Below are 56,742 nucleotides of genomic sequence, written 5' to 3' on the forward strand. Positions count from 1 at the left end.
CGGTTGAGCGCGGCACGACTGCAGCTTCTTCTTCATCGCGACGAGGAATCCACCACGAAGGCGAGCGTAGAGCGGTGAGTGACACACCCTTTGTTTTTCTTGAGCTTGCTAGTTTAGGCTTGTTGTGTGCTTGGAGCCGTTTGTGGCTCGCACACGGTGTATTGGCAAGTCCCTGCTTCGACAGTGCGGCAAGGAGCGCACATTTTTGGCGCCGTTGCGGGATATGCCCTACACTAAGCTCGGTTAGCACTTTACGCTTCCTTGTGGTGCAACTTCTATCATAGAAAGGCAGGGAAGGAGTGTGGAAGGCTGTTTTTGCGTTTTCTGCATTTTCTGTCAAGTTTTCAATTTCTGCTATTGTCTTGCTTTTTTTCAATTTTCTGCATTTCTTGCGTTTTTTCAATTTCTGCAATTTCTGCATTTTCAAAATCGGCGTTTCAATTTCTGCAATTTTCTTTTCTGCATTTCTGCGTTTTTCAATTTTTTGCATTTTCTGCATTTTCAATTCTCATTTTTTGCGTTTTTCATTTTCTTTCTGCATTTCTGCATTTTCAATTTCTGTGTTTTCAGTCTGTATTTTTTGCATTTAAAATAAAAAGGTTTTTTTGCGAAAATAAATATTTCTGGAAAAAAAAAAATATTTCTGGAAAAAAAATAATTTTTAAAAAAATGTCGAAAAATAAAAACGCGAGTGAGCGGGCGGTGAAATTTTTCGAAAATAAAAAACGTGACTCTAAAACGGACGGGTTGGTTTGTATAAAAGATAGATCGGGATCATTTTCCAAGCCCAGCCCAAGCCCAAGCCCAAGCCCAAGCCCACCTCAGTCCTCAGTCTTATGATATATACTAGACTCACTCTTATATATATACCCTACTCCCTCAAGAGAGAATGAGAGCATGTGGGACAAGTCCTCCACTCTCCTCCTTTCTCTTCCCACTTGCACCCTTAGACTTTCTAGTTTGGGCCTAGTTCCCTACTGGAAATTGACAGTTTTAGGGATTCCGAGGGCATAGAGTGACCAAACGGAGGGCTGTAAAGCACGGCACGACCCTCTGACCGATACGCTCGTTTCGAGCTATCACACGGCCCATTCCACGACACGCTCTAAAAAATCTAGCAAAAAAACAAACAAAAAAACACGCTAAAAACTAGTCACAAGGCCTCCTAGAGCAGCTTTTTGACACCTTAGGGTATCAAAAGCACATGCACTTACGCTCTGGGCGGGTGCTAGAACACGAGCATATTGAGGGTGCCTCTGTTCATACGGACACCCATTACCCATCCACGATAAGCTCTAGACCCTCAGCGGGGACACAAGGTAGCACCACCCAAGACCCTAAAATAGCCGCTAGTGATTCCTCCTCCGACTCAGAAATCATGGAAGCATACCCTACCCAAAACACTGAGAGAGAAGGCCATGCACCTCCCGAAGCTCCACAGCCTAGTACTAGTATGTTTAGCCGTTTCATGGAAACATTAGGTAGAGCTACTCGCTCGGAACCTGATGCAAATGAAGCACACGAAGGGGGTGGGGAAGTGGACTCTCCTTTCACATCGCACGTGGACCCCACACCCCCAAAGAGTGTCCATGTGGATATCCTGCCAACTTCTTACCAAGAAGGCCCTGTTGAGCTGCCTCCTTCAGAAGTTCCCTCTAGAGTACCGTTGGTGACAAGTAAAACCACGGGGAGCAACATTGCTTCTACCTCACAAGAAACCGTTAACACGTCGACTCTAGAAGGATTGTTCATTAATGATCATTGGACATACGACCTCCACACTGAGGTGTTGACGGATCTACACTCTGGCCACGCCTACCATGTAGGATGGATAGAGATTGTACAATCCACCTCTAGTGCCACGAGCATCGAAGATCAACAGAAAATGATCTGTAATGTTATCCATGGCATTATTCAATCAGAAAGGCAAAACCGAGGGGTAAATATACTCTCAACTGGCCCCATGAGATTTCTGGATACGAGCAAGGCTCAACAGCCTACTCTATCACAAATGGAGACTCCTCTAATGAGCCCCATGGACCCATCTTACGTCATTTCACCTGGGGTCTCTATGCAATCTGAGCCTCCGAGCGAAAACTTTAGCTTCCCTAACTTGGCTCAACCCTCTATTAAGGAAAACACAGTGCTCACTCCAGGGATAAGCCTGACAGAGAATGTACCGATGACATCTACGGTTAGCGCAGTGCCACTACCTAGTGTCGTAGTACCTAATATGGGGCCTCGACCATATGTGCCTCTAGCCCCTTATGCACACATGGCCCCCACACCTCCAATTGTACCACTTGCTTATGCTCCTCGAGTGCCGCTCCCTAGCTCTTATCCGAGTGGACCTATGCCCGGTTATGTTCCATATCCTGCATCATCCACACATATGCCAAGACCGGTACCCGTCCCTCTCCCCACATATGATTCCAAGAGTACCTCCACCGGCCCTGCCTCCTCACATAGGTGACTTGGCAGCGTTTGCTCAAACCATAGGTCGATCTATCGCGGAAAATATGCGTCATGCATCTGATAGAGAGCCTAGAAGTAAGGCAGTACAAATTGCCAAACTCACGCAAAAATTCAATGGGGACGAAGATGCTAGAAAACACATTGAAGTGTTTGAACAAGTATGTGATTCCTTAGGGGAACGCAACGAACTACATAAGTGCAATGCCTTAAGCTTGACATTAAGTGGGAAGGCTGGAGATTGGTATAGGACCCTAAGGGTGGACGAGAAAACAATCTACCCTACCCTTCGAAGGTTGTTTCTAAAGGAGTACATACGAGAAGGTGTGCTTTGGGTGTAGCATCTCAGCTACAGAAGGCCGAACGTAAGGAAGGAGAGTCAGTAAGGGACTTCATTAGTCGTCTAAAGCACTTAAACTCTCGTTGCCCTGTAAATGAGCGCTTCAACAATAACCAACTGCTTGATCGATTCATTCGAGGGTTGAGGAATGAAGGAATCTATAATGGACTAGTGATTAGAGGTATCACAACCTGGGAAGATGTCACTGCCAATGCAATCCAATTAGAGGACAACTTGATGATAGCAGGCATGAGGGTGTCTACTGACACGAGATCCACTAGCTCACAAGCCATTGAGTATGAACCCATGACTGCAAAGCCCATTGCCAATGAGCCAAAGGTATTTGAGACATTCTTGACAGACCTCACCAAGGCAATCCAAGAGTCTCTTAAGGATAATCGACCCCCTCAAAATAGTCACATGTATCCAAGAAGGGAGCAACAATGGTGTTCCATTTGCTTAGGTCCACATAGCACTAGTGAGTGCCCTACGTTTAGAGTAAAATTTAATGGAACTTGCAACGCATGTGGTAGGTATGGTCACCAAGCTAAGGATTGTTTAATGATCAAACGTATGATGGCAAATAGACCACCTGTAGCCTGGACGGATGCACCTCGAGCTCCTGTATTGATGCCTACTCCACCTGTTGAGCAACTACCGCAACACATGGTCCCTAGATCTCAAAATGTTGTACAAGCTACACCGCTACCACCTCCTGTGCTAGGACCGCAGCCCCCGCATCCAAGAGTCGCCCCTATGAACCAAGTGGGTTGCGAGCCATCAAATGCTTATCCAGATGGCTGTGAGGAGGAAATAGACACTAGTATTGCCTACGGACTTGATACATTGGAAGAGTGTCCTATATACTACATGGAAGATTGTTGGGGACAAGTCAAGCCGGTTTATCAAGCTGCTGCTCTCGCATCCAGAGGTCAAAATATCAACACCCAGGCTAGGAGGCCACCTCTTCAATGCTACGAGTGTGGTGGACCACATCGAGCAGCGGAGTGCCCTATTAGGCTGCAAAAGAATGCTGCACAGATGCAAATGAATCAAGGGAGCACGTCTGCAATGCCAATACTCACATGTAATCGTTGTGGCATAGATCACTTGATTGCCCAATGCCCCTATAACCCAAATGCGCCTAAAATCACACCCCTAAATTTGGTCGAAATTGCTAGTGTGACATCGCCAATACCACCCGTCGCACCCGCTTATGCGATTACACGGTCCATGCTTCAAGGGCCAGGCCATATCCTCGAAGAGAGAGATACCGCGTCAGTTATCCAAGCAAAGAAAAAGAAGACACGAAGGAAGAAGTCGCAGAATACGGAAAATTCAAAGCCAAGTTCCAAAACAAACATAGGAACAGGAGATGACCCCGTGTATATGAATGACCTCGAGGATGATTCAGATTCAGTCGAGACAATGGAGACTAGAACCAATACCACAAAGGGAAAGACCGACAAAGAAAACCGTAACATGGAACCAAATGAAAACCGAATAAGAGAAAACCATAAAGAGCCTCTGAAAACACCACAAGTGTTTCCAAATCCAATCCAAGACCCCCAAGATAAACCGCAGGGGCAAAAAGGGAAGAATCGTAAAAAGAAGATTGGGACGTACCCAAACCCAGTAGACGAGATTGAGCAGGTGAAACATCTAAGAGGTTTAGTGGAAGACTCAAAGGAAACTAGAACCAGAACCCATGCAGGTCAAAATTCATGACACAGTGTTTCCCACGCAAGTTCATCCACCCCACATGAACCATAGACCGTTAGCCATATCTAGTATCATCCAAGAAGGGAGTGAGGACGGGACATCAGAAAGTGAGCATACACCCTTCTTGTTGGAAAGGATGTTTAACGAAGGAATACCTGATCCCATTGAGGAATATGAGATTCCATCCTCACCAGTTCCTAGTCAAGGACCTACACCCTGCAAAACGCCAATGAATGTTGCCAAACTAGTGGACTTCATGTCTTCTGAGGTCCGAACCACGATCATAGCAAAGCTGTATGGAGATCCTGAGTTATTCCTTGCACTTCGAGCATTCCTTAACGGAGAGCTACGAACGGGATTACCGCAGTTTGCGCAACCAAATAGGCCTGACTCGATTATGATTGATGAGGAAAATCATGTGCAATCACTTGACTTAGATGGACACGAGTCTGTGATCGAGGTACCCATTAACGAATTAGGGCAGTATTTTGAAGGCGACGAGTCTAATGCGACCCTACCCATCACTACCAAGGGATTAACTATAAAGGGAATTCTTGATGGTGGTGCGGGAGTTAGCATCGTTACAAAAGATTGTTGGGAATCCATGGGAAAACCCCGCCTCAGTGTTACTAACATTGTGGTAAAGATGGCAAATGGTACCATAGCCAAACCTATGGGGATGCTCAAGGATCTTAAGATCAAAGTTCTAGGACACAAGGTACGACATACGTTCATTGTAATGGATTTCTCTAAACACCTTATGTCATATGAAATGATTTTAGGACGACCATTCATGAGGGAAGCACAAATGGTTCATGATTGGTCTAAAAATCATGTCTATTTGCAATTCCAAGACTCTGTCCTTAGAGTGGATTTGGTGACTGGTAAGGTACACCCCTTAGGGAGTAAAACCATTATTGATCATCGCTCTGACACCACAGTTCACTCGGCCCCACTACAATATTGTTACACTTGTAAGAAGGATACAGACATTGGCCAAGATTCTCCTTACATGGATGTGTTACCGGGTATGACTGAGTCGGACAATGTGGATTGGGTCCACCTAGCAGCAACCATAGACACTTGGGGAAATAGGGGGACGACCTGGGTAACACCTGAGGGGGATGAAATGCCTATACCCTTAAATATGCTACAAGGAATGCATATCGCTTCCGACAAGACTCATCCTAATGTAACGAAGAAAACATACAAGTGGGTCCCTAAAGCTTCTTTAGTGACCATAGCTAGTGCTAAAAAACAGAAGCCTTGTAAGAAACGTACCACTCGCTCCAAGAAAAGTAAGAAAATGTTGCGATGGATCCCTAAACGACTATTGGAAGCCCAAGGCTACTATCAAGGAAATGATCAAATCTGGGTGCCAAAACGTAGATTGTGCTCTTACCTATCACCTGACCCAAGTGAGCCCAATCCCGTCTCTCCAAAACGAATCAATGATCGTGGAAAGAAAAAAATCACAGAATGCTACACACCCGCTCCCGAGCTAGTTTGGGTACCAAAGAAAGAACGATTTGTTCCACCTAGCTCAGGAAGGGGGGAGTCCCATGAAGCTTCTAGCTCCTCATGTAATACATCCATAGAGGTAAAAGCTTCTACACAGCCTCCATCTATAGTAGTGGACCTCCATGAAGCTACAAAAGAATCCACACCTCCCAGTGTTCAAGAATCACCTGATGAACCACTTCAAGTTCGATCCTGGGAGAGTACCTTACCACCCTTGCAGCTTGACGAGGCACCTAGGGTAATAGAAAACTACTGGCAAAAATCCTCACCTATTACCAACTGGAACAATTGGTTTCAAAGGGTGACAAGCTCATTTCAAATGGTATGATCTACCCAAGGAAGGGGGGAGTGTTTGCTGACAGTCATCATTCATTTGCTTCCCTCTCAACCTTTCTCCCTGACCTCTTAATCTCCGATCTTAGGGAATGTACATATAAAGCTTTATACTCACAAAAAACAAAAAATAAAGAGCAAGAGCAATTAGCAAACGAGTATGCACCTTAAAAGTCAAAACATTGACTCAGACCTACACATGTCACATCTGGTACAGTGAAACAGAAACCTATGCCATGAAACACCTTTGATCCTCATCACTTGAGTGATGGAGGGTAGGTAAGATTAGTACGATAGGAGTGTCTTGTTTTAGAGTTGAGAGATTAGCGAAGTTCTCTTTTCCCACTAATGTGCCTCCTGGAGGTATTCCTTTTGTTTCCTAGTGTGTACAGGAGCGTGTTGCTATTGATAGGATTTGGACCTTCATGGAACCTTTCTCTCGTTCACACTTCAAATCAAGCGCGACCATCAACACAAACAGGTGTTTCTTGTCCATTAGCATTGCCCTTATTTTTTTTTGCATCTATGTTTGTCTGCTTTGATTGTGATTGGTAGCATAATATTCAGTGCATTGGCTTAGTATCAAACATTTAATTCAATGTAATGTTTTGTCATAATCACTTGTCTAGGTGTAAAATTCAAGCAGTCCGACTAAGCTAGTTTGACCAAGCTAGGTATTAGAAATCTTCTCTTAATACCATGGGGAATGCCTTCCTAATAAGCAATGGTTACTTAGGTTCTTAATCCGATTTAGGCAGCATTGTATGAAATGTACTAGGGCTTTCTAGTGGGCTTAACCCTATTGACCTTTAGCTTAAGTATTATAAAGGGAGTTTACTAATGTGATGAGCCTGGGGAGGGTAACAGTGTTATATGACCCCCCAAAGTTACAAAATTTAAATGCTGAAAATGAACAAACAAAAAATCAAAGTGCCACAATGTAAAATTTTAAGCTGGAAGAGAAATCCCTGCTTAAATTGGTACTTCACTCACATGTATCGCCTATGGTACTAGAGCCCTAGAGGTTCCCAGTGTGGGCGCTTTTCCTTAAAAAGCAAAAAACCCAAGGCATACAAAATAAGCACCCACTTCATAATTGAATCTCTGTGAAAAGACTTTGGGGGGTCAAAGAAAAAGTAATCAGTCAGGCGATGATTTCATGAGAAATTCCTTTTATGGTAGCTTAACTACAAGGTTTTCTAGATATAGCCTCTAGTCAGCCCTCGAACATGAATACTTGGCTCTCGCGATTAAACAACTTAATTGACCACAGAAAATTAAGAAGCTTACCCATGGTATTAATATTCGATCTCTAGTGCTTTTTGACCGTCAAATTAGCGACCCCAGACTTGTTTAATTTTTTACCTTTCCATCTGTTTATGCATTTGATTACATTGCAATTTAATGTTCATTGCTACCAAATTGTTTGAAATTCTTTTACCAATCAATTTGTCTACCTAAAACTGCATATGCTTTTTGAGAGAATGCAATTACTGTGCCAATGTTTTTTGATTTTGCAGTGACTGAAGAAGGCTAAGGACATTCATCTCAAATGCTCTTCCACCTCGACGAACCAGCTTCAACTCAATAGCTTCCGAGGACGGAATCTACATCAGGAAGGGGGGCATGTTAACCCTCACGGCACACGGACACCCTATGATCTATAAACGTTGTATTATTTAGAGTCAGGTACCGGGCTTGTCGGACCAATAGGGAAGGGTAAGAGTGATCGCCGATGAGAGGCGCACTCTAACATGAACATTCAAGGGATTAGTTGGCTAAGCATGGGCGCCCAAGTGTGAATGGGGTGAGCTCCTATAAAAGCCAACTAAACCTAATTTTTACTCATTCTCTCATTTGTGCAATTGAAGAGTGCTCTTGCTCCATCTCCATCTTCTTCTTCTTCACCTCCTTGTGTGTGTGTGTGTGTGTGAGAGAGAGAGAGAGAGAGAGGGAGAGTGTGTGTGCGATCGAGCATTACGAAGGCACGACGGTGGCGAAGCGGTTGAGCGCGGCACGACTGCAGCTTCTTCTTCATCGCGGCGAGGAATCCACCACGAAGGCGAGCGTAGAGCGGTGAGTGACACACCCTTTGTTTTCTTGAGCTTGCTAGTTTAGGCTTGTTGTGTGCTTGGAGCCGTTTGTGGCTCGCACACGGTGTATTGGCAAGTCCCTTGCTTTGACAGTGCGGCAAGGAGCGCACACTTGCCAACACTTGTAGGGTACCCAAAGCACATGTATCTACGCTCTGGTCGTGTGCTAGAGTCCGAACAACTAGCTAGTGCTTCGATTTACGGGGGTACTCACTATCCTTCCACGCTAGGGTCTACGCCCTCGGCGGGCACCCAAGGTAGTGCAACCCAAGACCCAAATATAGCGGCTAGCGACTCTTCCTCTGACTACGATATTATGGAAGAGCATCTTACACAAAGTCCCAGGGAAACAAATGAAACCGTACCTACCTGGGCCCAACAACCTGGAACTAGTGTTTTTAGCCGTTTGATGGAAACTTTTAGTAGAGCTACGCGCTCTGAACCTATGGCTAGTGAAGTAAACGAAGGGGGTGGGGAAGTAGAATCACCATTCACATCTCCTGTAGACCCCACACTCCCTGAGAGTGTCCACGTGGACATTCTACCTACCTCATTTAATGAGGGCCCTACCGAGCTACCACCTTCCAAAGTCGCCTCTAAGGTAGCGGTGACTAAAAGTCAAAACACGGGAAGCAACATTGCATCCACCTCACTGTAACCCTCTAGTACACCAAGTTTGGATGGGGTATTTCTCAATGAAAATTGGGAATATGACCTACACATGAAAACTTTGACCGACGTATACATGGGCTACACATACCATGTGGGTTGGTTAGAAGTTGTACAATCCACATCTAGTGCCACTAGTCTAGAGGAACAACAACACATGATCTACAATGTCATCCATAGGATTATCCAGTCCGAGAGGCAAAATTGAGGAATAAACATAACTTCGACGAGTCCTATGCGATTTTTAGACACAGTCAAAGGGAAACAACCCACTCTATCACAAATGGAGACTCCCCCAGTGAGTCCCATCGATCCCCCATATGTTGTTTCGCCAGGGGTCTCAATGCAATCTGAGCCCACAAGTGATAGCTTTACTTTTCCAAGTCTAGCTCATCTTTCCATGGATAACACCACGGATAACATGCCTACCCCAATGATGGGCATGCCAAGAAACACACCATGGACCTCGTTTGTTAGTAAAGCACCACTACATGGTAGCTCAATGCCTACAATAGTACCTACAAGTGCGCACCAATCGTATGCACCTCTGGGTCATCACACTGATGTAGTCCCTACTCCTCCCATTGTTTCAACTACCTATGGTCCACAACCACAATACACAAGTTCTTATTTCCATGGGACTATACCGGCTAGCATTAGCATGTCACATCCGATGTCTGCTATGCCTAGGGCCACCCATATGGACTATGGACCACCACATGGCACAACATCGTACCCAACGTCAAACCCAAGGGCTTCCTATGCGCCAAGCCCAATGCCAATACCTACTCCACATGTAGTCTCTGGAGCGCCTTCACCCACGATACCTCCTCACTTAGGTGACTTGGCAACATTTGCTCAAGCTATAGGTCGATCTATTGCTCAGAATATGCGTAACACTCCTAATAGAGAGCCTAGAAGTAAGGCAGTACAAATAGCCAAGCTCACACAAAAATTTAGCGGAGACGGGGATGTGAGGAAGCATATCGAAGTGTTTGAACAAATATGTGATTCTCTAGGAGAACACAATGACCTACATAAGAGCAATGCTTTAAGCCTAACCTTAAGTGGAAAGGCTGGGGATTGGTATAGAACCCTAAGGGTGGAAGAAAAAACGATTTACCCTACTCTTAGGAAACTGTTCTTAAAAGAATACATACGAGAGGGAGTGCTTTGGGTGTAGCCTCTTAGCTTCAGAAAGCCCAACGAGAGGAAGGAGAGTTGGTGAGAGACTTTATAAGTCGCTTGAAGCATTTGAATTCTCGTTGTAATCCAAATGAGCGCTTCAACAATAACCAATTTCTTGATAGATTCATTAGGGGATTGCGACATGAGCATATCTACAATGGCCTAGTCATTAGAGGTATCACCACTTGGGAAGCAGTCACCACCAATGCGATCCAATTGGAGGATAATTTAATGATTCAAAGAGAAAGAGTGTCTGTTGAGCCTAAATCTATTAGCTCGCAAGCATCAGGGCATCAGCCAATGACCCTAAATCCTATTGCTAAGGAGCCAAAGATATCTGAGATGACTTTAGCAGATCTCACCAAGGCTATTCAAGAGAGTCTTAGAGACAATCTTGCTCCGCAAAACAATCATATGTATCCAAGAAGCGAGCAGCAATGGTGCTCAGTATGCTATGGACCGCATAGTACCAGTGAATGCCCTACTTTTAGAGTAAAATTCAATGGGAACTGCAATGCATGTGGGAGGTATGGTCATCAAGCTAAGGATTGCATAGTATTTAAGTGTGCGATGGCCAATAGACCAACCTTAGCATGGACAGACACACCTCGAGTGCCTGCATTGATGCCGGCCCCACCTCTTGAACAAACATCACAACATATGGTCCCTAGGGCCCAAAATGTTGTTCAAACAACACCCTTACCACCTCCAGTGCTAGGACCACAACCACCACATCCGAGAATCACTTCTGTGAATCAAGTGGGTTGTGAGTCATCTATTTCTTGTTTGGAAGGCTATGAGGAAGATATAGATCCTAATATCGCCTATGGGATGGATGTGCTTGAAGAAAGTCCACAATACTACATGGAGAACTATTGGGGACAAGTCAAACCTGTATATCAAGTAGCTACTCTTGCAGCAAGAGACCAAAATATCAACTACACTGCTAAGAGACCACCTCTTCAATGCTATGAGTGTGGAGGTCCACATCGTGTAGCCGAGTGTCCTATTAGGCTACAAAAGAACGCCACACTAATGCAAACCAATCAAGCAAGCACGTCTATAATGCCGATACTCATGTGTAATCGATGTGGCATAGATCATTTGATTGCCCAATGTCCAAATAATCCAAATGCACCGAAGATCACGCCATTAAACTTGATTGAAGTTATCGAGGAGCCATCACAAAGTGCACCCGTGGTACGAGTAAACGTACTCACACGATCGATGCTCCAAAAACAAAATTATATTCTTGAGGAAAGAGACACGGCATCAATTGCCCAATCTCAGAAAAAGAAGAAAACACAAAGAAAGAGATCGCAAAAAGCAGCGAAGTCAGACCCCAGTTCAAAGACCAACATAGGGACTGGTGATGACCCCGTATATATGAACGACGCTGAAGAAGATTCTGATTCAGGTGAAACCATGGAGACCAAAACGACCACTAACATAGAAACCAACAAGGAAGATCTTCATGAGCCACAATGGTCAGGATCCAAAAAGAAGATAGGAACTTATCCAAACCCTACAGAGGAGGCCGAGCGAGTCAAGCAATTAAGGAGTTTGGTAGAAGATACCCAATCTAGAACCAACACCTAGGAAGATCCAGATTACAGACACCGTGTTCCCTACGCAACAACAACCTCACCAAGTCCATAGACCCTAGGACACACCTAGTGTCATCCAAGAAGAAAGTGACTTAAAGTCATGGGAAAGTGGGCGTACTCACTTCTTGATGGAAATAATGTTTACAGAGGGACTACTTGATCCTATCGAAGAAATGGAGATCCCATCTTCCCCACGTCAAGGGACTCAAGGCGAAAAGGTGCCGTTAAACATTGCCAAATTGATGGATTTCATGTCTTCAGAAGTTAGAACCACCATCATGTCCAAACTATATAAAGACCCTGAGCTAGTCTCAACTCTTCGAGCCTTCCTCAATGGAGAACTAAAGTTTGGGCTACCACAATTTGCACAGATGGATGGAGTTGCGGAGATGCCAATAGAGGAGCAACACATAGATCCACAACCCAACCTAGATGAGAACCTTGTTATAGAAATACATGTTAACAAGTCGGGACAATACTTTGAGGGTGATGAATCCAATGCGACCATACCAATCACTACTAAGGGATTAACTGTGAAGGGAATCCTTGATGGTGGCGCTGGGGTTAGCATTGTGACTAAAAATTGCTAGGAAACTATGGGAAGACCTCACCTTGTGACCACAACCATAGTAGTGAAGATGGCCAATGGATCTATTGTTAAACCTATTGGGATGCTAGAAGATCTCAAGATCAAGGTCTTTGGACATAAAATAAGATTTACCTTTATTGTTATGGATTTCTCCAAACACACTATGGCATCGGAGATGATCTTAGGACGTCCTTTCATGAGGAAAGCAAAAATGGTGCATGACTGGTCTAAAAACCATGTCTACCTGCAGTTCCAAGATTCTGTCATTCGAGTGGATCTTGTGACGGGTCGAGCACATCCTCTAGGAAACAGGTTTATAATTGATCATAGATCTGACACCACAGTTCACTCGGCCCCATTGCAATATTGTTACACGTGTAAAGCGGACACTGACGTTGGGGAAGATTCTCCTTATATGGATGTACTACCTGGGATGATTGAGTCGGACAATGTGGATTGGGTCCACTTAGCAGCAACCATAGACACTTGGGGAAACAGGGGGACGACATGGGTAACACCTGAGGGGGATGAAATGCCCGTACCCTTAAATATGCTACAAGCAATGCATATAGCTTCTGACAAGACTCATCCTAATGTAACGAAGAAAACATTCAAGTGGGTCCCTAAAGCTTCTTTAGCGACCATGGCTAGTGCTGAAAACCAGAAGCCTTGTAAGAAATGTCCCACTGATCGCTCCAAGAAATGTAAGAAAACGTGGCGTTGGATTCCTAAACGACTATTGGAAGCCCAAGGCTACCATCAAGGAAATGATCAAATCTGGGTGCCAAAACGTAGATTGTGTTCTTACGTGTCACCTGACCCATGTGAGCGCAATCCTGTAGCTCCAAAACAAATTAACGATCGTGGAAAGAAAAAAATCACAGAACGCTACACTCCCTCTCCAGAGCTAGTTTGGGTACAGAAGAAAGAACAATTTATTCCACCTAGCTCAAGAAGAGGGGAGTCCCATGAAGCTTCTAGCTCCTCATGTAATGCATCCATAGAGGTAAAAGCTTTTCCACAGCCTCCACCTACAATAGTGGACCTCCATAAAGCTACAAAGGAATCCACACCTCCCAGTGTTCAAGAATCACCTAATGAACCACTTCAAGTTCAATCCTGGGAGAGAGCCTTACCACCCTTGCAACTCGATGAGGCACCTAAGGTAATAGAAAACTATTGAAAAAAATCCCCACCTATTACCAACTGGAACAATTGGTTTCAAAGGGTGACGAGCTCATTTCAAACGGCATGATCTACCCAAGGAAGAGGGTAGTGTTTGCTGACATCCATCATTCACTTGCTCCCCTCTCAACCTTTTTTCCCTGACCTCTGAATCACCAATCTTAGGGAATGTATATATAAAGACTTATACTCACCAAAAAAAAAGAAAAGAGCAAGAGCAATTAGAAAACGAGTATGCACAATAAAAGTCAAAACATTGGCCCAGACCTACACATTCACATCTGGTACATTGAAGCAGAAACCTATGTCATTAAACACCTTTGATCCTCATCACTCGAGCGATAGAGGGTAGGTAGGATTAGTACAATAGGAGTGTTTCTGCTTAAGAGTTAAGTGATTAGCAAAGTTCCTTTTTCCCACTGATGTGCCTCCTAGAGGTATTCTTTGTGTTTCCTAGTGTGTACAGGAGCGTGTTGCTGTTGTTAGGATGTGTACCTTCATGGAATCTTTATCTCGACTCACTCTTCAAATCAAGCGCGACCATCGACACAAACAGGTGTTTCTTGTCCATTAGCATTGCCCCTTATCTTTTTGCATCCATGTTTGTCTGCTTTGATTGTGATTGGTAGCATAATATTCATCACATTTACTTAGTACCAAACATTAAATTCAATGAATTTTTTATCATAATCACTTGTCTAGATTTAAAAATCAAGCAGTCCGACTAAGCTAGTTTGACCAAGTTAGGTGTTAGAGATCTTCTCTTAATACCATGGGGAATGCCTTCCTAATAATCAATGGTTACTTAGGTTCTTAATCCGATTTAGGCAGCATTGTGTGAAATGTACTAGGGCTTTCTAGTGGGCTTGACCCTATTGACCTTTAGCTTAAGTATTATAAAGGGAGTTTACTAGTGTGATGAGCCTGGGGAGGTGTATCAGTGTTATATGACCCCCCAAAGTTACAAAATTAAAATGATGAAAATGAACAAACAAAAAATCAAAGTGCCACATTTGTAAAATCTTAAGCTGGAAGAGAAATCTCAGCTTGATTGGGTACTTCACTCACATATATCGCCTATGGTACTAGAGCCCTAGAGGTTCCCAGTGTGGGCGCTTTTCCTTGAAAAGCAAAAAACCCAAGGCATATAAAATAAGCACACACATTAAAATTGAATCCTTTTATTGTAGCATAACTACAAGGTCTTCTAGGTATAGCCTCTAGTTAGCCCTTGAACATGAAATACTTGGCTCTCGCGATTAAACAACTTAATTGACCAAAGAAAATTAAGAAGCTTACCCATGGTATTAATAGTCGATCTCTAGTACCTTTCGACCGTTAAATTAGCGACCCCAGACTTGTTTAATTTTTTACCTTTACATATGTTTATGCTTTTGATTATATTGCAATTTAATGTTTATTGCTGACAAATTGTTTAAAATTCTATTACCAATCAATTTGTCTGCCTAAAACTACATATGCTTTTTAATCGCTTATGAGAACGCAATTACTGTGCCAATGTTGTTTGATTTTGCAGTGAGACTGAAGAAGGCTAAGGACATTCATCTCAAATGCTCTTCCACCTCGACGAACGAGCTTCAACTCAATAGCTTCCGAGGACGGAATCTACATCAGGAAGGGGGGCATGTTAACCCTCACGGCTCACGGACACCCTATCACCTACGAGACGGACGTTGTAACCTACGGCGGACATTGTATTATTTATTGGTAGAGTCAGGTACCGGGCTTGTCGGTCCAATAGGAAAAGGGTAAGAGTGATCGCCGATGAGAGGCGCACTCTAACTGGAACATTCAAGGGATTAGTTGGCTAATCATGGGTGCCCAAGTGTGAATGGGGCGAGCTCATATAAAAGTCAACTAAACCTAAAATCCACCCATTCTCTCATTTGTGCAATAGAAGAGTGCTCTTGCTCCATCTCCATCTTCTTCTTCTTCACCTCCTTGTGTGTGTGTGTGTGTGTGTGTGTGTGTGTGTGTGTGTGTGTGTGTGTGTGAGAGAGAGAGAGAGAGAGAGAGACAGTGTGTGTGGGCGATCGAGCATTACGAAGGCACGGCGGCGGCGAAGCGGTTGAGCGCGGCGAAGCGACGGCTCCTTCTTCTTCGCGGCGAGGAATCCTCCATGAAGCAAGCGTAGAGCGGTGAGTGACACACCATCGCCTTCTTTGAGCTTACTAGTTTAGGATTGTTGTGTGCTTGGAGCCATTTGTGGCTCGTACACGGTGTATCGGCAAGTTCCTTGCATTGACACGTGCGACATACACGCACACACCTTCATACTACCAAGCACAGTTCTGATTCTATGTTGTGGATCAAATTCTTTGATCCCTTTTGGCATTCGTAACTCGTACTGACCTTCTCTACGCAAGTTGTGCTTTGTGTTCTCCCAAATAGTGCTAATAGATGTTGAAGATGATGAAACAGGAAACAGAAGGAAGACAGCAACTCAGAGTAGGAAGAAGATGGAGAAGGAGAAGACACAGAGCTTGTGTACGAGATCTCTGTAGTCTCTCTCTCTGTATTAGAATAATAGTGTATACAAACTTAGAGCTACAAAGCTTATATGAAACCCTAAGAGATAAGGTGTCCTTTCACATCGGATGTCCAGGGGGAAAAACCCAGTGGGAGAAAAGTGCCCCTGGTGAAGCGCGTATACACACTAACACTACTACATGTCTACAAATCCCCCCTGTAGTGATAGTGTGAATCTGTACAAGGTAGCAGATCATCATGTGTATGAGAGTAAGCCCAAAACTTTTCGGAAAGCTTCAAACTTTTCTCGTGATAACGCCTTCGTAAATAGATCTGCAATGTTATCCTGTGTAGGACAGTAAGTTGGTGTGATCTCCCCTGCATGTAGCCTTTCCCTGACATAGTGGTAGTGAACCTCTATGTGCTTTGTTCTTGCATGAAATACTGGATTCCTTGCAACTGCCATAGCACTCTGACTGTCAGTGACAATGGTAGTGGGTGCCTGTTGACACTCACAAAGATTTGCCAATAACCTGTGTATCCATACACAATCAACTATTGCCGTGAAAGCTGCCCTGTACTCAGCTTCACAAGTTGATGTAGCCACTGTGGGTTGCTTCTTGCTTAGCCAAGATATACATGCATTTCCCAAGAAAAAACAATTGCCACTTGTGGAATGTCGTGTGTCAAAATCACCAGCCCAATCTGAATCGTTGTAACCAAGAAGCTGCATAGAACTGTTCTTTCCATACATATCCCCCCTTGGAAAGAACATGGCAAGATTAGGGGTACCTGAAAGGTAACGAAGTATGCGCTTCACAGCCTGCCAATGATGCATACCTAGGCTGTGCATAAATCTGCTTGCTTGTGAAACCCCAAATTGAATGTTTGGACGAGTGTTTCCTGCCAAATATATCAAGCAACCAACGGCTGCTGCATAAGTATGTACATCAAAAGGTTCTCCAGCATCGTGCATGCTCAACTTTGATCCAGTTTCTACAGGTGTAGAGATTGGTTTACAATTTTGCATACCAAACTTGTCCAAAATTTTATGCAAATATTTTGCCTGCAGCATGTATATGCCATCCTCTGATTGCACAAACTGAATACCCAAGTAATAATGTAGCAAACCAAGATCAGACATCTCAAAGGTTTTTCTCAAAGCATCTTTAAACGCTTCAATTTCATCTGCAGTATTGCCTGTAAGAATCATATCATCCACATAAAGTGTTAGCGTAATGAGAACTCCATCTCTCTTTTTGACATACAAAGTACTTTCTGTTGGACTATTCTGAAATCCCTGGCCAATCAAATAAGTATGTATCTTCTCATACCATGCTCTTGGAGCCTGTTTGAGACCATACAAAGCTTTACGCAATCTACATACCTTTTGCTCTTGACCTTTTACAACAAAACCACTTGGTTGACTTACATAAACTTCTTCCTGCAAATCACCATTCAAAAAAGCAGTTTTGATATCCAACTGATGCACTTTCCAACCATGATGAGCAGTAATTGCAACTAGTGATCTAACTGTGGACGCACGCGAAGTAGGAGCAAAGGTTTCATCATAATCTATGCCTTTCTGTTGCGCATAGCCTTTTGCTACAAGCCTTGCTTTGTACCTGTCAACAATACCATCTTGTTTCCTTTTTACCTTAAAAACCCACTTTGTACCAATAGGCTTTTTACCTGTAGGCAAGTCCACTAGATCCCATGTATGATTCTTATGAATAGAATCAATTTCTTGCTGCATAGCATCTTTCCACTGAACACACTCTAAAGCTTGTTCAAATGAATCAGGCTCATCTGCATCACAAAGAGTGCTAAAGCAAGCCAAATCTACTTGCTCTCTGCCAAAAGTGGTACCAGCACGTGTTTTTCGTGGCAACGGTGCATCCAACTTGCTATCCTGCAAAGTTTTCTGAACCCATTTAGGCAAGGTTCTTTCTTCCCTGAGAACTTCTTTCTCTTCACGCACAATTTCCTCTACATCATGAGGTGTCACATGCTGATCAAAAGATTGATCAAGATTATCAACCTGTTGTGATTCTTGATTCTCCACAAAATAAGGAAGCAAACCTTCAAATACATCATGTGTCTGCATATGAGGTACATCAAAAGCAACCATAGGTTGAGAAGTAGTTTCTGCAAAAATTACATCACGACTTTCAAAAATCTTGTTTGTAGCAGGATTGTAAAGTCTATAACCTTTACTTCCACTATTGTACCCCACAAATATACATTTGATTGCCTTATCATCAAGCTTCCCACGTAACTGCTGAGGGATGTGAGCATAAGCAAGACAACCAAAAACACGAAGATAACTGACTGAAGGTTTTCTGTCATACCAAGCTTCATATGGAGTAATGGTCTTCAAGGCACGAGTAGGACACCTGTTCAAAACATGTGCTGCACAAGCAACTGCCTCCATCCATAGCTTATGAGGCAAACTCTTAGCCTTGAGCATACATCTAGCCGTCTCCATTAAAGACCTGTTCTTCCTTTCTGCAACACCATTCTGTTGTGGTGTGTATGGCATAGTGCATTGGTGTTTAATGCCTTTCTTTCCCAAAAAATCCTTAAATGCACCTGACATGTATTCACCTCCTCGATCGGTACGAAGAGTCTGTACTTTGCAACCTGTTTCATTTTCAACCATGGCGACATAATGTTGAAAAACTGCAAGCACGTCTGACTTTGCTTTGAGTGGATACACCCAACAAAACCTGGAAAAGTCATCAATGAAGGTCACAAATTAAAGGCTGTTTCCTATAGATGGCGTCCTCATAGGACCACATACATCACTGTGTACAAGCTGCAACTTTCGTGTCCCTCTAACTGAACCATCCTGCGAAAATGCAAATCTGTGCATCTTTCCAAGAACGCAACCTTCACATACATGTCTTGGTGGCATCTCCAATAAAGACAAATCATGCACCATATTATGACGTTGTAAAGTCATCAAACTGCCATAACTAACATGCCCAAATCTAGCATGCCACAACTCAGCATCCTGCATGGCCTGAGTCTTTGTTTCTACAATACATACCTGAATCTGCTTTTCATAACGATCTAGCACAAATAGTCCATTTTCCAGCGCACCTGTAGTGATAAGAGAATAACCATTCTCTCGATCTCGTACAACACATCTGTCATCCTCAAAAATGACCCGAAGACCATTTTTTGCAAGAGAGGATACAGACAACAAATTCTTCTTGATCCCTGGAACATATAAGACATCTGGCAAGCATAAATCTCAACCATCTGAAATGCTAATCAAAATCTTACCAACGCCTTTGATTGGATAAGAAGCATTATTTGCACATGTCACCTTCTTTCTTGCTGGAGCTGCATCCAATGAACAAAACAAATCCTTCCTTGAAGTAATATGCCTGGATGCACCACTATCAAAGTACCAAATCATTTGTGTCTTGTCAACACTGTAAGCAGAAAAATCTGAACATACTACAAAAGCATAAGAATCCTGCACAAAGTTTGCAGACTCTTCTTTAGCTGTAGAAGAATCACCAGAAGCTGAAACAACCAAACTTGACTCTTTCTTCTTTTCTTTAGCAATTCGCTTTTTACACTCACTAATGTAGTGACCAGGTTTCTTGCAGTAGTGACATTTACCTTTCTTCTTGGACTTGTCGGAATCACCTTTAGACTCTCTAAAGATTGTCCTGCACTAGACTTGGAGTAATGAGCACTCTCTTTACCCTTGTTTTTGTTCTGTACAATAAGAGCATGATCCATACCATCCACCTGTAAAGACTTGTTCTTACGTGATTGATCCTCCTGCAATAGCAAAGCCACTAACTCTTCAAAATGAAGAGGCTCAGGATTAGCTCGCAAAGACAGAGTCAAAGAAGTCTGAAAAGTCAGATAAGATGGTGGTAGTGAATTGAGTGTTTTGGAAACCAAGTCCTTCTCTGGAATCACTTCATCAATGCTAAGCAATTTCTCTTTAAGATCCCTGATTTTTGTAAGATGCTTGACAATATCGTCACCTTCGTCCATCTGTATTTTGTCAAGTTGTTTCTTCAAAAACTCTATTCTGGCAGCATTTCTTCCTCCAAACATAGCTTGTAGAGTGTTCCAAGCATCCTCAGAAGTTCTGCAAGATCTGATATGTGGTGTGATTGTCCTCTTTATGGTTAAGGCAATCACAGCCATAGCTTGTGCATCTTTAGTATCCCATCTCTTTTGCTCTGGAGTGACTTGTGAGGGTCCTGCACCAACAGCTGCACCACGACCAGGCGTGGCAGGTGCAATGCTAACTGGACGAACTTCATCTCCAGATACATAATCCCACAATCCTTTACCAACCAAAACATTTTTGGCCATAAAAGACCAAAGAGAATAGTTGGTACCATCCAATTTGTCTTCGGATGTAAACGCACCAAAAATCTCTTTCTCCGTAGATTGAGCCATACTGTGGATGCAGACAAGAGAGCAAAAGAACCTCCAAGAGATTCACAAATCTACTCTCCAATGCAAGCAAAACTCTACACAAAATCTCAGCACAAAGCTAAGACAAGCTGCTTCCCAAAAGAACTGTTTACCTGAAGAAAATATGTCAAAAAGCACACCCTCTTGATCTAAACGCCTCCGAAAGGTAACTTCTGCTACGTTGCTTAGAAAAAAATTCTGAGGGCTCGAACGACTTCGAAAGGGGGGTAAAACTGTAGGTCACCTGCTAAGAATACTCCCAGAACGTCGAGATGCTCCCACGAGCAAATTTTCCGAAAACTGCCTGAAAACTGCAATTGCGCGCGCGGACGCGAAAACGCAAGTAGAGGCTCTGGAAATCACCTCGCTCTGATACCAATTGTTGAAGATGATGAAACAGGAAACAGAAGGAAGACAACAACTCAGAGTAGGAAGAAGATGGAGAAGGAGAAGACACGGAGCTTGTGTACGAGATCTCTGTAGTCTCTCTCTCTGTATTAGAATAATAGTGTATACAAACTTAGAGCTACAAAGCTTATATGAAACCCTCAGAGATAAGGTGTCCTTTCACATCGGATGTCCAGGGGGAAAAACCCAGTGGGAGAAAAGTGCCCCTGGTGAAGCGCGTATACACACTAACACTACTACATGTCTACAATAGAATCTTTAATAAAGATGTCACTCTCATTTATTTGCTAGATTCAGGCATCTGCACACAAGGAAATTGCATATATGCACTCCTTCCAAATAGCCCACATTAAATTTTTTCATTGTTCAGGAGTCAATTTTGCATCGAACAATACAAAAACAATTTATAAACAAGTGTATAACACATCGACGGTCTCACACATGTTAAACTATCAAAATATCAGGCTAAAAACATATAACACTTCAAAAAAACTATCTCAAATCATAAAACATTGATTCATAGTAGTTCGCACTAGTATCGCCGCGTTATTGATGTAGTACCCACACGATGAGCCAATACTTATCACAAGGACGTCATATTCCCCACGTAATCGAGGTAATGCCCCATGGTAAGCAATGTTCCGTAGAACAGCTAACGCACACAACCACGTTTTGTGGTAAGGTACCTTGTTATTGCCGTACAATACGACATAAGACATGCTACCACACAACACACACAACACAAACACATGAGTCATGTGGTTAGGTACTCTACTATTGCCATGCATTGTGACACATAGCATGCTCCCACATGACCCCCTGACTCACTCTCTCCTCTACGTACATGTGAGGTGTGTGTGTGTGTGTGTGTGTGTGTGAAGCTCTGTCTCTTTCCAAGGCTCCAAAAATATCGAGCAGGCCCACCTATTTATCAAGTTGCGTGTCCATCGGGCTTTTTGTATTTCCGAGCGAGCCCACAGGTATTTTAATGTTCCTGGTGGGCTTTTCGTGGGTTATCAGGTCATCCCTAACAGGCTTCATTGTGATCATGTTAACTGTCATTATGTTAATATGATAATCACACTTAGTAATCATAAGAAATTTTACGTGATTATGTAAATATTAAATCCCTACGGGCCACCTTCCAATGAGATCCCCTAGGTTGGTTGAAAAACCTGCTCAAAACACCAATTGCAAAACAAGTGTCTGATCTAGTATTACACAAGAAAATCAAACTTTCCACAAGCTTTCTGTACTTCTTGATGTCGACTAAGGGAGAAAAATCCTCCATCAATTCACCTCCAAAGGATTGCGGTCACAATTTTACAATCCAAGATCCCAATTTTACAATCCAACATCCCAAATGCTTTAGAATTTTTAGTATCACACAAGAAAATCAAGCTTCCCACAAGCTTCTTGTACTTCTTGATGTCTACTGAGGAAGAATAATCCTCTATCATATTCACCTCCATTGGATTGTTCACAGCTTTACAATCTAGCATCCCAAATGGTTTTATAATTTTGTTGCATACTTTTGTTAGAAGATGAAGATGCTCTTTGTGAATTGCCAAACCTCAATCCCCAAGCAATAATGTAAAAGTCCCAAGTTTGTTATTCGGAACTCAGAGCTCAAACTCTTTCTAGTTTGTGGAAGGAGCTCTTTGTAGTCACTGTAATAATCAAGTCATCTACGTAAAAGATAACGATGGGTTGCTTTCCATTCTCTCTTAATACATACAAATTTACATCAAAAGCACTCCTTTTTTAGCCAAGATTTTTGAAATACTTATCTATCCTTACATATCATGCTCTTGGGCGACAGCTTTAGGCCATATAAAACCTTTTTCAACTTACAAACCTTTGTTTTTTAATGGGGCAAGTCAAACCCTAGTGGCTGCTTTATGTAAACCTCCTCCATCAAACCCTTCAATTTGTGAAAAACCTTGTGGTACTAACTTTCTTTATAGTTTTTCAATGAGCCATCGGTCTTGTGTTTGAATTTGTAAACCCATTTGGTGCCAGTGACCTTCTTCTTTGGTGGTTGATCCACTTTGTAAACCCATTTGGTGCGAATGACCTTCTTCTTTGGTGGTTGATCCACTATTTGCCATGTGTTTTTCTTTGTTATGCTGTCATATTCTGACTACATTACTTCTTTCTAGTTTGGATCATCCATGGCCTCTTTGATGGTGGTTGGATCCTTTACAAAGCCCACAATTTCAGTCAAAAGATCCATGTTCACAATGTGTTCAGGCGTTCTTTTTTGCTCCTTTATCCTCTTTGACCTTCACAAATCATTTTCTTCTTCACGAGGATTGTGAACATGAGGATTTCGATCATCAAAGAGATATTGAGTCCACTTTGGTAGTGGCTTCTCCTATGATGCTACAACAAGTTGGTTAATTCTGATTGAGTTTTCATCATCTGACAACTCCTCCTCCTCAATTTTTGCCTGACTTTGATTTGACACAAGTTGGGTTATTTCTTTGTTTGATGAGAAAGTGGACAACTCTGTTTCTCCACCAAATGTGGCACTTGAGTTTTCATCATTTGACAACTCCTCCTCCTCAATTTTTGCATGACTTTGATCCGACACAAGTTGGGTTATTTCTTTGTTTGATGAGAAAGTGGACAACTCTGTTTCTCCACCAAATGTGGCACTTCTTCAAAGACCACCTCGCTACTAGTGTATATCTTCTTTGCCTCTAGATTGTAGAGTCTATATGCTTTAGACTCTTCACCATATCCTAAATAGATACACTTCTTGCTTTTGGCTTCTAGCTTTGTTCTTTTGGAATTAGAAACATGTACATAACAAAAACACCCAAAAGTTTTGAACTGCAAGACCTAAAGTTTCTTACCAAAATAGGTTTATTGACATGTTTTTCCTATCGAAGCCTTTGTGTAGCTTTGATTGAGAATATAAACTATGGTATTTATTGATTTGGCCCAAGGCCTCTGACATATCCTTGGCTTTGAGCATGCATCATTCCATCTCTACCACAGTCCAATTGCGAAGTTTCACAACTCCATTCTGTTGTGGTGTGTAAACACTAGTAAGGTGACGCTTGATGACATGCTCCTTGGAATAGTTGTCGAATTCATCTGAAACGAATTCTTCGAAGTTTCTTGACCTTCTTTTTTGTCTCATTTTCTACAAGCTTGTGCCGCACTTTAAATTTTCCAAAAGCTTCAAACTTCTCACGAATGAAATACACCCACATCTTTCTACTAAAGTCGTTGACTAGCAACAAAAAATAGATAAATCCACCCGAAGCATACAGTAGACATTTTTCCACAACGATCTACATGTACCAAATGTATAGGAGACTGTGGTTGATTATTAGTCTTTCGTGGTAATGCCTTCCTTCGTTGCTTGCCCATCGTGCATAAGTATTGTTGTGCTAAAAGAGATGCATAGATCTCGGATGGTTACACACATGCGTCAAATCTCAGATATGAATCAAGTATGTGAGGTTGGTGAACAAATCGCTCATGCAATGACTCACTTGTACCTTTTTTTTGTAGTTATCGTAAGTACAAAAAGCTCGTAAAGATTGTTGCGCCTTATTCTCTTTCCCAATGTATTGCCTTGAGAACCCAAGATTTTTGCTCCAGTTTTCTTGAAACAAACTTCAAGACCACGATCAGCGATTGCAACTATCGAGAGAAATTTATTCTTGATTTTTGGCACATACGACACATCATAGTTTTTCTTAGTTTCACTTGTAGCTACTAATAAAGAAATTTCTCCAAACCCTTTTGTTGAACATGCTACATTATTTCCAACAATTACACTGATGGGTTCTTGTAGAGGATTCCAAGAACTATACTAATCTTTCTCACTTGTCCTATGTCAAGATGCTCCACTATTTAGAATCCAAGTACCATTAACAAAAGGAATTTGTGTTGATGAGCATATCTCTTCTATGGCGGTCCAAGATTCAAGCTCTGCCTCAACATTGTTGGTGGATTCTCTTTCTTTCTAAGAAGCTTTCATGGTGTCGTTCTTTTTATATGCTTTCTTCTTTCTGTAGTTTTTAACAACATGACCTCTCTTGTCACAATAAAAAGAGCTACCCATACATTTCTTTTTCTTGGGCTTCGTCTTAGCGGCATTTAAAGTAGTTCCCTTGCCTTTTGCATTGGCCGTGAAATAAGTCTCACCCCCACCATCCATAGTCCTAAGTCGTAGCTCCCCTTCAAACAACGTTGCACTTAGTTCTTCAAATGTAAGAGGGGTTGGATGAATCCGAGTGTTGAGTGTCATATCAAAACCATCATATCTATCTGGAAGTATGGAAATGTAGCGTAAAGATAAATCTTTCAGAGAAATAGCCACACCAACAATAGCTAATTGACCTTGGAGATCCTTAATTCACTTGAGAAAGGCTTCCATCTTCTCTCCGTCAACAAGTTTCTCAGCTTCAAGTTGATTTTCTAGCTTTTGAATTCTGGTGTGATTGTGCGCCTTATATTGGCAAGCCAATATGCTCTAAGCTTCATGTGCTTTAGTGATATGCTGAGTCAAAGTGAGAACACAATCACTTACACACATGAAAATTATGCACAATACATATGCATTTCTTCTCATTCAGGCATATAGAAGAGTAGCATTTGGATTAATTACAAGACTTGGCCTCTTGATTAGTTGTTATAGCAGGCTCTGTGTTAGCACCATTTTGCCTCAATATTGTATCCAATAATTCATATGAATCCAAAATTACCATTTTTTTGAATTTCCACAGAGTGTAGCTAGAGCCATCGAGCTTGCCTTCTGTGAAGGCCGGTGGTGGATGCATGCGTATCGGAGTAGCACTAGCAACAATATTTGAAGAAGACAACATAAAAACATGGATTTTGCAAGGTAATATACATACTTCTTGTACAATCTTAGCTATAAGTACCTAAACCTCTAATACCATGTAAGAAATGTAGAACAAATAGGATCTTGTAGCAAGGAGAGTAGGGAGAGATATGATGCAAAGTAAATTAGTGACAAATCAAGATTTAAATTAGCACTTTTACAAAGTGATGGCGTCAACTACCATGTACTCTAAAGGTAGAGCTTAAATGGCGATATAATTAACTAGAGCTATTAGGCACGAATACAAAGAGCTGGTTATCTCTCAATATAAGATGCCATGGTTCATTATATGGTGCTACAATTGGGTGGTAGCTAAATGTGTATGTGTGGCATGTGTAGTATTGACTATTCCAACCCATCGTCCGCGGTCACCAACCATAGTACTAATGGCATGTAGATATGGCTTAATATCACAAGGAATATTCCTTTAAAATTTGTCTTGGGGGTGTTGCCCTTGAACCCTTGCTTGGGGGACCAATCCACCAACTATATGTGCACTATTGGCTTCTCCTCATATGGGGGGCCTTACAAACTGTGTCGTATACATGATGATAAACAAAACAGACAGGTTGGCATTGCATGTATACTAACAAAACTATGTAATTTTGTGAACTACATGTGAACTTTGAACTCGATGTGAACTAAAGTCGCACGATATCGAGGAATGCTTGAAGACTAACAAAGTCTCCTGTCACATAAAAAAGACGAGTGGTAGCATGACGATAGTGCCAACACGTGAATGGGAGATGGTGGGATCAAATCTTGAGATTCCCCAAATTTTGCCCCCTTGGTAAATAGACGGCCAAGAATTGCTGATGTTCTCATGCCATTGATCCCTCTTGGAATGGGGGTGTCACTAACGTGGAGGTCTCAATGGGAAGAGGCTGTAGCTTGTCACTGTTTTAAACAATTACAAAGGCTCTCACTGGGAAAGAGGTTTTGAACAATTTACAAAGGCATTCTTTACCTACATCACGATTAATTTCACAGGACATTGTCGCAATTCGGACATAACTAATCGCGTGCTCCCGGTATTTATGAATTTGAGTCGATAATTGGCATACTTGAAGTCTTCAAGCGCTGCAGTACTGATGCATGGGATGGGCCATGGCTATGTCGAGCGAAGTGCTGCAGCCTGCAGCACTGAGGCTCATTATGTGCACAACCTCGCTTATTAGCTATGTAGCCTCACACCAAACACATTTGGGCTATGTTCCCCCTCTCCCACGGCAGTTTTGTGGGCGCAAATGCCGATACTGAGAAAGCCTCCTCAAAGGCGTGCGGCAGCATTCCGATGTATCTGTTTAGGTATTCGAGTGGGATTTCATGACCGACCTCTGTATTCATGAGGAAGAGGCTTAGAGATGAGATAAATCTGAAGGACAATTTGGGAGGTCTCTCTCTCTCTCTCTCTCACACACACACACACACACACACACACACACATATGCAGGTACGTGGCACATGCACATCCTAGGTGCCCCTACAGACTAGGTTTAACCCAGGATCTCCCTTGGGCTGCCACTTTTCTGCATTGAGGTCCAACTTTGGCAAAGACTCACTAATAAATAATTGTGGAACCAACGTTTTACTTTGTATAACCTTCAAGGTGAAATGCGCTAATTACTACCCTGCTTATTTGTGTGCATTTAGAGTAAAAGGGCAACCAATTTTTGTATGTTGTTTCTGCTTGGGAGTTTTTTGAGGGAAGGCTAGGAAATTTACATTGTATCTCTGCTGATGTCCTTACATCAGCATTCTGAGCCAACAATTTTGCTTTAAGTCCTGCCATATTAGGATCCTAACTAGCAGGTTGAAAATGTCCTCTGCTTCAACAGCCTTTATCGGGTTTTCCAGACCTGAATCAAGTGAAATCTGAAGTAGTGAGACATGAAGCAAACGATGCATTTTCATGGGCCTGTGTGAGTTATTGGGTTTTCCGGGCCTGAATCAAGCAAAATCTGAGTACTGAAACATGAAGAAGACGATGCATTTTCATGTGCCCTTGTGAGTTAATGCCAATGGAGATGTACGAGAGTGCACACAATGTGACTTGCATGTTTGCACTTTTAGTGAATTTGTGTTCTGGACTTCCACATTGTAGGATTGATGATTGGTCAGAGTAGCATGGATTTTTACTGTAAGTCATACTTCGAAATATGAGTGTAGTCTCCTTCACATTCTAAAATTTGCCTTGGTATGGGCAGGTGCTGGCAAGCAGAGACGAAAGCTTAAAATGAGCGAAAAACTTGCCCAGGAATTGGAATTCTTTGAGAAGACGCTTAATGATGCCCAGAGCTGCTATGAAGAACTGAAAGCCCGGAAGCTACGCCCTGAGAGTAACTGCTGCACAGGGTTTGTTAATTTTCAGCCTCTGCCCCCAATACCAGTCGACCTAACATCCTCCCCTAAGCAAAATCATCTCCCAATTCCTATGTTGCCAGATGCAATTGGTTCACCTCTATCTTCTCCCATTGAACATGTCCCGATTCCCATAGAACATGCACCCATTCCCATCGAGCATGTACCTATTCCTGAATACAAGTCAGGAATTATTATGGATGATGTAGGAAATCTAGCGGTAAAAGGAGGCTTCGAAATGCAGTATAAGCCATCACCTCAGCTGCCCTGCCCAGGGGTAGCACTTGCTCAGGCCTCACAAGTTTTTGCCTCCTTCTTGCAGAGGCTCACACAGCATGGAGTTGTTCTTCAGTTTCCTACGACTCCTGCTTTCGTAAAGGAGAAGCTCAGAGGTGGTCGTAATGAAGTCACACCAGAAATGGGCCCGATGAGGTCAAAAGAGGCTGCGTCAGCTGATTTGTCGTCTTTAAAGCTTAGTAGAGAGGTGGTTGCTGAAGGACCAAAGGAGTTGGAGCAAGAGAAGCCTTCGTTTGCCAAATTCACCAGAGATGAAGTGGTTTTTGTAGAGGCAACAGAGCTAGGGCTGGAGAACTCCTCGTCTTTAGGGCTGCACCATGTGCAAGTGGCTGAAGAGTCCTCTGAATTGGGACTCAGACAAGAGAAAGTTGCTGATGAGTCAAACAAGGTTGAGCCAGAGAATGCCCCTCCTTTAAATTTTAGCAGAGACATTGAAGAGCTAAAAGAGGTTGAGGCTGATAAAAGGCAGTGGGAAGAATTTTTGGTACCAGGCAGAGGTGAGAAGGCTGTCTCGGAGTCTGATATTGAGGATGATGATGGACTGAAAAACCTTTGGGATGCCATGGAACTCTCACTTGCTTGTACAAATGTGAGTATCTCTTTGCTGTTATATTGCATTAATGCTGCCGAGTAAGTATTTCTTTGATCAGCAATATTACCTCATTCGACAAGATTAGCTTGAGGATATTGCAACTACCAGATTCTGGGCACTTTGCATTGAATTCAGTGGACCTTGCATGATAAAAGTAGCAGAACTTTTACTGTCTGATTTGGAGTGTCCCTTGTTGGGTTGAGGGTTATTTTTTTTCCTGATGACATACACTCTTAGTCTCCTTGTTGTGTCTTTGTAGGAAACTAAGAATAGCCGGGTGGAGGCAGACAACAGCCATAATGATGGGTGCACTCATGACTTCTACAAAAGAGATGACATGGGGCTGGTGTGCAGTAAATGTGGCCTTATTGGCCAAGATGCAGAGTACATCTTTAACTATGTTTGGGGAGAGGTGATTGGACTTCATGTTCTTTAATGTTTTATCATTTTCTAGGATCAAATGCATTGAGTTTGAGTCAATTATGCAGTTAACATCCACCTTAACTTCAAGTTTGTTGTAAATTGTGTCAAATTGATTGTACTCATGCTTTCTAATTGTAATGGAAATGGCTTATGAACTTTGAGAGTAGCGGAATTAGGAAATTAGATAAAGCACTTTTGTGAGATTACTTTGTGAGCATAAAGGGTGAACTTTATTGATGGTAGCAACATAAACATGGTACTTAGTTAACTTGGCATGAACAATACTTTTGCAAGACAGAGAGTTTAGAGAACATTAGAACAATTGAGGACCGGATTTATGTGGAGCCGGCGGTCCCCCCTCCAATAGGCATTTGTATTATAGTTTCTCCCATCAAGAGAGACTTGGTACAATACAATCTTTTGTGTTCCTTGTGACCTAAGTGATGCAATGAAGATGGAAAGCTTTATGCATCACGAGCATAAGATAAACTTTGTAGAAAGCATTAACTATCCCAAGCCTCAGTCCCAAGGCCTCAAACACCTTCGAAGGTTGAGAGAGCTAGCGGGGAATGAGGGTAGGGAAGAGGAAGAAGAAACATTTTATAGGAGAAAGAATTAGTTCTTCACTTATCATCACTCTTCTTGCTAGCATGGTAATAAAGATGGAGAAGATGACAAGCTTAAGCATTGAAGCATGGCTCTTGGTTGGATTTGCATTCCATAGCAAAGAGTGTTGGTGTAGGCTCTCAACTTCTCTACTAGCTTGGAGAAGGAGATTGAGCTCTTGCACTTTGTACTTTACACCATGAGAGTGTGCGTGGGAGAGTATACCCCTCAAGCATGCCCTCTACTTGCTTTGGTCAACCCCCTCTTCTAGCACAATCTTAAAGCTCATTGGACCCTTGCAAGCCTGTCCAATCACATGCAGGACGCATATCAAGCAAGCATGCTAGCCTTGGGACAAGTGTCCCCCTTTTCCCTTTGAGAGAGAGAACTTGATAAATGCAAAAACAATTAATTGAATCTACTAATTTATCATTGGATCTCTTGGGAGGCTAACCAATAGGCTTTAGGCACACCATGAGGGCAACGTGAGGAGGAGCTTGACAAGTGTTCTTTTTGCTTTCTTTGTACCGAGCTTGCCTTGTGTGGGGGGTGTGTGTTCTCTCTCTAGTCACCTCTTGTAGGGCTCGCCCTCTCCTTGTAGGGATAGTTGTGACTTTGTGGTACACCTTACCCTCAAGCACCTTAGTCAGCAAGCATGCAAAGCACCTCAAGCTTGGGTAATGTCCCCACAAGCATCTCAAGCTCCCTGGTCGGCAAGCACGACAAGCACCTCAAACACCTTAGTCTTCAAGCACGACAAGCACCTCAAGCTTGGGCCGGGTTTTCACCTCAAGCTCAGCCCTAGCTTACCTAAGGTCAAAGGACTTTTCAACGCTAACCTTTGGAGGTCTTCTGTAAGGTGCAACGGAAGTGAATGTTGAACTTTGCTCAAGATGATTGCTCCGAACTGTGCTCAAGGGTTCCTTTTACTTACGGAAGGGAGAGCCTTCCGTTCCTTTAGTGAGAGAGTGCAAATGATCACAAACAAAGTGAATGACAGTGTGAATGAAGGTGTTGAGAGAGAGAGAGAGAGAGAGAGAGAGAGAGAGAGAGAGAGAGAGAGAGAGAGAGAGAGAGAGAGAGAAGAATACGACACCAGACTGTTGTCAAACCCTCCTCCAAGGGCCCCCCTCTCTATGGCGAGAGAGGTCTATGCTATTGATTGCACAAATCTGGTACAATGGTCTAGATGCAATGGACTTGCCGACGATGTTGACGACAATGATGACGGCGACGAGACGGGCTGAAAACTGAAAACGCTAGGGGCTGAAATTTTAAAATCTGCTAACTGTTGAATTCTGACTCTATGTTGGCGAGGACAGCGATGGTGATGACGCGACGAAGATATTCTAAAAACGCAGATGTTGAATCTGCGGACAGCGGGCTAAAACTCAAAACGTTGGCTGATCTGACTGTGCGGCAAAGATCTGCTGCGGGTAGGTGGGATCTGCGAGGTTTGGGGCTGATCTTCCGGAGTCTAAGTGCTGAAAACTGAAAACGCTAATAACTTGGGCTGATTTGTCGCCGGGAATCTAAAAAATGCTAATGCTATCTGCAAAAACGCTAGGCCTTATATGGGATCTGCAAAACGCCAGGACTGATCTGCTACTGCTGAAAACGCTAGGCTGAATGTGAGCCAAAACGCTGGTCTTGATCTGTTGTTGGGTGAAAACGCTAGGTCACCTGCTGGTCTTGCTGAGAAGGTGCACTGTAAGTTGGTGAACTCTTGCTGCCTCTTCTGCCAGATAGTGCTAGTGCTAGGTTTCTTTTATAGAACTCAACAAATTTGCCCTACCCAGTTTCCCAACAAAGTCACTTATTAATAGTAAGTGAAAAATGGCTAAAATAGGAAAAATGGGTCATGTGCACTGTAAAATGCTAATGATGGCTATTGACTGTAATACTGATGATCATGCTGTGTGCAACCAAAGGATATGCAACTACTCTTGAGTCTTAAGTGCCTGGACATGCATGGCCTGCGCACAGGCTCACAATGTAAGGTGCTGTGGAATGAATGTTGTATTTTCTCAAGATTAGTGATCTTTATTGCTCAAGGTTCCTTTTAGTTCTTAGGGAAAGAGAGAGCTTTCCGTCTGTAGAGTGTTGTGTTCATGAACAAAGTGAGTGGATATTGTGCGTGCAAGTGAATGAGACTGAGAGAAGGAGAGAGAAGAGATACGACACCCGAGAGGTTTGTAAAACCCTCCTCCGAAGGCCCCACTCTCGTCGGCGAGAGTGGTCTATTCTTTGAATGCACAAGGTGTACAATGCGTATGCAATGGATTGATGCAATGGGACTATGCCGATGACGACGACGGTGATGACGACGACGACTCGATGGCTGAAATCTGTATTCTTCTATCTGCTGAATTTCTTGGACTGTTCGGGGCTGAATTGGTCTACTTCTATCTGCTGTCCAAAGGGGGGAAACTGTTGATGGTTCTGAGTGGTCTTGGGGTTGCTTCACACGGCTGAAAATCCCTGTTTTGGCAAGGGACTTAGGGCTGGGTAAAATGCTGGAACAACCTGGTTCAAGGCTGCGTTTTTATGGCCTGTTTTCGCAAGCTAAAAACGCTGAGGATCGGAGTCAAGGCTGCGTTTTTATGGGCTGTTATACCTGCTGAAAAACGCTGCTAGGCTGTGGTGCCAAGCTGTGGAAAAACGCCACCAAAACGCTGAATGGCTGAAGTGTACTGGCGTTAGTGCATAGGCTGAAACGCTGATGTTGGTGCTGAGGTTTGGTGAGCAAAAACGCTACTGCTGGTGGTCTTGGCGACGATGCAAGGGGGGAAGATGCGGGGGATCTCGTGTTGCCGCGGTACTGCAAGAGGACACACCGGCAGAGGTCTTTATCCAAAACGCTAGGCTCTGGAGGGTACTGCTGAGAAGGGACTTGTTGAGCGGGAAGCTCCTGCTGCCTCTTTTGCCAGAAAGTTAGCACTTGGGTTTGCTTATATATTAACTTAGCAGAATTACCCTACCTACTTTTGTTGGAAAGTCACTTAAAAATAATAAGTGAAAATAACCAATAAATAGGAAAATAGGCTAAATGCACTGGAAAATTCCCGTAACTGATGCTAATGGATTCTGATGGGAATTCCGATGATAGTGTTGTGTGCAACCGGAGGATATGCATCTATGCTAAGTGACTGGGCATGCACGGTCTACGAATACACTCACAAAAGTGCCAGATCACTGTTAATCTAGACTGACTGAACCCTGCTGTGCTGTAGCTTGTCCACAGACACATAGGGTTGGGATGTGTCATGTGACACACAAAGGTGCTAGAACACTTCCTAAGCTAACCTGAATCTTAGACCTGAAGTAGCTTGTCCACATGCACATAGGGTTAGATGTGCATGTGACATCCCCTCCTTTACAAAGTGAGGTATTAGTACCGAACTGTATGGCGTCGAGGGAGAGTGCCAACGTCTGGAATCCGGGGAAGGACTCTTCACCAAACCACTCTGATGCGTGGGTCGTGCGATACTTGAACTTCATAAAGGTCTGCAACGCTTGCTTCTTTGGGCCGTGCCGAAAGCGACACAAAGGGATTTGTGGCTGCTTCAATGCCCCAACTGCGTCTATGGGCGTAGGTTCACCTTCAAGAATCTCCGAGGAGAAAAATTCCTGAAACCACTTTCAACACAAAATCATGAACATACCCATTCCATGTAGAGTAACTGGAAAAATACTAGTCATCCTAAATGACTGTGTATGCAATGTAGATGAACGAAGTGATGGAGTGCCAAACCGTTCATCAAACACACGCAAAAAGTGAGATCGACTCTTGACTTGTCGTCCTAAATCTATCAACTGTGGCAAATCACAATGAAAATGCCGATGCTTGTGGTCAATCTTTCTTGTGCTCTTTCAAGAGAAATCCGCATACTTTCGTGCTCATCCATGAGTAAATCATGTGCATTGTACAATACGGCATGCCTGTGGAAAGGAAACACGTAAAGACGGTGAAGAAAATACAAGAAACCGTCACGAATGAAACACTCAAACAATGCGTGTTGACTAATCATGCGAACACACAATACTTTCTGAGTGATTTCTTTGGACCTCGACTCGAGAGCCAAGATCGGTTTTGCATGATTGATCGTATGTGCAATGAGGTTAGCTTCATTGGAAAAACCATCATCTAAACCATCATCCTTGTGAACAATCACATCTTTATCAAGCAAATCATCATCCTTGTGAATAATCACATCTGTATCATGCAAAACATGTGTCGTGCTTTGGAGAAGAAAAGACTCTGAGAGTCTCCTCCTCCTGTTTCTTTTTAATCTTTGCCTGCACATTAGAAATGAGAGGTAAAGAATGATCAACTTCCTCACCGCGAATGATGACGAGAGAGTCACTTTTGGCATTTAGAGTGAGAGTTTTGTCCGCCCAATCAATGAGAGGGTTATTCTCACGAAACCATCTAATGCCTAGAATCATATCACATCCTGAAAGAGGAGACACTACAAATTTTCTGCAGAAGGAGGCTTGTTGAACAGGGAATAACACATCAAGGCACTCTCGTGTAATGAAAGAGTCTATACCGGGAGCGAAGATCGACACCTTGAGAGGAGATGTCTTGCTAACCTCCAAGCGGCTCTTTTGACAAGAGAGTCACCAATCACATCATGCATACTACGAGAATCAAACAAGACCACCATGTGTTGACCATTCACATGACCATAACACTTCATGAGAGACATAGAGCATTGCGAAGGAGATTGTACCGTAAGTTCGGTAGGAAAGGACTAGGTGATGGGTATTCCTGATGCGTCACAAGGTGGGTGACGGGTGCATCGGAAAGGGGATACCCATAGTCGAGAGGAAATTTCGAATTGTGTTGGAATTGTGCACAAGGAAAAGCAAGCACTTGAATGAAGATGGGTTCAGAGGAAACTTTGAGGAAAAACAGATGCTTTCTGAGAAAGCAGGATTGCTTTTTGGGAAAGCAGATGCTTTCTCGCGAGGAAGTCTATGTTTGCATTGCAACTGTGCGTGTGATTGCATCCAGGGACGCCTGGGAAGTGCTGTGAAAGCATTGTTTTTAACTTATAGGGTTTTATTGAGTTTTTGGGCAGATTCAGACTATTTTTAAAATATGCCGGCCGCCCATTTAATAAGTGGGTAGCCATCTGATAAATAAGGCCACAGATCAGCCAGCGTTTTCTATCTCTTTTTCTGGCAGAACAGCGAAAAAAAAAAGATTTTTTTTGTTTGGAAAAAAAAAAAAACCCGGCCGCGATCTCTACGCGAGCAGCTATTCGTGCCCGTGGCTAGGAACTATAAAAGCATCACATGCACTCACTCAGAGGGAGGACCAGTTTTTGCAAGAAGGAGATGCTGCTGCAGAGTTCACCCACAAAGAAGACAGTTGCCAGTGATGCCCAGGACTTTCCCAAGTGTACCCGATGTCGCCAAGACCTAGTGCGTGAGTTCCCTCGCGAAGAAGTGCCTACGGAGCGTGTTTCCGTCGCGACAAGCTGCTGTTTTTCTCTGTTTTCAGCCCATAAACATCGTAGACGGGGCTGATTTATGAGAAGGAACCCGAGAACACACCTCTTTTGTGCGTAGGATTGGAAGAGAGGATTTTCTATGTAGAGATCTCTTTCGAGGAATTGCTTTTCGAGAACCGAGTTGCGTTTCGAGCGTCGAGATTTTGAAGGTAACATTTTCATGTTATGATCTATGAGTATTTGTTTGCAGGTGTACTTCCTCTTAGTGAGGGAGTAGGAGCAGAGAAAGGGCATGAGCCTCTGCAGGAGAAAAGCGCTCTGAGGAACTAGAGCCAGATCAGCCCAAGGGTTTCGTACCCGAGTTTGGGAAGTAGATCCACGGATGGAGGGAGGTAGTCTCTCAAGTTGTGATCTGGAAGTTGGGATTTCCAAGAACTTTGTGTCCGGGAAAGCAGAGTTGTTCTGTGGGAAGAGGACTCTGGAAACAGAGTTGGAAAAGAGAGTTGTAGGGATATCATGCCCTGAGTCTGGAAGGTGAGATCCAGAGGCGAGAACCTTGGTTCTCAAGGATTTGGAATAAGGAACGGAAGTTTCTTGGAATAGGGTTTTGTCCTAGGAATCGGAAGCTGAGGCTTCCGGGAACCATCAAGTCTTATTCTAGAATGAACGTGGTAATACGTTCGGTTCAAGTGCTTGTATAGACTTTTCCTCAGTAATAAAGATACTATTACGGGGGGGGGGGACCGACCCATCTTCTGGTCCCGAGTACTGTGTCGATCTTCTCACTCTCTATCTATTTCTCTCTATATCCTTTGGCTTCAGTAATAAGTAATAAATTCTATTTATCCGAATGTATTTTTTATTGTTATGCGCTCCGGTTTGTGACAGTGGTATCAGAGCATGGTCTCCTCTCTTTCTCTGTAAAGGGGGACGACTCTGGGAAGATACAGGAAGAAGCCATGACAAGCCAAGAGAGAAGTAAGCAGGCGTGCAAGTGATTGAGACTGAGAGAAGGAGAGAGAAGAGATATGACACCGAGAGGTTGTAAAACCCTCCTCCAAAGGCCCCACTCTCGTCGGCGAGAGTGGTCTACTTTGATTGCACAAAGGTGTACAATGCGTATGCAATGGACTGATGCAATGGGACTATGCCGACGACGACGACGGTGGTGACGACGACGACTTGATGGCTGAAATCTGAGATCTTCTAATCGCTGAATTTTGGGACTGTTTCGGTGGCTGAAAATGACTGTTTTGGCTGCGTTTTCTTGGGCTAAAGATGGGGGAACTTCGGCAACCAATCTGGGATGTATCTGCTATCTTGCTAAAGGCTGAAAATGTTGTGTATCTGCGGCGGCAGGTTGGGGCTGAAAGTCAAAACGCTGCAGCAATGCAAAAACGCCAGAAAAAAACGCTAGCTTGGCTGAAATTGCTGATGTCAAAACGCTGATTCTGCTGATGCTTTGCAATCCCAAAAACGCTGGGCTTTGGGGTTGCCTGAAGGGGGAACAAACGCTAGAAAGGGTTGGACTTGATGGCGATGGCTATGCTGAGAGGGGGGTTCTGCTGAGAAGTTGCCTGTTGAGCGGGAAGCTCCTGCTGCCTCTTCTGCCAGAAAGTGCTAACTTGGGTTTTCTTATATATTAACTTAGCAAAATTGCCCTACCTACTTTTGTTGGAAAGTCACTTAAAAATAATAAGTGAAAATCCCAATAAATAGGAAAATAGGCTAAATGCATTGGAAAATTCCCCTAACTGATGCTAATGGATTCTGATGGGAATTCCGATGATCATGCTGTGTGCAACCGGAGGATATGCATCTATGCTAAGTGACTGGGCATGCACGGTCTACGAATAGACTCACAAAAGTGCCAAATCACTGCTAATCTAAACTTGACTGAACTGACTGAACCCTGTTGTAGTGTAGCTTGTCCACGGACACATAGGGTTGGGATGTGTCACGTGACAAGTAGTGGTTCACTCTTGCCAAGGTAGCTCCACTCTTGATCCTCTCTGAGGAAGGAAAGATAAACAAATTTAACGAAGGACTTTTGCCCGAATTTTGTAAACCCATTTGCAAGATACTTTGCAGCAGATGGTGGAGTCAGCAATAAAAGCTGAAAGTGTACACCTCAGTGTACATGGAATCTAATCCCCACAATGGGACGGGAACCATTGAACACAAAAACAACGAACTTTTGTTACCTCTCCTCGAAGGATATGCTGCTATCCGGAGAAAGTTTGGAGTAAGGGAATTCAATCCAACTCTTGAGTTTTTTGAAAGGAAGACCCTCAAACTTTAAGTAAGAGGGTAGGTCTTTGATCAAAGTTAAATCTTTGAGGAACCCATAAACTGCGTATTGCTTTTACGAGATATGTATGTGTCTAACCAGGACTGATCACTCTCGAGTGTTTATGAGAGTAGAATTGAATTGAAACATTGCTTTATGCAATGAATTGGTTTGCTCAACCATCCGGAAGGTCAACTATTGATTTCGTATCTGGTAGTTCACCAACAAATTACTTGCTATTGCGGGTAGGACGTCAGAAAGGAAGGAACCATTCCAAGACTTCAACCAAGAAAAGCTTTCACTAAGCTTGAGTACCTTATGAACCAACACCCCCTACCCGGTAAGGGAAGATATGGTAGTGCTTTTCACACAAGTGAATGAACACTCTCTTTATGAGGGAAGGAACAAGCGACGACTACGGCCTGTGCTCGAGGAATTCAAGGATTAAAATCCTAGATTATTTGATGAGCGGGTTTTGTTCTAAGATCGAGCCAAGGAATTGTCAGGTGAGCGTCTTTGCTCTAAGGAGCTTACAAAGAGAAGGTAATTTCCCAAGTTCACCGAAACTCTAACACAACTTAAGAATTATGTACACCTTTGGGTACATGGATAACACATGAAGATGCAGACCTATGCCAAGGTGGGTCATCTACCAGTTGAATTTTTTTCTGCTGAACGGAATGAGATGAATCAACTTCCTTTTTAGGAACTGGACGAGAGTTTGTTATACTCTCTTGAGCGCCTTTTTGCGCGCAAGGATATTCCGACACGAGAATCTGTATTTGAGGTGTGTTCGGTAGAAGGAATTTGAGTTCTCTACGGAGAAGAGGTTTTCTGATGGTCGTTGATCATTGAGTACGCTATGTGCTTTTACCATTACAGTAGCAACTTTTGGTTGCTGTATATGTTTCTCCATGAGCAGGTCAAGTAGCATTTATACGTTGCTGGAATGAACTATTATGTTCGTAAGAATATAGTTCACCAACCGTTTCAAAATGGTAAGAATTACATATGGGAGAACATCCCTGAGAATCAAAGAGTGTTCGCTCTATTGTGAACCGGGTTTGAATGTACGTTCAGAAAATGCTATGGCTAGAATCCTATCTGCCTGAGATTTTGCAAGGCGTCATTGATGCTCGCAAGGTGAATCATTTTTTATGATTCTGTAAGGAAGAGACTCTAATGGGCGTCTGGAAAACACTGTTGGCGGAAGTGCCGCCGTGCACAAGGAATCTTCGGATTGGAACTATCCGCCTACGTTGAGCGACGGCCCGGAACAAGAACCTTCTTTAATGTGATCGCAAATTGTGAAAGAAAGACATCGAGCTTAATGCTCTCGACATACCCTATGCTGGAGGACACAAGAGGTTTTATATCGTCAGGACTAATAGCGCAAGGTTATGCGCAAGGACATAGATCTAGATTGATTTCTAGGAGGATTATTCTTCTCGGAATTGAGAAGGTGGAATTGAGTTAATAGATTCTTGGATGAGGAAACTTCCAATCTGTTGGAAAGACGCGAACGACGAGTTCTTACATGACTCGTAAGTTTAATGAAAGGTGAAGGATATCCTCGAGGTACTAGAGGAAAGACATGATCCGGTAAGGTAAGTATTGAATTATTGAATTATTGAATTTTTGTTTAATTTAATTTTTAAGTTCTCTACTGAGAAAGGACTAGCCCAACTCACCATTGAGCAAGATTTGGAATTTTTCCGGTTTCTTCCAAGCAGTTCAGTTGGACCTCTACACTGGAGGACAACCGTTTATAAGTGAGAGGGATGCTGCTAAATTGGCTTTATCTGACAGAAAAATAATTCTAAATGAATTATTCGATTTATAAGTGAGAGGGTTTTCTCGCTTGGAACACCAAGGAAAAATAATTCTAAATGAATTATTGGAATTTTAAGTGCGAGGGTTTTTCTCACTGGAGACATCCGAGTACGGAGTATTCCTAGTGCGTCATTCAAAGTAATGACAGGAGCACTGTGAAAGGGAATATCTGTAAGGCCACCAGGAACGGGTGCTTCTGATGCGTCACATCGGATGGGTGACAGGGAGCATTGGAAATAAGTATCCATAAACATTGTAGACGGGGCTGATTTATGAGAAGGAACCCGAGAACACACCTCTTTTGTGTGTAGGATTGGAAGAGAGGATTTTCTATGTAGAGATCTCTTCCGGGGAATTGCTTTTCAAGAACCGAGTTGCGTTTCGAGTGTCAAGATTTTGAAGGTAACATTTTCATGTTATGATCTATGAGTATTTGTTTGCAGGTGTACTGCCTCTTACTGAGGGAGTAGGAGCAGAGGAAGGCATGAGCCTCTGCAGGAGAAAAGCGCTCTGAGGAACTAGAGCCAGATCAGCCCAAGGGTTTCGTACCCGAGTTTGGGAAGTAGATCCACGGATCGGAGGGACGTAGTCTCTCAAGTTGTGATCCGGAAGTTGGGATTCCCAAGAACTTCGTGTCTGGGAAAGCAGAGTTGTTCTGCGGGAAGAGGACTTTGGAAACAGAGTTGGAAAAGAGAGTTGCAGGGATATCATGCCCTAAGTCTGGAAGGTGAGAACCTTGGTTCTCAAGGATTTGGAATAAGGAACGGAAGTTCCTTGGAATAGGGTTTTTGTCATGTGACACATCCCAACCCTATGTGTCCGTGGAGAAGCTACACCATAGCAGGGTTCAGTCAGTTTAGTCAAGTTAGATTAGCACTGATCTGGCACTTTTGTGAGTCTATTCGTAGACCGTGCATGCCCAGTCACTTAGCATAGATGCATATCCTCCGGTTGCACACAGCATGATCATCGGAATTCCATCAGAATCCATTAGCATCAGTTAGGGAAATTTTCCAATGCATTTAGCCCATTTTCCTATTTTTGGTTATTTTCACTTATTATTTTTAAGTGACTTTCCAACAAAAGTAGGTAGGGCAATTTTGCCTAGTTAATATATATGCAAACCCAAGTTAGCACTTTCTGGCAGAAGAGGCAGCAGGAGCACCTTGCTCAACAAGCAACTTCTCAGCAAGACCAACCCGTGCGACTACTCTGGCGTTTTCTCCACAGAAGACCTAGCGTTTTTGCATCAGATCAGCCTTGGCGATTTGTGCACAGCAGATCAGCCCCGGCATCATCACGACACAGCAGATCAGCCTAGCGTTTTTGCATTTGCAGAACCCTGGCGACAGAAGGACCAATTTCAGCCCCTGGCGTTTTTGGATTTCAGCAGCAAATTAAGACCGGCATTATTCACCTAAAGTGTAGTAGATTCAGCCCATAAAGACCATCAGTTTTCAGCCCTAAGAAACCTCATTTTTCAGCCAAGAAAACGCAGCCAAAACAGTCATTTTCAGCCACCAAAACAGTCCCGAAATTCAGCGATTAGAAGATCTCAGATTTCGTCGTCGTCATCGTTGTCGTCACCGTCGTCGTCATCGGCATAGACCAAGTTGCATAGTCCATTGCATACGCATTGTACACCTTTGTGCAATCAAGGAATAGACCACTCTCGCCGACGAGAGTGGGGCCTTCGGAGGAGGGTTTTACAACCTCTCGGGTGTCGTATCTCTTCTCTCTCCTTCTCTCAGTCTCATTCACTTGCACGCACAATATCCAGTCACTTTGTTTGTGATCATAGCACTCTCCATAAGACGGAAAGCTCTCTTTTTCCCTAAGAACTAAAAGGAACCTTGAGCAATAAAGATCACTAATCTTGAGAAAATACAACATTCATTCCGCTGCACCTAACATTGGTATCGGAGCTTTGGAAGTGTTCTGCATTACTCAAGGAAAGAACCACAAGAACCACAAGAATTTTTTTGCTTGTTGCAATCGCACGAACCCAAGTTTACTTGGGCGTGGCGATTCCTAATTGTGTTTTGTTGAAGAGTGACAGGAATCCCAAGAAAGAATGGCTTGTCCAACCTCCCCTTGTGTCTCTTTTCACTCATTGAGAGCGGACCGTGCACTTAGCGGCCGGCCAATGGACGTGAGGTGGGAAAAAGCAACCTTGGTGTGAGTGCAAGGCCGCCAATGGGTGCGCTCGCAGAAAAGGGTAGAACTCGGGTGATGAGAAGATCCTTCTCCAACGCGATTTGCATGCGAAAGAACATCTCAAGAACCTCAAGACCCTCAAGAACCCAAGTTCCTTGTGAACTTAAGAACCCAAGACCCGCAAGAACCCAAGTTTCTCGTGGACTTAAGAACCCAAGACCCCAAGAACCCACCAGAACCCACGACTTTAGAATGATCATCACTCGAAGCGGAATGGATACTTCACTTGGAGGTGATGAGCATGAAAGAGGCGAAGAAGAATTTTCCCCACCAGGAGGTTTTTCCGACCCTTCCCCATCTACGACACGGATTGCACTAACTCCTATGGAGGCTTTCGACAAGAGGATGATGGACAGGAAGTTAGAAAGTGAACAAAGAATCGCAACCATCGAGCGTGAGTACCAAGAAAGAATGACAATCATAGCGCGTGAGAACGAGCAAGCACGCTTAGAAGCCAAAGCAAGAGAAGCAGAATTTGATCGAGCGAACAAAGCAAGACAAGCAGAATTTTATCGCGAGAAGAAAGCACGAATGCAAGAGATGTTGCGACTCTTTTCTCAAGTGTCGACACCGATGCAAGAGATTCCGGAAAAGAAGACTCTCTCAGTCTCTTCTTCTCCAAAGCATGACACACAAGATTTGCATGATTGTGTGAAGCATGATGATGTTTTGAATGACAATGATAAGCATGATGATTTGGATGATAAAGACAAGCATGATGATTTGCATGATCAAGATGTGATTTCTCACAAGCATGATGAGTTGCATGAAGATGATGTGATTGTTCACAAGGATGATGTGTTAGTGGATGCTTTTCCTAGCGAAGCTAACCTCGTTGTAGAGTCGATCAATCACGCAGAACGAATCTTGGCTTTCGAGTCGAGGTCCAAAGAACCCCCACAAGAAGATTCGCTAGAGCCCGAAGAAGCGATCTTGGCTCTTGAGCCTCGGTCCAAAGAACCATCATAGGAAGTATTATGTGTTCGCATGATTGATATGCACGCATTGTTCGAGTGTTTCATTCGTGAAGGTTTCCTGTATTTTAGTCAGCATCGTTATGTGATCCCTTTTACTAGGCATGACATTGTATGTTGAGCACGTTTCTCTCATGGATGAGCACGAATGTATGCGGATTGTCCATGAAAAGCTGAAAAGTTTGTATGTCAGGAAGTCACAGTCCATGTCTCTTCCTTGGTATGACACAGTTTCCGAACGAGCACATGACACTATGAGCACCAAGCATGGGCATTTTCATTGTGATTTGCCACAGTTGATTGATTTTGATCAAACAGAAAAGATTCGATCGCATTGTTTGCATGTGTTTGATGAACGGGTTGTCACTCTGTCTTTATGTTCATCTACATTGCATACATAGTCTTTCGAGAAGACAAGATTTTTTTCCTTCACTTTACATGGAATAGGTATGTTCATGGTTTTGTGTTGGAGATAGTTTCAGGAATTTTCAACCATGGAGATTCTTGAAGACGAAAGAAGCAAGACTCTAGACGAAGTTGAAGCAAGAAAGGAAACTCAGAAGACTTTGTGTCGCTTTCGACGCGGCCCAAAGAAGAAGGCTTTGCAGACATTCATTCAAGTACCGCACGACCCACACATCAGAGTGGGCCGGCGAAGAGTCCCTTCCAGGATTCCGGATGCTCTTGGCGATCTCCCTCGACGCCATAGAGTTCGGTACCAGTACCTCACTTTGAAAAGGAGGGGATGTCACGTGACACATCCCAATCCTATGTGTCCGTGGACAAGCTACACCACAGCAGGGTTCAGTCAGTGTAGTCAAGTTAGATTAGCAGTGATCTGGCACTTTTGTGAGTCTATTCGTAGACCGTGCATGCCCAGTCACTTAGCATAGATGCATATCCTCCGGTTGCACACAACATGATCATCGGAATTCCCATCAGAATCCATTAGCATCAGTTAGGGAAATTTTCCAGTGCATTTAGCCCATTTTCCTATTTTTGGTTATTTTCACTTATTATTTTTAAGTGACTTTCCAACAAAAGTAGGTAGGGCAATTTTGCCTAGTTAATATATATGCAAACCCAAGTTAGCACTTTCTGGCAGAAGAGGCAGCAGGAGCACCTTGCTCAACAGGCAACTTCTCAGCAAGACAAACCCCCGCGACTACTCTGGCGTTTTCTCCACAGAAGACCTAGCGTTTTTGCATCAGATCAGCCTTGGCGATTTGTGCACAGCAGATCAGCCCCTGCATCATCACGACATAGCAGATCAGCCTAGCGTTTTTGCATTTGCAGAACCCCGGCGACAGAAGGACCAATTTCAGCCCTTGGCGTTTTTGGATTTCAGCAGCAAATTAAGACCGGCATTATTCACCTAAAGTGTAGCAGATTCAGCCCGTAAAGACCATCAGTTTTCAGCCCTTAGAAACCTCATCTTTCAGCCAAGAAAACTCAGCCAAAAGAGTCATTTTCAGCCACCAAAACAGTCCCGAAATTCAGTGATTAGAAGATCTCAGATTTCGTCGTCGTCACCGTCGTCGTCATCGGCATAGACCAAGTTGCATAGTCCATTGCATACACATTGTACACCTTTGTGTAATCAAGGAATAGACCACTCTCGCCGACGAGAGTGGGGCCTTCGGAGGAGGGTTTTACAACCTCTCGGGTGTCGTATCTCTTCTCTCTCCTTCTCTCAGTCTCATTCACTTGCACGCACAATATCCAGTCACTTTGTTTGTGATCATAGCACTCTCCATAAGACGGAAAGCTCTCTCTTTCCCTAAAAACTAAAAGGAACCTTGAGCAATAAAGATCACTAATCTTGAGAAAATACAACATTCATTCCGCTGCACCTAACAGTTTTACCCTAGGAATCGGAAGCTGAGGCTTCCGGGAACCATCAAGTCTTATTCTAGAACGAACGTGGTAATACGTTCGGTTCAAGTGCTTGTATAGACTTCTCCTCAGTAATAAAGATACTATTACGGGGGGGGGGACCAGCCCATCTTCTAGTCCCCAGTACTGTGTCGATCTTCTCACTCTCTATCTATTTCTCTTTATATCCTTTGGCTTCAGTAATAAGTGATAAATTCTATTTATCCGAATGTATTTTATGTTGTTATGCGCTCCTGTTTGTGACATTAGTTGTCGCAAAGTAAGCATTAAATTGATGCAACCAAGAATAAATAATAGTAGCATCTATCTTACCGTCATACTTACTGAACGTCAACTTCTCTGTGATGGGGTTGTTGGAGTCCAAATCTCTGCTTGAGCTACTTGATGAACTACCAACATCTTTGATCGGCTCGGGCTTCGAGGTAAGTGCCTGTAGGACCAACTCTTGCATGCGTTGTTTTTTTCTGCGCCTCACGCTCTAGCTCCAAGGCCGCTCGTCTGTCTTTGGCCGCCAAGCGCGCTTGCTCACGCTCATGCTCCAAGGCTACCCTTTTGTCTTCGGCCGCTAAGTATGCTTGCTCAAGCTCACGCTCCAAGGCTAACGGTCTTTCTTCGCGCTCGCGATCCAATTCTGCCGTTCTTTCCTTGGCCGCCAAGCATGCTTGCTCACGCTCACAATCCAAGGTTTCCTTTCTTTCTTCGTGCTCGTGCTCCAAGGTGGTGCGTCGCGCTTCTTGTTATAACATCATGTCCATCATCGTCTTGACCGAAGCCTCCATAGGATTTGGCGCAACCCTTGGCGTAGATGGGGAGGGGGAGGGTCGGAAAAACCTCCTGGTGGGGAAAATTCTTCTTCGCCACCTCCATGCTCATCACCTTCACGCAAAGTATCCATTCCGCTTCGGGTGATGATCGTACACTGAGTTCTTGGTACTTAAGTCCACGAGGAACTTGGGTTCTTGAGGTCTTTCTTTAGCTTGCAATCTGTGTTAGAGAAGTTTTTTCTCTTACCCAGCTCGACTCTTCCCTGTTGGCGCACCCCTTGGTAGCCTTGCGCTCACACCAAGGTTGCTTTTTCCCACCTCACGTCGATTGACCGGCTGCTAAGTGCACGGTCCGCTCTCAATGAGTGAAAAGAGGAACAAGGGGAGGCCGGACAAGCCCTTCTTTCTTGGGTTACCTATCACTCTTCAAAAACATGATTAGCAACGGACACGCCCAAGTGGACTTGGGTTACGTGCGACTGCAACAAGCAATTTTTTTTTTTTGTGGTTCTTTCCTTGAGTGATACAGAAACACTGCCAAAGCTCTAATACCAATGTAAGGTGCAGTGGAAGCGAATGTTGAACTTTGCTCAAGATGAGTGCTCCGAATTGTGCTCAAGGGTTCCTTTTACTTACGGAAGGGAGAGCCTTCCACACTGTGAATGAAGGTGCTGAGACTGAGAGAGAGAAGAATACGACACCAGACTGTTGTCAAACCCTCCTCCAAGGGCCCCCCTCTCTATGGCGAGAGATTGCACAAATATGGTACAATGGTCTAGATGCAATGGACTTGCCAACGATGTCGACGACAATGATGATGGCGACGAGACGGGCTGAAAACTGAAAACGCTAGGGGCTGAAATCTGAAAATCTGCTAACTGTTAAATTCTGACTCTATGCCGGCGAGGACGGCGATGGCGACGACGTGGCGATGCGCTGAATATGCAGATGCTGAAATCTGTGAACAGCGGGCTGAAACTGAAAACGCTGGTTGATCCGACCGTGCGGCGAGGATCTGTTGCGGGTAGGTGAGACCTGCGAGGTTTGGGGCTGATCTTGTGGAGTCTAAGTGCTGAAAACTGAAAATGCTTATGATTGGGGCTGATCTGTCGCCGGGAATCTGCAAAAACGCTAGGCCTGATCTAGGATCTGCAAAACGCTAGAGCTGATCGGCTATTGCTGAAAATGCTAGGCTGAATCTGAGTCAAAACGCTAGTCTTGATTTGTTGTTGGTTGGAAACGCTAGGTCACCTGCCGGTCTTACTGAGAAGGTGCGCTGTAAGTTAGTGAACTCCTACTGCCCCTTCTGCCAGATAGTGCTAGTGCTAGGTTTCTTTTATAGAACTTAGCAAATTTGCCCTACCCAGTTTCCCAACAAAGTCACTTATTAATGATAACTGAAAAATGGCTAAAATAGGGAAAATGGGTTCTGTGCACTGTAAAATGCTCATGATGGCTATTGACTGTATTATTGATGATCATGCTGTGAGAGGATATGCAACTACCCTAAGTGCTTGGACATGCATGGCCTACACACATGCTCACAAAAGTGCCAATACACTTTCTAAGTTGACCTGAACCCTAGACTTGAAGTAGCTTGTCCACATACACTAGGTTAGATGTGCACATGATGTAACAAACTTGGACACTCCAAGTCAAGAATCAATCGTGACAGCACCAAATAACCACTTCAAAACAATTCACAGGTCACAATAGATTTGCACTGGCCCGGCGGAGTTCCGTGCCTAGAGATATTGGCCCCAAAGACTGGCGCCCCTTTTGGTATTTCTTTTTGTATTAATCAGTTCAAAGTACAAGAGAGTGGCTCGGGTTTCACTCTCAGACTCTGCGTCCAGATGCTCTGAGAAGTGAAGGCCCAAACCACTTATTTAAATGTTTACAAGGGATGCCAAAAGCAGAGCCCCAAAAGCTTCAAATCAAAAGCAACTGCTCTCTCTCTCTCACAAAGAGTCAAAACTTGAAAGCAAAAGCATTCTCTCTCTCTCTTTCTCATTGCGTAGAGAAAAAGCAAGATTTGCGTCGCTCAAAACCCAAATTTTTTTTTTCCGCCTCCGCGATTGCCGGAAATTAGGGTTTTTGACAGAAATTAGGGTTTGCAGGAATTTTAGGGTTTTTGGCAGAAATTAGGGTTTCTGTTGTCTGTAGCCACGTCATCACTTTGTGACATACCCCCCTCTTGAAAGCATTGTAATCGACGGCGATTACGCCTACAAAACCGACAAAAGCCATAAACCGTCTTAACGGACACCGACTGTTAGTACCTACGTACTAGGAACACACATCTAGCACATGTACAAAATCGACAGTCACATCACACGACATCACATGACATCACATGACATTCAACATTCATTCGAATCTTAGACCATGATTTATCGGTAATGTAGCTACCAATCACATCTAGGTCCAATTGGGACCTATCGATGTCCGATTGACTAACCCCTATTGCAACCATGTCTATTCGAGATCAATCAGACCAAAATGCTGCTGTCATTTCGTCTATCAGTTCCTGCACTTAAGAGAAGTCAAGAACAAATCAGTATCATTATCAAGAATTCCATTTCATAAAGTCATCCAGCAGAATACTGTCAGCTCTTAGTATCCGTGAAGCTCAAAGAGACATCAGTGACTTTAGTATCAAAATCAAGGCATCTGTTGACAAAGGAGCGGAGTAACTCCCCTCTTGTGCATCCCATTGCACCAGATCTTTGGCCAAGCTGAATTTCCAGGTTCCGTTTGGAGTAGACTATGCTAGCATCGAGGTAAAGTTTCACAATCCGAGGAGTATCTGCTAGGTCCTCCTCCTCCATCCACTTCGCATCAAATGCAGGAAAGTTCTTGAACTTAACCAAGAACCGCCTTCGGACTTTACCTTTCTTCGTATCTTTATGTGCCAAAATTTGCTCAGGAACAAGGGTCTCCTCGTTTTCTTCCACTTCGGGTTGCTCATCAGGCTCCCCATCATCGGGCACATCACCCTTAAAAGGTTTCAAGAGACCCAAATGGAATGCATTGTGAATCCTCCAAGTATCTGGCAGTTTCAATCGGAAGGAGACATCATTTATCTTTTCAGTAATCTGGAAAGGTCCGTAGTATTGCATACTAAGCTTTGGAAAAAGCCTCTCCTTTCTCTTTTTCTTTCTTAGGCGTGCCTTCTTAAAACGTAAGAGCACCCAATCATCCTCCTTCAATTTCAAATCGCGACGATGGCGATCTGTTGCCTTTTTTCTGTCGTTCTTGAGACTTTTGCAAAGTCTCGCGAACCTTGGCAAAAGCCGTATCCAAATCTCGCGAATATTCATCTGCTTCAAATATCTAATCTTTCGTGCTCAGGAAGGATGGAACCTTCGCAACACTTTCAACAATCCCAAATGGCGTCTTCCTCGTCGAAGAGTGTATCTTGTTATTGTAGGCAAATTCCACCAAAGGTAAGTTCTTTTCCCATTGAGTCTTTTGATCCGAGATACAAGACTTCAATAAATCTAAAACCACTGAATTGGCAATCTCAGATTGCCCGTCAGTCTGCAAGTGGAACGATGACGAGAACTGCAACCGCGTGCCAATGTTCTCCCAAATTGCCTTCCAAAACAAACTCATAAATCTGGGGTCTCTGTCTGAGACAATCGTCTCAGACGTGCCATGTAATCGGAAAATCATCGTGATCATTCTGTGTTCTCGGGAGATCAAAAATGAAATCCATTGCAATACTTTCCCAGGGGTGGGTGAGTATGGGTAAAGGCTGTAACAATCCCTGTGCCTTACGCCTGTCAAACCTGACCTTCTGGCATACTGCGCACAAACTCTTCCACATCCTTTTTGAGTCTCGGCCCAAAGAAGTATCTCTCTATCCCTTTCATGGTGGTAGCAATGCCGCGGTGACCTGTAAAAAGGTGGACAGTGGCATTCAGTCATAACCCTCAATGGCTGTGTAACGCACAACATGGTTTTCTCATCAAGTAGCCTTCCCGAAGGGAGTATCTTGCTACTGTCTCCCCATCCCGTATCCGTGTGAAAATATCAGCAAAATCTGTATCTGTGGCATACTGATCGACCATATCCTCGAAGCTTCTATGATGTATCGCGGAAATAGCCAAAACCAACAGCTTCTGAGACAAAGCATCTGCCACCATATTCTTTTGTCTCTGCACATGGACAATCTGGAAGTGAAACTGTGACAAGATGTTCACCCACCGCATCTGCTTTTCCGAAAGCTGCTTTTGTGGCAAGAAGTAGCGCAAACTCTGATGGTCTGTGAAGACAGTAAAATCCGCTCCGAGTAGGTAATGCTGCCATTGAGTAAGAGCATGGATAACCACCAAAAGCTCTTTCTCATAAATCTGCGCTGTCATCTCCGGCCTAGAGAACAATCGGCTCTCATAAGCAATGACATGGCCTTCTTGCATCAAGACCGCACCCAGACTACGACCATAAGCATCACAAAATACTTCAAATGACTTCTGCAAGTCCGGCAAAGTCAAATCTGGTCCTGTAGTCAATTTCTCTTTCAATGTTTGAAAGGCAATCACCTCTGTGGATCCCCACGAGAAAGGGACTCCTTTCTGTATCAGATATGCAAAGGGGAAGCAACCTTTGCAAACTTTCGAATGAACCGTCTGTAGTACGAACACAGTCCCAAGAAGCTTTCAACTTCATGGACATTCTTCAAATCGGGCCAATCACGAATAGTGTCTATCTTGGCCGGATCCATTTGCACTCTTGTTGCTGAGACAAAGTGTCCCAAAAAAAATGTATCTCTGAAGCATATGATCTCTATGTTCTGCTTCATTCTTGGAGAAAACAATGATATCATTAAAGAAAGTGCCAACAAATAGCCTGTACTCTTAAAAAATCCTGTCCATCATCCGGTTAAATGTCGCAGGAGCATTGGTTAAGCCAAAAGGCATCACCAAAAACTCAAATAACCCAAAAGTCGTCCGAAAGGTTGCCTTGTAGACGTCTCCCGGCGCGATTCGGATCTGATGATATCCACTCTTCAAGTCAATCCTGCTAAAGCACGAGGATCCCTGTGACCTGTCGAGTATATCATCGATCCTAGGAATTGGAAATCTTTTCTTGATGGTGATTTTGTTGAGAGCGCTATAATCGATGCACATTCTCCAAGGTTCGTCTTTCTTCAAATCCAACAACAGTGGAGAGCAATACGGTGAAGTACTATTGCTCGCTGTACTGGAAACATCCCATCCGGGTGCCAGTCGAACTACCTCCGCCTGTGGCGTCAGTCTGTCGAGCGTAATTCCAAATCGAGCCGCCAATTCCAAGTGAAAAGAAGTTGGCCTTGGCTCCTTCAAAAGAGCTTCATGATCCTTCACTTTGCCCCAAAAGCGGCAAAGTTTGTACTTTCATTCATTAGATTCGGTGCAGGTCCCACGCCATGTGGTACCAGTTCTGCTTTTCTATCTGCCTTTTCTACCACGTTCCTCAGCTGCTCTCGAACTCTCAGGTTTGTCGTCGTCTTTATCATTCTGTTCTTTCTGTGCCTTTTTAGGGCACTTTGCGGAGATATGTCCATGTTCCCCGCATCCAAAGCACTTCCCCTCTCTAATGAAGCGAGCTCGCTCCTCAAGAGTAAGCTTGGGTCGTGCATCCTTGTTCTCTGGGTTGCTCTTTTTCTTTTTACTTTCATTCCTAGAAGTCTGTTCGGCTCGTAGTGTCATGGTCTCATCTGTGGGGTAGGTCAGACTGCCAGAGTGAATGGCAAAGCCCTGCTTCGCATGATTCATCAACTCTTGAATAGAAGCTGACTTCTGTTCCAAGCAGTGATCTCGGATCTCTGTAGGTAGACCCAAGGTAAACTGCTCAATCTGTTCTCTGAACGAGATCTTCTTGAATGAAGAGGCGGGTAGAAAAGAGCTCCAGAATCTTTCACAGTAAGCATTGATTGTATCTTTCTTGGTCATCCGAAGATGGTTCCAAGCAGCTCGTATATCTCGTTCATATTCTTGCGTCAACCAAGAAGAAATAAAAAGCTTCTTAAATTTCAGCCATTTAACTGGCGCAGTCTTGTTTAAAAGAAGCGTGGACCACCAAGTACGGGCATTCCCCTTAGAGTAAGAGGTAGCTCTCCGAATCTTGGAGTGCTCTGAATAGCGTCCTCCCGCGAAAGCGATGTCAAACTGCTGTATAAAAGACAAAGCTTCGAAGCATGTGAGTATCCTGAAAAAGTATCAAACTTGATCGAGTGGCCACCTTTAAACTCTCGGACTTTCTTGCTTTTATCTTCGAGAAAGTCATACTGGTTGGCTTTGTAAAAATTCTTCTTGTTCGCATAAAAGTTTCCGTCATCGGAATCTGAGCTGTCTGTAGACGAGTCCTCAGTAGAATTGTTAGGCTCTAGGCGAGATTTAGCCTTCCTTGCCTTTTTCTTGCCCTTTCCGAAGCTTTGTTTCTTGCTTCGCTTTTTACCTTTTCTGTCTTCTTCGCTCGAATCTGAAGAGCTAGAAGAACTGTCAGAAGAAGAAGAAGAAGACTTGGGTACTCCTTCAAATCGAACACGCTTCTTCTGTTTCTTTGTCTTGTCGAATGTCGACTGACGACCCAAATATCCTGGGAAGTCAGTGCCTTTTTTCTGCTTTCTGTCGTGCTTTTTGGCTTTCTTTTGTGCGTCAAAAAGCTGAGCAATCCGTGCATCAACCACCTCTTGTAATTCCTTCTTTGAATACTGTTTATGATGAGAAGGTTTCTTGAGAGCGGGTTTCAGGGGTTGTGTAGTGGTTTTCTGCCACTGCGTATGCACTTCCTGAAAAGAAGTCTCGCTCATATATTTTGCCAATTTCGGATCCTTCGCAAAACTGAGCATCATCTTTGTTGCATCATCGATCAATTGACGACGCTTCATCTCTCTTTGCTCCGCCTGACTAGGCCGAGGCGGGCCATACTCTGTCAGAGTCTTCGTTGTGATCCTTGCCCGCATCTCCAGATGCATAGGGAGTCGACTGAGCCATAGGTGCTGCGGAGAAAAAATTGGGGATCGGATTTCCCGTAGAAGAGAAATCGGCCATGCTCTGATACCATTGTAACAAACTTGGACACTCCAAGTCAAGAATTAATCGCGACAGCACCAAATAACCACTTCAAAACAATCACAGATCACAATAGATTTGCACTGGCCCGGCAGAGTTCCTTGCCTAGAGATATTGGCCCCAAAGAGTGGTGCCCCTTTCGGTATTTCTTTTTGTATTAATCAATTCAAAGTACAAGAGAGTGGCTCGGGTTTCACTTTCAGACTTTGCGTCCAGATGCTCTGAGAAGTGAAGGCCCAAACCACTTATTTAAATGTTTACAAGGGATGCCAAAAGCAGAGCCCCAAAAGCTTCAAATCAAAAGCAACTGCTCTCTCTCTCTCTCTCACAAAGAGTCAAAACTTGAAAGCAAAAGCATTCTCTCTCTTTCTCATTGCGTAGAGAAAAAGCAAGATTTGTGTCGCTCAAAAGCAAATTTTTTTTTCTGCCTCCGCGATTTTCGGAAATTAGGGTTTCTGGCAGAAATTAGGGTTTCTGTTGTCCGTAGCCACGTCATCACTTTGTGACACATGACATCTTCAATGAAGCTAACCCTAAGGTCTTTTAAGCTCCATTGGCTAGCCTACAGACCATCTCTCATTTGGATTCCTTTACCATTGGCCCCGTGTTTAGATAGACCTGTAAGAACATGTCTATATTCTAACCCTTGTTCCCGTTTATTCTCCCACATTATGTCAGGTGCAGCGGAATGAATGTTGTATTTTCTCAAGATTAGTGATCTTTATTGCTCAAGGTTCCTTTTAGTTCTTAGGGAAAGAGAGAGCTTTCTGTCTTGTAGAGTGCTGTGGTCACGAACAAAGTGAGTGGATATTGTGCGTGCAAGTGAATGAGACTGAGAGAAGGAGAGAGAAGAGATACGACACCGAGAGGTTGTAAAACCCTCCTCCGAAGGCCCCACTCTTGTCGGCGAGAGTGGTCTACTTTGATTGCACAAAGGCGTACAATGCGTATGCAATGGACTGATGCAATGGGACTATGCCGATGACTACGACGGCGATGAGACGACGACTCGATGGCTGAATCTGTGATCTTTTATGTGCTGAATTTCTTGGACTGTTTCGGTGGCTGAAAATGACTGTTTTGGCTGCGTTTTTATGGCTGAAAATGGGGGAACATCTGCAACCAACTTGGGGGCTGATCTGCTATTGTTCTAAGGCAGAAAACTGCTAGAATCCAACTGCTGAATTCTGCGTTTTTGTTACTGCTGAGCTGGCGTTTTTGACAAGGCTGAAAAAACGCTGAATCTGCAAGTAATGCTGGCGTTGTTGTCAAGGCTGAAAAACACTGGCTGGGATGTATCTGTTGAGGTTGGAAAACGCGAGGCAAGAGGACTCGTAGGCGATGGCTTGCTGGAAGGAAACGCCAAAGGGAAGTAGTGGATGGCGAGGGTCTACTGCTGAGGGTGGGGTACTGTTGAGAAGTTGCCTGTTGAGCGAGAAGCTCCTGCTGCCTCTTCTGCCAGAAAGTGCTAACTTGGGTTTGCTTATATATTAACTTAGCAAAATTGCCCTACCTACTTTTGTTGGAAAGTCACTTAAAAATAATAAGTGAAAATAACCAAAAATAGGAAAATAGGCTAAATGTATTGGAAAATTCCCCTAACTGATGCTAATGGATTCTGATGGGAATTCGATGATCATGCTGTGTGCAACCGGAGGATATGCATCTATGCTAAGTGATTGGGCATGCACGGTCTATGAATAGACTCACAAAAGTGCCAGATCACTACTAAGCTAACTTGATCGGACTGACTGAACCCTGTTGTGGTGTAGCTTGTCCACGGACACATAGGGTTGGGATGTGTCACGTGACATCCCCTCCTTTTCAAAGTGAGGTACTGGTACCGAACTGTATGGCGTCGAGGGAGATCGCCATTAGCATCCAGAATCCTGGAAGGGACTCTTCGCCGGCCCACTCTGATGTGTGGGTCGTGCGGTACTTGAATTTCATAAAGGTCTGCAACGTTTGCTTCTCTGGGCCGCGCCGAAAGCGACACAAAGTCATTTGAATCTCCTTTCTTGCGTCAACTTCGTCTAGAGACCTGCTTCTGTCGTCTTCAAGAATCTGCATGGCTGAAAATTCCTGAAACCATCTCCAACACAAAACCATGAACATACCCATTCCATGTAAAGTGAAGGAAATAAATCTTGTCTTCTCTAAAGACTGTGTATGCAATGTAGATGAACAGAGAGACGGAGTGACAACCCGTTCATCAAACACATGCAGACAATGAGGTCGAATCTTTTCTGTTTGATCTAAATCAATCAACTGTGGCAAATCACAATGGAAATGCCCATGCTTGGTGCTCATACTATTATGTGCTCTTTCGGAAACTATGTCATGCCAAGAAAGAGACATGGAATGTGACTTCCTGACATACAAACTTTTCAGCTTTTTATACACAATCCGCATACATTCGTGCTCATCCATGAGAGAAACGTGCTCAACATACAATATGTCATGCCTAGGAAAAGGGATCACATAACGATGCTGACTAAAATACAGGAAACCTTCACGAATGAAACACTCGAACATGCGTGCGTATCAATCATGCGAACACATAATACTTCCTGTGATGGTTCTTTGGACGGAGGCTCGAGAGCCAAGATCGCTTCTTTGGGCTCTAGCGAATCTTCTTGTGGGGGTTCTTTGGACCTCGACTCGAAAGCCAAGATCGGATCTTCGTGATTGATCAAATCTACAACGAGGTTAGCTTCACTAGAAAAAGCATCAACTAACACATCATTCTTGTGAACAATCACATCTTCTTCATGCAACTCATCATGCTTGTGAGAAATCACATCTTGATCATGCAAATAATCATGCTTGTGAGAGAAATCACATCTTGATCATGCAAATCCTCATGCTTGTCATTGTCGTCCAAATCATTATGCAAATCATTGGTTTCCAAATCATCATGCTTATCATTGTGCTTCAAATCATCATGCAAGTCATTGTCAATCAAATCATCATCATGCTTCACACAATCATGCAAATCCTGTGTATCATGCTTTGGAGAAGAAGAGACTGAGACAGTCTCCTTTCCGTGATTCTGTGCAAAGTACGTCTGTACTTGAGAAAAAAGTCGCAAGAACTCTTTGTTTTGTCGGTCGCTCTGTTCTTGTAGTGCTTTGGTCTCACGCGCTATGGCTGTCATTCTGTCTTGGTACTTACGCTCGATGGCTGCCATATCTTCTTCGTAGGCTTTTCTTTCTGCTTCTCTTTCTTGGTCCAACTCCTCCATAGGAGTTAGTGCAATCTTTGTCGTAGACGGGGAAGGGTCGGACAAACCTCCTGGTGGGGAAAATTCTTCTTCGCCTCTCTCATGCTCATCACTTCCAAGCGAAGTATCCAATCCGCTTCGAGTGATGATCATTCTGCAATCGTGGGTTCTTGTGGGTTCTTGGGGTCTTGGGTTCTCAAGTTCACGAGGAACTTGGGTTCTTGCGGGTCTTGGGTTCTGAAGTTCACGAGGAACTTGGATTCTTGAGGGTCTTGAGGTTCTTGAGGTCCTTGATTCGTGAGAAGCCAGGGTTCTTGAGGCGCTTGAGGTCTTCTTTTGCTTGCAAATCGCGTTGGAGAAGGATCTTCTCTTCACTCGAGTTCTACCCTTTTCTGCGGCCGCACCCCTTGGCGGCCTTGCGCTCACACCAAGGTTGCTTTTTCCCACCTCATGTCGATTGGCCGACCGCTAAGTGCACGGTCCGCTCCTCAATGAGTGAAAAGAGACACAAGGGAGGCTCGACAAGCCCTTCTTTCTTGGATTCCTGTCACTCTTCAACAAAACTCGATTAGGAATCGCCATGCCCAAGTAAACTTGGGTTCGTGCGATCACAAGAAGCAAAAAAATTCTGTGGTTCTTCCTTGAAAATGCAGAACACTTCCAAAGCTTTGATACCAATGTTAGGTGCAGCGGAATGAATGTTGTATTTTCTCAAGATTAGTGATCTTTATTGCTCAAGGTCCTTTTAGTTCTTAGGGAAAGAGAGAGATTTCCGTCTTGTAGAGTGCTGTGGTCACGAACAAA

At 43.7% G+C, this 56,742-nt stretch overlaps 1 protein-coding gene across 1 annotated transcript; it reads left to right on the top strand.

The window, feature by feature from the left end:
• Positions 1 to 26,919: 26,919 nt before the first annotated feature.
• LOC147416774 (uncharacterized) lies at positions 26,920 to 29,640 on the top strand. The gene is made up of 3 exons (XM_086508061.1): positions 26,920 to 27,333; positions 28,147 to 29,186; positions 29,449 to 29,640. The coding sequence occupies exons 1-3, from the start codon at positions 27,285 to 27,287 to the stop codon at positions 29,623 to 29,625; spliced, it is 1,266 nt and encodes a 421-aa protein (XP_086364187.1). The 5' UTR covers positions 26,920 to 27,284; the 3' UTR covers positions 29,626 to 29,640.
• The last annotated feature ends 27,102 nt before the right edge of the window (positions 29,641 to 56,742 follow it).

Source organism: Adiantum capillus-veneris, unplaced genomic scaffold (genome assembly GCF_014529385.1).
Source record: "Adiantum capillus-veneris isolate H3 unplaced genomic scaffold, ASM1452938v2 Hic_scaffold_467, whole genome shotgun sequence".
Classification (NCBI taxonomy): Eukaryota; Viridiplantae; Streptophyta; class Polypodiopsida; order Polypodiales; family Pteridaceae; genus Adiantum; species Adiantum capillus-veneris.

Bases quoted from the DNA above. Each gene is read 5' to 3' on its own strand.
- LOC147416774 (XM_086508061.1), top strand. From the start codon at position 27,285: ATGAGGAAGAGGCTTAGAGATGAGATAAATCTGAAGGACAATTTGGGA. The intron at 27,334-28,146 runs GTCTCTCTCTCT...TGGTATGGGCAG, and splicing joins TCTGAAGGACAATTTGGGAG to GTGCTGGCAAGCAGAGACGA. The intron at 29,187-29,448 runs GTGAGTATCTCT...GTGTCTTTGTAG, and splicing joins TCTCACTTGCTTGTACAAAT to GAAACTAAGAATAGCCGGGT.